Source organism: Camelus bactrianus, chromosome 14, assembly GCF_048773025.1.
Source record: "Camelus bactrianus isolate YW-2024 breed Bactrian camel chromosome 14, ASM4877302v1, whole genome shotgun sequence".
Lineage (NCBI taxonomy): Eukaryota > Metazoa > Chordata > Mammalia > Artiodactyla > Camelidae > Camelus > Camelus bactrianus.
In genome coordinates, this window is record NC_133552.1 from 56,779,373 (window position 1) to 56,851,461 (window position 72,089).

The following is a 72,089-nucleotide window of genomic DNA, read 5'->3' on the forward strand; positions in this document are numbered from 1 at the left end:
ACTCTAAAAAATAACACAAATGAATGTATAGCAAAACAGAAACAGACTCACAGATACAGAAAACAAACTTGTGGTTACCAGACGGGAGAGAGGAATGGGGGAGGAATAAGTTAGAGGTATGGGATTAACTAGATACAAACTACTATACATAAAATATATAAGCAACAGGGATACACTGTATACCACAGGGAATCATAGCCATGATCCTGTATAACCTATAATGGAGAATAATCTGCAAAAATACTGAAACACTGCGCTGTACCTAAAACTAACAATATTATAAATCAATTATACTTCAATAAAAAAGAATATATTAATGTATAAAAAGATTCTCAGTTGAATAACCGTTTTCACTGAAGTTATGTTATGTGCAACAAATGAACTACACAACCATTTCTTCCTGTTTGTCCATTTGTGGAAAGAATTAGGCTCAATAAAATATAAAATATACACTAGGAGGGGAGTCTTCATGGAAAAGAACCACTGCAGAAATGGATGCATGTTTTTTTATCAGTCACCTGTAATGACAACCATCAGAGAATCTTACGTAGAGATTTCTGAACTTCTTAATTTCAAAACTACAGCAATATCTGACTCAGATATGCAGTATCTGTTTCTAACCAGGTACATATGTTTGACATTGGGTTCCTATTGTTCATATTCTTTGCGGAAAAAGCCAATAGGATAACTTCTTTAGTCGTCATAGGCTCTACAAGGAAAGGCAAGAGTATATAACTTTTATAAAAAACAGTTCATCAACATACACTCTGTGTTCTGATTTTGGAAAGGCTTTCGCACTCCCTTGATATGAATTATGTGGCAGAAATAGCTAACTTAAATAGACATTACAGGTGCAAACACAAAAGCGTTCTCCATTCTATATCATGACCCTATGACCGGTGACAATGGCCTTGCCTTGATGAAGTCGCTGCATATACTTTGATCCTTACAATGCGTGAGAAGCACTTTATCATTAACACTGATTTGTTATGCATTTGACTTTTTGACAAAATAGAGGGATAAATCCCTCCTTGTTCTATTAGTTTGATGCCACAGCATTACAAATTATATGTTTGTTTTCCAGTAAAATATAAATGACACTAGAGAAAGCAATTTATTTCTAAAACCATAGTATAAACCCCTGTATTTTCAAATAACTGATGTAATCAAGTTGATAAACCATGAACCAGGCTTATTTATATGAGTTGTCTTTTGGCATATGGAGAGAATTATTTTCTGTTATGAAAATCAAACAAGCTGTTAGTGAATCACAGAAGACAAATACAGAAAATTGTCGTGTGAAGTCACATTTCAGGAGGATCCATTGCTCACAGCAATGATAAAAGAACAACTGGAATAATCAGAAAGAAATGTGTCTGTCTTAGTAATAGGTTCTAAATATTGTTCTAAACAAATTAAATATTAATCATGCCAATAACATAAGAGTTTGAATAACTGAAATATACATATAGTATTGCCTCAAATCCCACAAAATTAAAACTGTGTTTCCAAGAGTAATGGTGGATTAGATACTTTGACTGCTCCTGTCATGGAAAACAACTAAAAATGCTGAATAAAATATTTTTTGAATCTTTTAAAACACGTTAATGAACTGACGAAAGCACTGAGAAATACAAACAGGTTAAAAAGAAAGTGGAAGCTGTATCTCAGATAATTAAGCAGAGCACTAGCGCTTACTTACAAAAAGAGAGAAAGATTTTGCTGACCAAGAGAAATGTAGCTTTAGTTTTCATCGGCTTTATGGAAATGGATGCCTGAAGAAAAGCCCAAGAAACATCCCAGGCAGAGAGGCTACTAGAAAACTTCCAGATATTCCTGGGAACTCAAACACCTTTGATTTAAAGATGAATTAAGATGAATTAGAAACAATCCTGGACCCCAAATGTCTGCTATGGAAGATTTTCAGAAAACTGGCCAAGTGAAAACTTAATGCTGAGTTGGAGATGCTATTTGCTGGGAATTTGTAACCATAAATGTGCCTTCCCTCAGTTTACAACCAAGGTAGTTCAAAAAGCTGCAAGTTCGGAGTTTGGTTTAAAGTGGTCATGGACTGGACATGCCTCAGACCTCTGGAAGGAACAAAGATAAATCATTACTAGAGGAAAAACTTTCATATAAATTCTCAACACTGAACACAAAAACATGTCAATAAATTGGAGCTTTCAGTCAAAAAAACCAGCACACAAGGAAACAAGACACCATGAGGGACAACAATATCAGACCTTCAAAAGACTTGACATGTTGAAATTGTCAAGCGTAAAATACCATGTAATTGTGCTTTACACGATTTAAAGAAATAATATAATTAAAAAGTTTAAAGTAATAATTTGATAGGATGACAAAGAAACAAAAGGGAAAAATTAATTACAAATATATTTGAAATATAAACAAATAGAAGCTTTAGAAATAAAAAAATATTAAAATAGACATTAAAAGGTCAATGAATGAGATTAAAAGATTAGTAAAGTCCAATTTATAGCCAAAAACAGGCGACACAGAAATACAAAGACATAGATTAAAAAAATAGAGTTTGAAAGACATGGACCAAGTGACGAAGTCCAACTTGGATTCCATTGCAATCGCATAAGGAGAGAACAAAGAGAAAAAAGCAGAAACAGTTTGAGGAGTAATGACAGAAATTTTTGATAAAAGCTGAAAATCCCCAATATAGATTCAAGAAAGCTAATGTATTCCAAATAGGATAAATTTAAAAAATCTATATCCCACCACTCCATAATGACAGTGAAGAACACAGACTAAAAGAGAAAATCATAAAATAGTCAAACAGAAAAACACAGATTGCTTCAAGGGAGGGTATTTAGACTGACAGCTAATTTGTCAACAGCAACTACGGGAAGAATACAGTGAAATAATATCATCAATGTACTGAAAGAAAACATTCATCAACCTCAAGGTAGATACCCTGAAAAAAATTCTAAGAGCTGCACTTCAGGAAAAAAGGAAGTGACCCAACATGAAATATTTTGATTCACAAGAAGACATGAAAAAAACCAAATGGCAATAAACATGTAAGTAAGATTAAACAGAGATTAACTTTTTATAATGTTAGTAGCTACGTCTTGAGGATTTTGTAAATACAAAAGAGAGTATGAAACAAAAAAAGAGTATATAAATCCAGAAGGTTCATGGCAAGGAAAAAGATTTTTCAGTTCTTGTGTTCATTTACGAGGTTAATGATACTGATTAGCCTTAGATTTTGATGAATTAAAAAAATCAGTGACAGCAGCAGTAAAAGAATGTCAGTTTTCTTACAATTCCATAAAGGCTTAAATTAGCCACGGTCACAGCATATTAGAATAATTTGAAGGAAGTTACTAGAAGGCAATTAAAGTTATAAAAAAGAAAATATTCTTGAATAAAAACCTAAGTGAATTGCAAACAAATGTACAGTATAATTTCATTTATATAAGGTTCAACCACTTAGAAAACTAAGTCATATATCAATTAGGGAAATAAACATATAAAGCAAAACCATACAGAAAAACAAGGTATACGATAATGATTAAAGCACAATCCAGGTAGTGATTATCTCTGACGGAAACACTGGGGAATTGAAAGAAAATAGCTGTGTTCTTTTTCTTAAACTTAGTTCAATATGGCATTATTCTTGATATCTGACGTCTGTTTTTATAAATAAATCCTCCGTAACTATTCAAATAGTTAATAAGCACAATTTTCAAGAAGAGTTTAGCTATCCTCCTAGACTGACTCCAAGTAGCCATAATAGTTTGCCAATAATTTCCCAGAAATGGTACACTGGCTCCACAGCCTAGACAGAATATTTCATAATATTTGAAACTCAGCAATTTCTGGCAACCCCAGCCCTTTTATAAACTTACTTAGTGTATTGTTGGCAGAAGGCTATAACTGCTAATTAAGGGGAAGTCCTTCCCAGTGGATCTTGGACTATCCAATAGCTAGGCATGAGTTGTCATGGATTTTTAAAGACATGTATCCACAAAGAAGGACAACCCTCTCTGGGCGGAGTGAATTCTAAAGGGGCATCCTAGAACCCAAACCTATGGGATATTAGAGCATTGCCTTCTGGAGATAGATATACAAATTTAATTTTATGAACCAAAGGTGATGCCCTTTGGGCTGGCTTCTTAACAACTGATGTAACTTAATTTTTCAATATTAAAACTCAGAGAAGAAAGAGAAGCAATTTTTTCTGTATTAAAGTTTGTGCGCTAGAAGCTGGCGGAAGCCTTCCTGTGGAGGGCAGGGAGGAGTTCCTCACAAAGTGTTATAACTTCACACCTCTCTTCTCACCCCCAAATATATTCTTGCTAGGCTGCTGCGACCTGAAATTCTCATCTCATGTTTAATATCTCTAGGAAAGGTGACAATCATCCCTTAGGAAGAGTTTATAACATTCTTCCTTGAGAGAAACAAATCATAGTGTGAGTCAAATGAAGAAAAGAAAGAGGACGGACACATTAGGACAAAATTATCTGAATTCATGACTAAGGCAGGAAGGAAACGGGGCATTTTAAGTGGTGAAGGAGTTAGCACAGAGGAGGAGACACAGGCAAGGGAAAGTTTATTCCAACTTGCAAGGCAAATTTCACCTACCTCACTATTTTGTCACATTCCACCATTTCACAAAGATTCTTATCAATACTACCTTCACTGAGGGAAGCAGCTACGAAAGGGTGCAGTGGTGCCGAGGGAGAGGCAAACTACATTCACCTTCAACAAAAATTTATGAAGTGGCTGCCAAAAGCCAGGATTTTGATTGAGGGCTAAAGGGAATGAGTTGTATTTTCTTAAATATTGTTTGTTTAGTTGACCTAGAAAGGAATGCTTTTTTTTTTTCCCTTTTAGGTCAGAGTGTTTCTGTGAAAAGCTCAGTCTGTAAAAAGTTATCTGAAAAAGAAGAAAGAAGTTCAGTCTATCTGAACATGCAATTACCCACCTTTAACATGTTATCTCTTTCTTGATCACTGATGTACTTGAAAGATGAAATTAACAGTATGAATGTGACTATAAACTCAACTGCTAACTCGCAATCAGACACTCTAATGTCTCTGTCTTTATGGCAGTCACATGTGACTTCCGAGCACATCACACATGGCTAGTATGACTGCAGAACAAAGCCTTTAAATAAAATTTAAATTTGAAAACTAACACTAAATGCCATTGTTGGAAAACATTTAAGTATGCTCAGAAAAAAGTCAGGTATGTGAATCTGCTTTTCGACAGTAAATTTTACATGTTATATACAAGCTAAGCATTTCTCGCTAATATTTAGCATCCTAACTGAGATGCAATTTAAGTACAACCTGAGTTTCAAAGATATGGTACAACAACAAAAAAAAAGCATGCAACATTTCATTACCAATTTTTAAATTGATTACATATTGAAATGATGATATTTTTGATATTTGGGATCAAGTAAAATATATATATCATTAAATTAATTCCACTGAGTACTTTTCCCTTTTGTAATGTGGCTCCAGGAAAAATTTTAAATCTTGTTTGTGGCTCCAGTTCTGTTTCTGTCAGACAGTAATGCAGTGAAGGGGAAATTTAGTAATGGAGAATATGCAGAAAATTCGATGTTGAGTTATGTTAAAGCCTGGGATCCTTCAGTTTATACCTGCGTGAACAATTCACTTAACCTCTCTGAACATTAATTATTTTTATGTACATCGAGGTAATAATGTTGAAAGAACAAGACTGTTGTAAGGTTTAAATAAAATACCTTATGTAAAGGTCTTCAGAAGCCCCAAAGTCCTTTCAAAGTTCTTTCCAGATATATTATTTTCAATCAAGTGTACATTTGAATTGTAAGCTGAGTGAAGGTTTAGAGATAATCGTCCTTCTGCTGAATCACTATGAAAAGCAAGGTTGGCCCTAAGCTGTTGAACTGTGTGCCAGAAGTTTCCAGAATGCCAAAAGACTGTTTCATAGCAGAGGTCCAAAGTGCTGATTTTTAAGGTAGAAAAAGCCTGGTTCTTTCATATTTGGGCCACCTCAGTGGTTGCCTTTAACACTCTAAAGCTATTGCCTGCAGCCCACTTTAGTAAATTTGCTTTATTAGTGAGGTAAGCAGAGAAACAGCAGAGTAGAGAAAAAGGCAGCTGAGGACTTGGGTTCAGTGCCAAAGTGAATCAGGTCCTGCTTTCTTCTCAGAACAGTCACAGGAGAGGAACTATATGTGCAACAAACAAAATAAAATAGTGGTTTTATTCCTCTTGTTTAACAGATTACTCTCCACTGGATAAGTGAGCTGATAAAATGTTTGTATGGAATGGAAAAATTTGAGAAAAATTTACGAGGCTGCTCTAAATATTAAGACAGAAATGACTCTTAAAATAACTTCTGAGCATCCTGCATTTTACAAAACCTCACTTTAAAAGTAATGTGAAGATATGTTCGCTCTAAAACCCATTGCGGTAAGAGTTTTTATCATGAATGATTATTGAATTTTATCAAATGCTTTTTCTGCATCTATTGAGATGATCATGTGGTTTTTGTCCTTTCTTTTGTTGATGTGGTGTATCATATGGATTGATTTGCATATGGTAAACCATCCTCGTGTCCCTGGGATAGTGTATAACCTTTTTTATGCATTGTTGGATTTGGTTTGCGAATATTTTGTTGAGAATTTTTGCATCTATGTTTGTCAAAGAGTTTGGTCTATAACTCTCTTTTTTGATTGTGTCTTCGTCTTGTATAAGCAACCTAAATATCCAACAACAGATGATTGTATAAAGAAGAGGTTATATATATATATATATATATATATATATATATATAACTGGAATACTACTTAACCATAAAAAAGAATAAAATAATGCCATTGGCAGCAACATGGATGGACCTAGAGATTGTCATACTAAGTGAAGTAAGCCAGAAAGAGAAAGAAAAATACAATATTATATCATTTATATGCGGATTCTAAAAAACTGGGACAAATGAACTTATTTACAAAACAGAAACAGACTCACAGACATAGAAAACAAACTTGTACCAGAGGGGAAAGAGGGAGGGGGCAGTGAGAGGATAAACTGGGAATTTGGGATTTGGAGATACAAACTACTATGTTTAAAATAGATAAACAACAAGGTCCTACTGTATAGCACAGGGAACTATCTATATTTAATACCTTGTAATAGCCTATAATGAAAAAGAATATGAAAAGGAAAATATATGTGTATATATATATAAATGAATCACTATGCTGTACACCAGAAACTAACACAAACATTGTAAACCAACTATATTTCAATAATATTTTTAAATTTTTTAATTTTTAAAATAGCTTTATTATATATTGTCACCATTTAATTTATCTAAGTCATACTGTCCTCATTAATCAATGATATGCCAACAAATTGATTTAAGTGCCCCATTTTGCATTTCACTGCCTTAACAACAACAACAACAAAAGCCTGGATGAAAGACTTTATTTACAGCAACTTCCTTATGAAATGCATTCTCCAGCCAATCCTTGAGCCTCGTCCAAAGTCTACAGTGTAGACAAAAATGATTTACTGAAAAAAAAAAGGAACTTGCCCTTCTTGGCTTACATTGTGTCTTACTTTGTGTACTGCTTTCCAGGAATTGGTAACTCTTTTCTTATCAGTTGTAAAGTTCACAGCCAAAGCTCTTCTAGAGTGATGACCTTGTCTATTTTACCATATTTTTGAATGATTCTGAGGTACAAGTAGATTTGAATTTCAAGACCTCAGCAAATAACTCCCTTGCTCTTCTCGTAGTGCTGGAAACATAATTCTTGACCACTCACTTCTCACTTCCTAGAATACCATAAACCCCTTGGACAGCCAGAGGCTAACCCACTATAATTCTCTTCTTTGCCCTTTTTGCTAGTCACTCCTGGATGAATCGTACAAGCATGCACATTTGTGCCTTATACCTTGTTTCCTGTCTAGTGAGGTTATCTGTATGGTTTCTATGTTAAGCCTATGTTGGAAACTCTGTGACTTTTGAAAGCTAATATTTTTTGGAATCAAGCAACAATGTAAGAAAAAGGAAAAAAAGTCACAAAATGAATATGATAAATAAAATGCTTCACTTTTAAAAATTATCATTTAGGAAACAAAATGTAAAACTTCCAGAGAAAGCTTTAAACATTTTACATTTGTTTTCATTTTTAACAGTAATTCTAATAGTGAACACTTATTGGACATCATGGCAAGTGACAAAGGCGAGTTATCTTTGATTCTCACAACCACCCTACAATATAGGTACTATTGTTACATCAATTTCTCATTCTGTCTACAACCTAAAGAGATTGGAAACTTACATGATTGCTCTGTGGGAGAGTCCATTCTTCAGTGACTCATGTACCTAGGATGACAGGGGTTCCATCTTTACATGTCCTTCTAAAATGGCAGTGTTAGGGAAGGGAACATGGAGATCCTGCAGTTTTTTTAAGCTTCCATCTCAAAATGATATACAACACTCTCCCATTTCATTAGCTAACACAAGTCACATGACCATATCCAACTTCAAAAGGAGAGACAAAATGGAATTCTCCTTTATGCTCAGAATGGGAACCAGAGCCATTATTAACAGCCCTAATGACCACCACACATGAGAAATATATGCCACTTACGTGATTTTGTTCTGGTCTAGGAGTTATGTGAACACAATTTAATATCATATACTTTAACCTGTAACCACATCCTAATTCCTATCATTTACTTATTACCATATTCTGTACTTTTAATATAGAGATAAACTGTCCTAGGAAAATGTAATCTATAACTTGGAGTCCAGTAATAAACATTTATCTTGAAAATTCCTCTATTTTTCTCATTGGATAATTGAACCAAAGACTTGGAGATGCTTATAATAATCCAAATTACCTCACTTTTCTCCCTGAATATCCTTTCCAAATAGATTATCCTCCATCATCATTGGCGTTCAAGTTGGTGTTCTTATGCCTCACCTAAAGTGTAAATATAATTTTTAAACTGAAGAACTTCAGTTCCTTTTCTCAGTTTCTTTGCTCCCTGTTTCCATACATAAGTCGTAAATAAGTAACTAGCCTCTTTTCTTTTTTCCCTGCTTTTCTTTTCTTTGGAGTTATGTGCCGAATAAGGGGTGTGGAAATTTCTGTGAGGGAAATGTAGGGGTGGTCCTGACTTGACCTTGACATATTAATTCACATTAATAGCTTTAAACCTTTCTATTTTCTAGTAAACTTTATTCACTTATTTAATATTTTCCTGCTCTATAGCTTTAAAAATATTTCACATCCTGCAGTGTTTGGTTGGCATTGTGAAATCCTCTCCATATTCTTCCCATGATCAAACCATAAAATATTTTAAATGTCCTCTGTGATATTTTGTTTCATTTTATTGAAACCTGAGAGGATATGAACTTAACATTTGGGCAAAGACTAGAATCATTACAGATCATTATAGAATAAATAATTCAGAAAATAAATATTAAAATCCTTTAAGGTTAAACTTTGTTCCTTTGTATAGTGAAACACTGGAAACAGCTTGAGTTATTCTGTATGGTGTCTGGCTGCCATTAAAAAATGCTCAAAAGGAAAAAGGAAGAGAAATATGAAATGAAAACAATGAAAATAAACTTAATTCGTTTCTTCCAACCAGTTTTCTTAGCATTTATTCTGGTTTCATGATAGTTATCTTATTCTTTGGATAAAAAGTATGAGTTAGTCAGTCTACAATTTTTTTATTGTTTGCCTATTGTAGGCTATATACAGACTGCTTCTACTGGAAATAATTTAAAAGGTGATGTGGCCATCACCACATTTTAAGGATAAAGCTCTCGGTTTAATCAATTTTAAACGCAACACATGATTTCATCACTAGTCTAAAAACGTGATGGAAACTAGTTGTGAAAAAATTACACTGATGGCCTTTATCTTAACTGGGAAACTGTCCCAGAACCTAATAGTGATTTTCCTTTTATTACTCTTCTTTGCCATCGGAAGTGACGTCAATAGAAGCAGTATGATTTTATGTCAGTTCTTTATTAGGCCTTGCATCAGTATGACTAACTGCTCTTGATTAAAATTTACTCAGCCTTTAAAACACTGAATTTTAAGGAAAAATATAAGCATGTAAGTAGATATGTGAAGGCACTGAGTTTTTTAATATTTGTATCACTTAGATTATGTCCTAAAATGTGTCTTGGTGGGTATTAACATATTAATTTAAAATAATAAGATGATCTACATTAAACCAAAGCTATAATAATTTTTATATTTCTCTTCACATTTCTATGTTTTTCTTTTTCCCCCTCACCTGGAAAGTCTGGGAACAATAATGGGCCTCTGGAGATTTTTTTTTTTTTTGTGTGTGTGAAACCGAGAGCTTCCATGACATTTTATTAAGGCACATGAGTGAAAATGACTAAAGAGGCAAGTTCTAAGGTAACAAATCACTTGGGGGCTGAGACCTATGGCAGCATCTTAAAAAGTAAAAACTGAATATATCCAGCAAAACATTCCCATCAAAGCATTTCTTTTAATATGTTCCATTCTCTTCTGTTGGGTGAAATATCTTTCAAAAGAATAAGCACTGCTATCATATAACAGTATCCATTCATTACTAGGTGGTAGGCAGTGTACTGACAGCTAGACTTACATTTCTTGTTCAGACTTTATGTCAAGTAGGTATTTTCACCAAAATATAAAATATGACCTAACTAAATCAGACAAATAAAGAAATTGCCCAAACTTAAACCTACCAAGCCTTCAAATAATTATAATGTTCTATTTACTGGGAGTATATGAGCCAAGCAGAATCTTTTCTATATAGCTTTGCATAACCTTTGAAACCTAGTCAACTAAGTCTTTTCCCACTAAATTAACTAGGTTTTCCCATGATACAGCTGTCCCTATCTTTTTCCAATCTTGCATCATTTATCAGGCAGATAATAAGATCATAAGGGTTTGAGGAAGATTCTTAGCAACACTACAGATGGAGCCACACACTGCATTTTTCAGAACTGAATCAGATTCTACTTTTGTCATCCAGGGTTTCTAATGTTTACTAATAGTTCAAAGGCATTCTTCAAAGGCTCAGCAAATTTCCCAGAATTCACGTTTGCTTCCACATGAACTATCAGAGTCATGGATGCCTCAGGGTACACTGAGAGTGTTAGGAGTTACTGGCTTGAGAGCAAATTTGCAAAATGGTATCAGGAAAATAGTTAGTTCTATCCATGGCCTTGGATCACAATCCTAGAATGTTACCAAGTCCAAACTCATACTGCTCACTGTAGGAAGTTGAGGGATGAGTTGTTGGGGCAACTTTATTTGGAAAGCCAGCAGACAGAGAAGATGGTGGACTAGTGTCCCAAAGAACTATCTTGCCTGAGTTAGAATTCAGGCTTCTTTTATACTGAAGAGGGAGGGAGTAAAGTCAAACATTTCCTGATTCCAGTCAGCCTCTGAAGGGGATGTGTTAATTTCTTCCTTCCTGCAGTCATTCACAGGTGGGCCTGGGCAGAATATTTCCTGTGAGCTAAACAAAGGTATTTTAGCTTCACACTCCTTATCTGGGAGGCAAGGTTCCCAGAGATGGGCCAGTGTGTATAATTTAAGCTTATAGGCAACATCCCTTTTATGATTAACTTGTAGCAAAAGCAGTAGAATACAAAGGTTAAAGTAAAAGAAAGAGATCAAACACACAGAGGAATGAAGACCATGTGATGATGGAGTCGAAGAGACTGGCATGAAGTTACAAGCCAAGAAACCTCAAGGATTACTGAGGCCCCCAGACATTAGGCAGAGCCAAGGACAAATTCTTCCCAGGAGTCTTCAAAGGAAGCAGGGCCCTGTTGACACCTTGATTTCAGACTTCTAGCTTCCAGAACTATGAGAGGATAAATTTCTCTTGTTTTAAGCCAAAAAAAGAAAGGAAAAAAAAAAAAAAAAAAAAGAAAGAAAGAAACAGAGCTAATATGGAGTCAGATTTGTTCTTCCCTATTACAAGAACCCTTGGAAAACAATGCTAAATTCTGTCAATCGTACTTTAAAATGAAAAAGCAATACACATTTGGTACTTGAATAACTCTTTCTGACAGTTTGACTGGATAAATCATGAAGGGAAAGCTGTAATGTTTTTCACAAGCAAACTTCAGTATAATCAGGAGACTGGCTTTGTAGTTTTTCTTGAGTATACTTAAATCATTATAAAGGAAGTACAAAATTGTACTCAAAGGATTTAGATTTAAATAATTTCTAGGGAACAAGGGCAAGAAAAAGTCAAAACATTTTTTAAATAACAAATATATTATCATTATGTTATATTCTTTTTGTTCAGCATTCTTGCATATGCTAAAATAGATAAATGACAGATACAGAGATACTTAGATCCATAGCCACATACATGGACAAGTTTATTTGTTGGTTCTTGCCAAGTGAGATATATATACATAACTCTGAGAAATACAGGAACTGTTTTAAAGTTCTACTTTACATTTGAGAATTAAATTGATAAAAATCAACTGAGCCTCCTAGGGTACAGAAAATGTTTAGCTCATTCAATTCATCATGGTTAATAAAGTTACCTACATGAACAAAACCCATGTCTTATATTAAACCCCGTGTCTATAATTAGTGGACTTGAAATAAGAAACTCCTCAGGAAGCTTAACAAAAATAAAAACAAAACCTTGCTCTCTGCAAGAAAATAGGTGGAGGCCAGATCTTTTAGAGATTTCACAGAAATCCATAAATAACTGGAACATCTGCTGTAAATATCTGTTTGAATATAAAATAGTTTGGCAGGTAAGAATGTCACTCAAATCAGGATGTTAATCTTAGATAGCCCTGACAGGTGAAAAGATGACAGGTGGGCGGGGGGGAAGGGGGATTGATTCCTTTTACAAGTCCCAGAAGAACTCATTAAAAATAATTTTCAAGTTATAGGGATGATGAAAGTGTTTGCAAAATTTAATTTGTAGTGTTGACAGAGTAACATTAGTTTGATGCTAAAATTCCTAAAAGTAAAGAGAGGGCACCCCCACAAGCCTCCTCTGGAACTGCTCTCTACCTTACGCCATGGGAAGTCCTAGAAATCCAACTGAAACCAGCTTCACCAAAAAAATGAAACTGAAGCAGAGGCGGGAATAAGTCAATAAACGCAGAGAGTGATAGAACCACCATGAGGCTGGGGCTTTCTAAAGGACGTGTATATTGATTTACTTGTTGTGTTCTTGAATTGTCAAAATAAGATTTTGTAAAATAGGATGGTAAGAATAGGAAAATCTCAACTATAGTTTTCTATGGACTGTGGGCTCTCCTAGGTGTAATATCTAGTCACGTTTACCTCTTCCAATCCCCACTGTGACTCCATAAATTGGGCATTACTGTGTCCACTTGAGTGTTTAAAAAGAAATCTTCATATAATGAAAATAAATATGAAAAGTAATGTATATGTATAAATGAATCACTATGCTGTATACCAGAAATTAATACATTATAAATCCACTATATTTCAATTAAAAAAAGAAAATTTAAAAAAATTCCTCAGAGTTTTCCATATGCAAATGTACTTCAAATTTGTAGGCGTGTAAGAACCAACAATTACTTGATAGAAATTCAGATTCCAGGACCCTTTTCTTCCAAAGTCAATAATTCAGTAGGTCTGGGATGGTGATGGGCAATCTGTATTTTAAATAAGTATGTACAAAGATTTTTTTAGATGCAGCCAATTTGGGGAACACTGCTTTCTACTTAGCTTCTCTATGAAAAAGATGAGTATAGCTGGAGTTTAAGAAACAGTCAAGATAAACTGAGAGAAAAATATGCATATTTGTCTGTTTCAGAAGACAATTTTATCATCTTATAAGTGAAAGAACAAAAATGACACTTTTTGTTTAATTACATGAATATAGGACAAAGGCACTTTTAGACTTGTGTTAACATGGCAACTGTGGCAACGTAGAGATGATCAATGCAGTCATTAAAAATAACTCTTGACTAGTTAGCATACACACAGGGTATAGGAAGCCAACACAAGCATTCAACCTAGCAACAGGTTGAGTGAGGGGACAGAAATGTATACAAGAAATGGTTGCTCCCTTCCAGTGACTTGGATCAATTTAAAGGAAGAAAACGTGGGGGGACAATATAGCTCTAGTGGTAGGTGCATGCCTAGCATGCACGAGGTCCTGGGTTCAATCGCCAGTACCTCCATTAAAATAAATAAGTAAATAAATAAACCCAATCACCTCCCCAACCCCAAAAAAGAAAAAAAAAATGAAAAAATAAAGGAAAATGTAAACACATGAGAAGTATTAGGTAGAAGTCAAGTTCTTGCACAAAGAATTCTAGATTTGGGGACTAGATGATCTACTGAATGAATACATATCAAAAGCAATATGCATTCACCTCTAGTGTAGCCAGGACCTGTGGTGGAAGGGCCTCCTAGAAAAGTGGACTTGACCTAGAACCTTGAAACACGGGCAGGTATGCATGTTGGAGGGGAAGAGATGTACAGGTCTGCAAAGGGCACGGTGCCTAGACCTGGCAAGGAGACCAACATGGGTGGCACGGGGGTGTGCTTAAGTAGGGTAAGAATTCTTAACCAGAGAGCTCTCTGGAAGAACTGCACAGGGTTCCCTTGACATCGGGCATCATCTTAAACTGCATACTCATGCATTCATTTTAAAAAATCTGTTGAAAACTGAAAATATGAAGGTTACCAAAAAATAAATAAAATAAAATAAAATCTTAAATAGTGCCCAAAAAATTGTGGCTTGTCCTTGTACAGATAAAGGTTTAATATTATAATCCGTTCATGCCAGCTCTTATAAAGCATTATTATCTTCTTTAAATTATGTGTCTAGTCATATTTCCTTCTTCCCCCACAAATACAGTTGGGGAATAACTTTTTAAACAAAATTATTGTGAAAAGAAAAACATTTTTGTCTCACACTATAGCTTATCTAGTACAGTATGATTTCAAAGTCTTAACGGAAGTTCAGTCAACTGCAAGACAATAGCCCTTAAAATCCAGAAGTACAGAAAAAAGTGATTTTTCCTTACGCTGCTCCTTTTATTTTAAGAACAAGGTACTTTTTAATTGCTAATGAGCCTTATGTAGCAGATAAACGCTTTCAGTAATCTGACTCAGACTTACGGCTTCATGTTGCCTCCTTCACTGAGATTGTACGATGGCGAAAGAAAAGTACTTCGTCTCCTCCCATGAACTATGAATGAGCTCTTCAGTTGGGTTTTCCTTTATTCATAACACTCATCCCCAGTTTGATTTCCAATGGTTTTACTTCTTATTTTAAACTCATGTACTTGAAAATTACTAGTTTCGGTTGCAATACAAATTTAGGCAAGAGCTGATGGTATCTGCTCTGTAATGGATACCCTCTCGGATTTCAGCAGCATACACCCCCAACAGAGATAAACAGGAAATGTTTTATCAGTCGCATTGCTATCAGACCGAAGAGGATCAGAGTGTATAATAGTTATTATCTGATAGGCACTACCTTATTCTTTACAGAAAAAAAAAGCCACTAGAAATGGTAAATGACCTTTTTCATCGCTTACCACCTTCTGAGCACTTGTTTTTATTACCCTCTTAGACAAAGATTGTAGGCATCAGTGCAATGCTGGTGATGAAATTATCTTTTCTCATAGCTCCTCTGCACACTACTCCTTACTTTGCACATTATAACTACGGTCAACAGAATTTACTCAAGAGCCAAATGAGAACTGAGAGAAGAGGGACTTCTTTATGGTACCAGATGATGCAAGAGAGCCCTCTGGCTCCCTGCCAATGTCCCCCAGTTCCAACTCTGATTTCAGCCTCAGCTGATGGACAGCACCACACAAGTTCCCACCAGTGGCCACTCATCTCAAGCAAGCTCCATGTGTCTTCTGCTTTCTGCCCAGAACATTCCCCAACACCATGGGGTCCACTGATCCCACAGGCAAACACCCCGAAGTACTTGTTAATACACCCAGTGGCAACCCCTAACTGTTGAGGGACAGGAGCCAGTGGGTGAATGCTTCTACCCTTCAGGTTGGCAATTTGGGAAATTCAGGTAGACATTCTGTCTACTTCTAAGGACAACCTGGTGGAACCAAGGAAATACTGCATGAGAAAAAGCAGCTACCTGGGTTACCCACCCTCAGGCTAACTTCATCCCTGGGCCGTCTCCCCTGCTCCTTTTCCTCCCCGGCTTCCTGGATCACCTTCTATATAAACCACTTACATCCGGGTCTTTGTCTCAGGCTCCACCTTCAAGGAAACACACAACTGAGACAGGTAACTTGTTTACTGCTTGCTATTGCCTTAGGACAAGGAGCTATAAAATTTTTCTCTGACGGGAAGATGTACAAACTGTAAATGTTTGTAGTTCATGTGGTCTTTGTTGCTGCAAATCAGTGCTGCCATTTTAGAGTGAAGATAGCCATTGACAGTACACAATGAATGGGCCTGACTGTAATTCAATAAAACTTTATTTACAAAAACTACCAGTGGGCCAAACTTGGCCTATGAGCCATGGATTACAGACCCCTGAGTCTCCTGGATTCTTTTTGTAATGCATTAGAATATACCTAGATCTCCCTGAGCTTAAGTATCCTAATGATAATAATTGATGAAATTAATAACTGCCTTTTATTAAAGGTATTATGTACAAGGCACAGGTATTTTATACACATGATCTCATTTTATTCCCAACATTTTTACTTCCTTTGTGAAGAAACTGAATCTCAGAAAAGTTGTGTTAGTCATTCATGCTGTTCACAGTTGCAATTCTCTGCCTTCTAAATACATGATTGGGTTGTAGTTCCGGGTCCTCTTTCTAGCAAAGTAAGGCCATCTAATTATTTCTAGGCAATGCCTTACAAGATTTAATTGATGCCAAATGATCCTCCAGAGCTCTTCCTCCCTCTGTGATAATTATTGACACGTTACAGATAGTGAGTCTCGGCTTGAGGGTGACATGATGCAACTGACACCCAGTGAACATGTAAGGAGGGAGAAGGACAGTTGAAATTTGCCAAGTTATTTGTCACTATTTCCCATCGGAGCCATCTGGACCAATACAGAAACTAAGTAACTTGGTAATGGCCACAGCTAGTAAGTGGCATAAACAAAACTGAATATAGGTCTTCAGACTCCAAGGCTTGACTTCCTTCTGCTAATCCTCCCTCACTATGTGTAAGTCTGTTCCTGCTTATTAAAAAAAAAAAAAATTGGGGCAACTCCTCCCTGTAATGGATGCCACTGTAATAAGAGTCAAAGACCTTCTCCCTTAGCTGAGTTCAAAATACAAGAAATGAGAGAAATCTGGGAAAAGATGAGCAAAAACAAACACTGATTCCAGAAAAAAAAAATGTCAAGTATATAAAATTTATATTCAGTGCCCCACCAATTTTTTCCTACTCTGACCCACAGTTCTTATAGGAGAAACGCCCTGGGGCATCTGTCCAATCAGGGAGAGGTACTTATTTCTGGTAACCACACCCCATCTCTCTCCAGTGAGAGTGGGTACTCCCTACTCTGGGACCAGGCTTTTTCTAATTAACCAGGGATGGACCCCGGATCCCAGATGGGACAATCAGCTGGTCTTCCCAGAGAAACTGGAATTGGGGATGATCTTTTGAAGCCAATCTTTCTGTTACATTGAGCCCATGATCTTAAAATTCTAAGACTGTGAGTAACAGCCTTCATCCTACCATCAGAACTAAGGTCTTCAGGGAGAGAAACAGAAGCCGAAATACAGAGAGATGCTGAGAGAAAGGAGGCAGAGAAAACCTTCACAGCATCTGAGGTCTTGCTTCCCGGTCTAGCTGCACTCTTGACACGGAGATTAATGAGCTATGCCTCAAGCCTAGCGACAGATTCTTTCAGTTTTTTTTTTTAATTACATCATTTTTTTCTATTATTTGCACCCAGAGTCCTAAAATATACAACCCTCAATCTATGAGTACCTTTTCACAACGGCTCAGAGATTGAATCTTAATGAATGACTTACATCTTCTAGTAAAAATAATCAGTCTCAATGGCTTCCTCTAAAAGACTGATAAAAAAATTCAGTCTTAAGTATTTTATAGGGGAACCATTAAAAATAAGTAAATATCTGACTGCAGAATCTGAGTGTAAGTTGAGATATCTTAACCAATAACCTCTCCAATTCTCTTCAAATTATCCTCACTCCCTTTCTCCCATCAGACTAACCCTAACACAGGATATGTTTCCCAACTCCGGGATCAGAAAATACATATTTCTCAATGCAAACAGAAAAACTGAGTGAAAAGTTTACATTTTACTCTTGTAATTTATCTCCTATCAATTAGAAAAACAGGAAAAGAACTCATTTTGTGTTTTGGTTTTCAAAATATGATTGGTCCTCTTGGATTAATTTTTCCAATAATATGTTTGAAATCGCAAAGTATGCTTGATAAAATAAAGATAAACTATTCAAATTAAATAAATACCTCATTTTTTTTCTCATAGAAGAAAGTATGTTATACTCTACGGTAACATCAATAGCAAGTAATATGATTCTACAAATGTACAGGCCAGCTCACTTTGCATTTGCCATGTAAGTAGAAAAAAAGATGTTCAGTTTTGAAAAGGTTAGAGATAAACAGCTATTTCAGAAATAAATCATTTAATCCTTTGACTAAAACTGTAAACATAAAATAATATAATATGTGGTCTGCATCAAAATTACCTGAAATTCAGGAGGCTAAACTGAATTAATATTATATGTGGCCTCAGGAGTTGCAGCTGGCTGCCTTGGGAAATATATAGGCATATAACTGTATATCTTCTGGACTGTGGTATAAAATAAAATTCGAGACAAAACAGACATTGTTTATTGCCTAAATATTTATAGTGTCGGAGATTTTAGCATCAATAAGCTCTGCAGAAGTGTTGATGTTCATTTGGGTTCTGTTTATTCTAATATAGTTGAAATTAGAGGCTAATTATAATTATACGTAATCTAGTCCAATATTGACTTGAGTGATATTGTTTTTATTCTTCTTATTCTTTTATGCCTTTTTATCTTATTTTTAAATGTAGTGCATGTAACATTCAGAAAAGTATTTTTGAATAGAGATTTTTCTACAGAAATTTTACTCAAATAGTAAAAGTTTTCATTACAAGAACATTTTTTCAGATTCTAAAAACTTGTGAGTGATCTAAATTTTCATTCAAATATTGGACTATTTACAAAAAGGCAGATCTTAATTGTTTAATGTTTAATTTTCAGGAGAAATTAATTTCTTACTTTTATAGAGTTTTTTGTTTGTTTGTTTTAATGAAATTACACTATAGAACTAGAATTTCTAATTTAAAAACTCATTTTTATATTCACACTTTGGAGAAAATTGTGGACCCATTAAACTGCTTACATAAGCTTTTTAAAGAAGTAACTACAAAATGAAAAGTAAAATTTGCAGTGCCATTTGGCTGGCTAATTTATTTAAAATATGATAACTGTAAAACCAGGTAGAAGGTCATAATTATAATTTTTCTCAGTGAAATCTGCAATAGATCTCTCTGCATTTAGAGAATTCAGCATTTTTGCCCATCCTTATAAGGTTTAAAAAAAAAAAGTATCCAAACAAGACAAACTACAATTGCTATTCCTTAATAAGACTGTGTGTAAGACAGAAGGATGGTGAAAAGTCTTCCCATTTCAAGGAAGAGAGGGAATAATTCCTTTTTTACCCTAAACATCCAGGAGAGTGGTCCTATTAATTCAAGGTCTCTTACCCTTCCAAAGGAAATCATCTAAAATTTTATGCGGCCGTTTAAATGATTGCTGGGAAATTTATATGGTAGTCATGGGAACAAGTAAAGAAGTCAAGGCAACATTGATCATTTTAATAGTGTGCAAGTCATCTATCCAATTTGTAAATACCTTGGACCACTTTTCTAGGTCATGAGTGATCCAAAAAGGCATTTATGTAAAATTAATGAAATAAAATACAAGCTCATTAATGGCTAGAATCCCCTAAAGTTTTGTAATTAGTTGGGTTTATTGTAAATACTCGATCTGAGCTATTAAAAGAGCAAAGAAACACCTTCTTTACAGGGTTAGTGCATACCTTTTCAAAAAGACATGTTTTCTCTTTCATGATTCAGAACAAATTCCTTTGTTCTTTCAACATTCTGAATGTTTTCCACGAATAGCACCTCCCTGTAAAATACACTTCTCTGGTTTCATCAACATTTCTCTGCATCTAAATGGTGAAGACACAAATGCAGTGCTTGTACATACCTTGACAGCACCCATCTTAGAGGTTAAGTGCAGTAATACAGACAGACGGGGCAAACCTCACACCTGGAACCAGCCAGACCCACTCCTCCGAACCTCCAACCCAGGCCCGAGAATGAGGGAGGTGATAGGAGAATTGATCAAATTTTGAACTTGAAATTGATGCGGAAAGAGACCCATCCTATAGACAAAACACACTGATGATATCTGGCAATAAATATGATGAACAGTGATAGTCCAGGACAACAGTTTGAGTAAAGGGCGATCCTACACGCAGGATGTCCTGGAATTCCTGAAGAGAGTACCGGAGAAAAGGAGCTGGGTATCTTCAGAATCCAGGACAAGCAAGCAGAAGGAATCAAGTCTGACAGCAAGTAACTGGACCTCAGCTTCAATGCTGGGGCTCAGGGAGGTGAGGAGGACTCCAGTCATGGAGGGATCAGAGGACCAGACAGATTATACAAAAGCATTAAAACAGGTTCAAGGGAGCAAAGTAGAACCCGGGGTACTAGAATGAGAAACTTGGTCATTGTACCAAAGAACTGGTTGTTTATTTATGATCAATTTATGATAACCACAGTGAAAAGTCTAGGAAGAGCATTACACCCAGTAATTTGTCCTTTGGAACTGAGGCACTTCTGAGTCTGGGGCTGCAGGGTCTAACAGCCACACCCCAGGAAAGAAAACCACAGATGGATGAACAGGCAGAGCTGGACGCTCATGTGCAAAAGTCTCCTTGTGGCTGCTTTTTGCCCCATCAAAACCCAAGCCTACTGCCTCACGAGTACCATTAAGGTCACACCTACCACTCTGGTTTATCGGGAGGAATAAATGGGTGTGTGTAACTAAAGCCTCTCACCCAAAGTAAAGCCACAATAAAACTGATACCGCTCCTTTTTAATGGCTGTAATCCAGGTTTTCTAGACCTCTCACACACCTGCAGCCCTAAAACCTGATTTCTATTTATATCTTGTTCTAACCAGTTTGTACCCGACCAACCCAGTGTCACTTTCCAGTAGAAACAAGAGTAACTGTATCTACCTCTATAAATTATATATGTATGTATAAATTATATATATATGCTTACATATATATATGTAAGCATGTGGATAGAACAAGCATTTGTATAGCTTTTGGAGACGTATCAAGGCACAGAAGACCTAGAACCCAGGACACTTTCCTTCTCTACTACTCCCATCACTGTCTGGCCAAGGGAAGGCTGAGTAGTGGAGAGGCTTAAGGATGCAGAGCGCTCCCTGGCCACGTTGCTGCTCTTTCTTGTCACCTTCCTAGAAAGAGCGGACCACTGTGGAAGCATTCCCAACAACCTCCCGATCTGCGTGGCCAGCTCAGGTAGGAGTTACGGATTTAGCAGCACTGAGTTATTTGGATGGAACAGTCGGCAGTTAGGTAAAGACCAGAAGATGCAGCTCCTGGGGTTTGCAGCAAGGGCCTCTGGGAATCCACTGGAAGCCCAGCTCGATGCTGGATGCCAAGGGCAACTCCATGTCTTGAAGACATCGTTTCTACAGGGTGGGACTGAGTGGGGAAGAGGTCTCTCTTCTTAACTGCAGCAATTTAAAGTTCTAATTCAGGAGCCAACTCCCTGATCTTCACTAGATTTCAGATTCCCAGGAATCTCTGTGTACAGCTGCAGCTCAGAGAACTCCCCCATCCTTCCACCCAACCCAAAGCGATGTCAGTTCCATTTACAAAAACTCCTATGTGTTTACAGAAAAGAAAAATTGAAGTGTAACTTCTCATCTCTTTGTCTCTTACGCAAGGTTTCTCTGTGATAGATTCTTTAAAAACAACAATAATAAAAACCTAGCCACTGTATTTTTCACTCATTCCAGTCAAGAGCTGGAGTCTATTTCCCTGCCGTTTGAATGTAGGCTCAGTCATGTGACTTGTGATGGTTGGTGAGGACTTAACAGATGTGGCTCAAGCAGAGGGATGAAGACGGCTTGCATTTTGGGGCTGGCTCTTTCTCTGCTGCTGGGAACGCCTTTGTCACCATGTCAGCTGGCCCAGACTGCGTTCCTCAAGAATGATAAACATGTGAGGAAAGGCCCCGCTGTATCAGCTAAGGTACAGACTTACGAGGGAGGCCTCCTGTGTGATCCAGCCCCAAACAGGCTGGCCCAGATCAAAACTTCCCAGCTGACCCACAGAACTGAGGGCAAAAAATGCTGCTGTTTTAAGCCACTAATGTTTGAGGTGGTTTGCTATGCAACAAAAGCGAGCTAAAATATCCTCTTCCTTAGCTCCCAAAATACAGAGCTGCAAAATAAAATAGTGGTTAATGAGCTAATTAAATGAATAAGATCTTTAAAAGCAGCACAGCTTAATATTTTGTCATTTTCTCAGGAAAAAAATATATTGGATAAATTAATTTTGTCCTGATGAGCAAGTGAAGCAGGTCAAGTATCGATTGTGTAGCACACATCCACCTGCGAACATTGTACTTGCATATGTTGTATATTAACAATAGATATTTCTTATATTTATCAGTATCATTAGCTACAGGGTGAAGAATTTGGGTTTGCGGCAGGAGGGTTACTTGTCTGTTTTTGGTTTTCAAATTACTTCTCTTGGGAAATATTACCTAAGAAAAAACACTTTCCTTGAAATCAGAAAAAGCATTTGCTTAACTGGATTTGGCTATTTTCACAGACGTGATCACATGGGTTGTGTTGTGACCAACTGTGAATCCGTGCTGGAACAGCTTTAATTGTGTTTTTCTTCAGTAACAGGGGCCAGTGGCTCAGAGAAGAATCGGAGAAGGCTGGACAGCGTGTCTGGTAGTTAGTTATGCCATTGGATCTGGTTGTTCAAAATGAGAACATAGGCTCAGTGTTCAGGGGATGGGAGCTGTCTTATTTTGGGCTCTTTTCACTCCTACCAGGCTTTCTGACCACACCCACTGACTTACTGCCATGAAACTGGATGAGCTTGGCACAGCACACTGCTTGATTCTCTAAGATGCTATAAAAACTTCCCAGCCACATGGCAGTAGGCTCACTTTCCTTTATATTATTCAAGAGATATGGACCAAAATTAGAAAATTGAGACATTTGGGTTTTAGTTTTTTCTAGAACGGTGATTTATTTAGCAACTCTCATTTGAAGACATTCAGTTTCAAAATGGTGAAGAAATTACAAAAAAAAAAAATTATCACAAGGAAATTTTTGGAAGTATCCACATCAATAAAGCTGTCCCTTCCTAGTTTATGACTGAAAATCAAGTAATGATCAACAGTGGTACTGATTTCCTCTTGCACAATCTGCTGTTGAATTACTAATTCAATTAAATAACCATTTAAACTGATAAGGTCCACACATTTCATGATCTTGAATCTTCAAGGAGAAAGTATGAATGATAGTTCAAAAAAATGTTCTAATATGGTGATGAACTGATGTCACTTCAAGCAAAAATATTTATTACTTAAAAGCAAGTCAATATGGATCAACTGATATAAAGGACTGGGAAACTTTTTAAACTTCAACATATTAATAAATATACATATATATGCAATATGCATATATACAATATATATTTCTAATATTTTTGCAATCACTTCTCATTTCCAAGTGAGGAATTTCTTTTGGGGGAAAGAAAGCAGTCATTTTAATTTGTTTGTTTATTACGTTATTTCTCTTGTGAAACACTACCCAAGATGAGCCCCTTTTCCTAGAAATAGTAAAGAATACCTAACAGGATGTTGCTTCTATGCCCACAGTCCCAAGCCAAATGACATTTGAGGTAAAGATAAAGACTTATGTTCAAAAGTCCACACAAATCTTCACTATAAACTGCAAACGTTCTCCCCCACCATTTAGAGAAATAAATTAGTACTTTTAAATTCATTTTCTTTTCAATCTTCCTTAATCTTTTCCCTTATCTTTTTAATTGAAATATATTTGATATGCAATATTATGTTAAAATCAGTTGTACAGCATAAGCCAACAATCAAATACATTATGAAATGATCACCCCAAGTCCAGTAACCATTTGTCACCAAACAAAATTATTACAGTATTATTGACTACACTCCTTATGCTGTATATTATATTCCCATGACTTATTTTGTAGCTGGAAGCTTGTATCTATCTCTTCATCCTTTTCATCTATTCACCCAGCATCCCACCCTCTTCCCCCCTGGCAATTGCCATTTTGTTCCTGTATCTGTAAGTCTACTTCTGATTTGTTTTGTTTGTACATTTGTTTTATTGTTTAGATTGCACATATAACTAAAATCATATGGTATTTGTCTTTCTCTGGGGGACTTATTTCACTCAACACAACATCCTCCTGGTTCATCCATGTTGTCACAAATGGCAAGATTTCATTCTTTTTATGGCTGAGTAATATTCCATTGTGTATATATACCACTTCTTCTTTATTCATTCATTATCAGTGAACACTTAGGTTGCTTCTATCTCTTGGCTATTGTAAATGATGCTGCAGTGAACACAGAGTGCATTTATCTTTCAAAGTAGTGTTTGTATTTTCCTTGGGAAAACACCCAGAAAAGGAATTGCTGGATCATACAGTAGTTCTATTTTTTTAAATTTTGAGGAACCTCTATACTGTTTTCCGTAGTGTCTGCACAAACTGACATTCCCACCAACAGTCAACCAGGGTTCCACAACCTCACCAATATTTATTACTTATCTTTTTTTCATAACAGCCATTCTGGCAGGATTGAGATGACATCTCATTGTGGTTTTGATTTACATTTCCCTAATGATTAGTAATGTTGACCACTTTTTCATGTACCTGTTGGCCAGCTGTGTCTTCTTTGGAGAAATGTCTGTTCAGGCCCTTTACCTATTTTTAGTTAGATTTTTAGTTGTTTGATATTGAGTTGTGTGATTTCTTTATATAATTTAGACATTAACCTTTTATCAGATATAATGATGTGTCAATGTGTCAAATGCAATAAATGTAGCACTCTGGCACTGGACACTCCTGGTGGGAGAGGGTGTGAGTGTGTAGAGAGTGGGAATTCACCAAACCATGTATTATTTTAATAAAACATTTAATACATTTTCATGAAAGAGTCTATGTATCTTTTAACCCTCTTTATCAAGAAATCTTAACTTTGACAAAAATATGACTTTATTTTTGTTTGCTTATAAGTATCTTCAGTTTAAGAATTGGGATACTGTTAAAAACTATACTGAAAATATTTTTGATATCTTTGTATTTGTCTAAATTTCTATCACTAGGATCTTTGTCATAGTTATCTTATTGAACCTCTTCATTCATGGCTAAAAGAAAGAATAAACACTTTCAATATTTGCCAAAACAATAAGCATATGAATGTTTTTTTAATGAGCCAAATATTTAATATATAACCTTGTGGTTGTAGGAACCATAAATAATTTTGAGGAAAAAAATGCATGAAACCAAAGAACATGAATTTGTGTGCAAAACTTTGAGCACACAGAAATTTACTGTGCACAGAATTTATGAATAAGAAACCTGATTCATAGACTCATGAATGATGCAATCATGACAAGTAATGAAACCTCTCAAGGTCACAATCATGATAAAGGCAGCCTCCTGGTAACCTCTGGTACCTCCATCTCCTTAACTAAATTCATCTTGTCTGTTCTTAATATGGGAAACACTTTTGCATTGTTTTAGAGCATTTGTGCTTCTCTGAAAAGGCTTTCTGAGAAAAGTCTTAGCCTTGCCTGAAGGTATTCCTACAGCAGACCTCCAAGGATAAGAAACTCTAGTTCGGCTCTTTAATTATTTTATCAAATGTCAGCCTTGCCTAAATTCTAAAGCGTGTGGGTTGCCTTGCAATCAGTAAGACAGAACATCTACACTTGACCAATTCCCATCAGAAAACTCACGGAGACAATCGCTGCTCCAGATAAAGATAGACTAGCCATTTATTTCCTGAGATGCTCTAATTTTCACCTTTTTATCAGCTCAGATCATGAGAAAGAGATATGCGCTTAATATATTACATTAACTCTTCCCACACAAAAATGTCTTCTCAGAACTACAATGAAAAACTGTACCTTGCCTTTTCCCTGGAGAAGTACGTGAAATAGTGATGCTATCCTGCCCATGATTTCATTTATGGTTGTTTATACATGATGAGGGTTTACTATGAACATCCATCGCACTTATAATGCACATAATACATTTTTCTGAGTTCAGGAATAAGACATATTGGCTACTTCTAGTGATTTGGCATCATTTATCAAATGAGAATTTTTCAGTTCAATACTTCTGTCTGTTCACTCTGGCTGCTTAGAAGCTAAGTAATGTTTTCCCATCTTTTCTTCATTAGTTTCCTCCACATCCCAACTTGTCTCATTCTTCCCTTGTTTTCATTTTATAAAAGATTCACTTCCTCTCTCCAGTAGCACAAAACACCTTGTACAGTCTATGGGAATACACCCCAGGCATGTCTGCTGAGCAGTTTAACTCCGTGGTAATCCACGGTATTAGTGAGAACACACAGCAAAAAGCTAGACTGCAGATCCTGAAAGAGGATCTCGGAGACTCACAGCAACTCAGACACCTGGGCAACAGTGGTCATAAAATGAAACACAAATTATAATAGAAACAGGTACAAGGTGCAGTGGGAATATAGGAGGAAAATGTGGATTGACAGAAGCGAATGAGAAGATCTCACCAAAATGTGAACTCTTCACCTGGGTCTAGAAGGAGGAGGAGGAGTTTGCAAGCAAACACATTTATAATGTACACTGAGACATGAATCCCAGGGCACAGAAGCAAGACATATGAAATAACATCATTTTTCTATAACCAAATGTTATCCCATGAGACCCTAGTACTGTGATTTAATCTGAGTAATCTGGTCTCTCTCCTATGAGCACATAAAATCTTCATCCGATCTAGGAAGTTCAAGGGAAAAATGGCTCTGATTCATTCATTTTACAGTCTTCTAAATCTATGTCTTTTGCCTGCACGTAGCCTTTTGAAACTCACAAGTCAGTGAGTCTTATATGATTCTTTTCATTCTCTTTGTAATTTTTGCTGTCTCTTTTCAGAGGTCATAACAGCAAGCTATAACGCTGCAAGGAAGAGGGGAGCCAGGTACTGGAGTACCCAGGATGGGGTACCATCCACAGTATCATCCTTTCCCTGAGAGGGAACATTGATGGTGAAAGGAATCTTAGATACTCTCTAAGTCAGCTCTTTCACACTCATTTTAGGGAATACAAATTTGATGTGAAGAAAGGCAGAGCGGTGGTCCCAACATCACCTGTCAGTTGGAGTTGTGGGCTGTACTTCTGACTGCTACCTCAGCAGTATTCGTGGTCTTTTCAGTGCTTTCCTTCAAACTGGGGCACAAATGAATTGTCAAGGGAGTTTGTTTAAATGTATTGACTCTACTGTTTGAAGTGTAGAGAGGAAAGCCAAAAACCCACATTTTAAACAAGCGTCCCTGGTGATACTAATGCAAAGGACTCGCCTTCTGAGACACTGCCTTAGAAGCTGAACTCCATCCGGGCAGAGGCCCATTTTTCTTAATCTTTTTTATCCCCCAAGCCTACAGAGCACAGTAGGGGGATAGTGTTTAAGAAATGTCTAACGTTGAGTGGATGACTGAAACATATTTCTAAAAATGCACACCACCTTTCAACCTTGCTGTTTGTTTGTATCAAATCTGTTCTTTACTAGGATATTTTGAATTATCTTTGAATTGTAATGTTTCTGCATTTCATTATAGACTGAGCTCTTCAATACAAAGTCCAGATCAAGCTTTTTCAACACAAAAAGCCAGCAACCTCAACAAAATCCCAGGAAGCAAGAATTCAAGCAGTGAAAGAGAATGTTTTAAGTTGTCATTATTCACCCTTTGAACATTTAAGAAGACAGAATTCCAAATCAAAACCCAATTTGCTTCTTTTAGTATTATGTGATTTATTGTAGCATCACATTCATTTACGAGAAAATACAAGAGGGTTTTCCCCTCATCAAATATGGTGACTATGAAATATTTAGTTTAGAGAGTGGATTTCTCTATATTTTATAAACAAAATATTCTAGAATTCAGCAACTCTTTAAATAAATGGCAATAAGCACAGATAATGATATGACAAGAAGTACATTCATTGGCTTCTTCTAAGAACTATTCTGTTCTATGAAATGTTATGATTTTTAAAATAACATCTGGGAGAAATTGCCATACACAAATAGCTCGTTAGGAAAGAAGTCTACATGCAAATATCCTGAGATCAGAATTTTTTCAACATTGTCATATAATCCACAGAATAAGTAATTCATGTATCTTCGTTTTCTAAAGGTTTAGAGAGAGCTTCAGAAAACTCGGCGTCTAAGATGTTATCTCTTAAATAGCTATGTCCTGTATCTCACACCACATGGCCTCTGCCTTCCAACTTTAATTCACATAATCTGGTTATCTGGTTCTGTAAGAATTACCAAAGTCCATTTCAGTGGGGTAATTGCAGGTGAGTGATATCCAAGACTGAGAAAATGTAGATTATTAGATTTAGCAAAATGTTATAGCATGATTCATATTTGTTGATTGTGAAAATGCTTTGGGGAGATTGAATTAGCAGAAAGGAGACCTTTTAGGAGGCTCAGAGAAAAGAATCTCAAGAGTATAATTTTGGAATGAATTAAGCTATTTGTGGATCTAAATGAGCATGTCTGAAAATTAATATAACGAAAGAAAAGTTGCACATGAGAGCAGAAAGTCCCCGTATAAGCCAGATTGGTTTTGACATTTGACAAGCAATTACTATAGTGAAAGTAATCATGAAAACTCAGGATGACTATGTTGCTAGTGATTAACTTTGGCTGGAGTTTGACACAATTATCCAGATAGTCACACAAAGGCAAAGATGCTAATTTGCTTGAAACATAGCCTTTTCTGTGTTGTTTGTAATTTTCCTATTACTAACTTTCTCCAGATGGTTCATAATTTTAGTTTAGGAGTAATTTTTTTTTAAACTTCCACCTTTTCTTTTGTCATAAAGCATCCTTCATGGCCAGAGCCCAGAACATGATACTAAAATCATAATTCTTAAAAGTGTTCGGCTCCAAGGGTACATCTTCATTTCAATTGGCAATAAGTCTTACACAATGGAATGGTTCCTGAATTATTTAAAGTGAATGACACAGAGGCAGGATCCATGCAGAGGGAGAGGCCTCCGGAACAGGCATGCGTTACAACAGGGAGCTCCATTGCTTCGGCCATAACTGGTCCTAGCGTTCGGGACAATGTAGCTTAGATACAAGACGCCTGACCGCAGACTTTGGCAGAGACTGCATTTGCACCAGGAGGTGCCTGTGAGTGGTTAGGCGTAACCATCCAGCTGCTTGGTTACCCCCTGCAGGGCTCCCCTGCACCCTGCACGACAGACCTCGAGCCCAGTCCGTTTCACAGACAGAGGCAGAAACGCCAGCCTGGGCAGTGAACAGACGCAGGGCAGGAGACTGCTCTGTCCCTCCCTCCCCTGTACACTGCAGCACGCTTCGTGCTAAAACGATACAGGAAGGAAACACAACCGAAGGGAAAACATCCATAGTGAGTTACTATGACACAAGTGAAAAGTATTGTATCCTTTACAGAAAGGGCATAATACAATATGTCATTCCATAAGAATCACTATATCATAAACAAAACTGACCTTAGAAAACCAACTATGGCTACCAAAGGGGAAAGGGCAAGGGAGGGATAGATTAGGAGTTTGGGATTAACAGATACACATCACTATAAACAAAATAGATAAACAAGGACCTACTGTACAGCACAGGGAACTACATTCAATACCTTATAATAACATGTGATGGGAAAGAATTTGGAAAAAATATATATATATATGTACATATATGTATAACTGAATCGCTTTGCTGTACACCTGAAACTAACATTGCAAATCAACTACACTTCAATTAAAAAAAAATTTTTTTAAACTAATCTTAGATTTTTCTCAAAAGTGTATTCGTTCACTTCCTAAATTAAATGATAGGCATTTAAAGGTAAGGAATGGGAGGAGGGGAAATCCCTTAATCTCAGGAGACAATATTGGGGGAGGGGTCTTTTTCATTCATAGAACTACAAAAAGGTGATTTGTGGTGTGTTTTCACTCACCTCCTTCCCCATGAATATTATCTCTGTAAGATGAATCTTCTCTAAGACATGTTTGTTCTTTTATGCTGACTGCACGCGTGCGTGTGCATAAAATGCCACATTCCCAGTGAGGATGTGTGTATTCGGGAAGGACGTAGCAGGGCTGTCAGGCTAAATGCCCTACAGCTCAGGAGAATTTTCCATATCATTCTGCGGCTCTCATCTACTAGTTTTCTTTCACCTATCTTTTCTTATCTTTGATTCCAAGTCATCCTTTCTCAAGCTAGATATTGTATGTCTCAGATGACTCTGGAAATAAGGTGAATTGGTGATCTCTCTTACTAAAATTTAAGTAATGCTTTGTTTTATCCCAGTAATATACATTCCCTATTGTTTCCAATACAGATTAGTTTCCAACAGTTGGCTTTACCTCTTCATGTAAAAAAAAAAAAAAGTGTGCTGTTAACAGGCTCCTGAACAAGATTGCTTTCTGTGGAAGGAACTACAGGGGGAAATTTGTATCGAAGGTTAGTGCTTTGTGATATCTTCTTTGAACATCTTAAAACATTTTGCAAGTGAAAAATGTCACAGTATCGCTGTTACCTATTAGTGGTACACCGTTTTAGCAGAATGACACCGAATCAGATAATAACGTGAGAGTTTCAGAAAGACACTGCAAAATTTTGAAATGTAAGTATGGTGTTTGGGAATACATAGTCTTTTTTTCTGAGAATTTCAAATCCTTATATGGGTGACAATCAGGGAGAAGGTAACAGTATAGATGGGGAGATGCTGCTATTAAATTTGAATGTCAGGTAAAATATAACTTATGTGAGTAGACTGCTTTCAAAAAGTTATAAAGATATTCAAAAACATGACTAGGTTGCACTTCCTGTACTCCATTAAATTATGAGGCATAAGGAAAGAGGCCAGGTGTGTTGGTTTTGGAAGCTCTGTGGCTGAGACAGAATTTGCGTGCTGATTTTTGAAAGCCTTAATGAGTCAAGCATCGTAGATACAGACCTCTCCAAATCCATCTGAAAGTACCACTCACATCTTTATTACCCTGAGACAGTTAGATAAGATCGCAGCACTCGAAGAGACACAGTAGACGATCCGGTTCATTTCTCCTGCTATTTGCAGGATAATTACCATATTTTTTTCAGGCTGAACAATCAATAACGCCAGTCTAATGCTTTCCGCTTGCTTCTCTACAATATTGGTTTTAATGTCCTCATCTTGCTTTTAAAAGTTCCCTTTCTCCAGTTTTCTAATCGGCCCAAGTTGATCTTTATAAAAGGAAAGAGGCGACCACTGGCTATTTGACAAAGCACATTTGCTCTCCTTTAAAGCACGTTACAGAGCAGCTCAGCCCCGCGCGCTCAGTGCTTCGATGATTTCAGAGGAGGAGGGGTTTTATTGTTTACAGGGGAAAAGAGCTAGGCACACGAACAAGAAGGGCGTTTCCTCTGGGCATATTTACTCACTGTAAACATGGGCTTACAGTTAAGACTGCCTATTTTGTTTATCTGGTAAGTTTCGACACTACCATCTTAATGACATAACTGTTAGCTCTTAAAGGCTTTAGTTTTATTAGAAGTTTAATGAAGCAAGATTTGTTAACTGAGCCAGAGTATGCTTAGTTTTGTCTTGTTTTGTTTGTAGAGGAGAGTCTTGCTTTGTAAGGTACTCAGGCTTTCTTACTTAATGGACAGGCGTACAGAAAAGATTAAATGACTTCTCTGGGATCCCATCAAAATGCAGGGGCTCAGTTCAAGTCAGAAATCCAGATCACAACCCTTTGCTCTAAGCGCCAAGCCATGTAGCCTCCAAAATTCTTATAAAGAAATATTCCATGAGTTAAATGAGAGATAATGCAATGAATCCTTGCTGTTAATGTCATTGTTTTGTTTCTTACAGAACCATGTGCAGCCACAGGTGAGACTGAAGTTGGCCTTAGAAAGTTTTCTTATGCAGCACTAATCCTAAAATAAAATTCAGTGTTTATACCCAAGATGTATATAGATTTTAAAATTCTCACCACACTATGAGGAAGGAACTAGTTCCACAAAATCAACAGGGAAAATTCCAGTGATTCCATGTCCCTAGAAATCAAATCCGAGGATGTTATTCTGAGCTTTAATTAAAGGAACAGTCAGCATTACTCAGGTTGTGGGAAAAAATGGATGAAAACTGATCATTGTCCTCAAGAAACTTAAGTCACCTTGGGAGGCGGGAACAAGACAGAGAAAATAAAAACCAGCAGTGTAAGACCAGGTATGAGTAGCACGTGGTTCTTTTTTATAGACTGACTCCACATTGAGTGAGAAATCAGAAGAGATGAAAGGTCAGTCCTGGCTATTGGAATAATTGGGAGTGTTTTCCTGAAGAAGTTCAAATTTAAACTAGATCTTCGTAGTTGGATACACAGGTGGAGAGAGAGAGGACTGATGTTCTAGGTGGGGTAAGAGGAAGCAAACACGGGTGCTTCTGAGATAGTAAAATATACTTACGAGACAGTGACTAAAAAGAAGCCTATGTGCTCATTCAGTCATCAATCCAGCAAATATTGATGGAGATCCTACTAGTCGAGATACTGGGGATAATGTTGCAAGAAAGAAAAAAAGAAGATAAAGCTTCTATCTCATGTACAGTCCCAGCAGGGAACACATGGCTTATCTAAGCAGGGTGAGAGGGGAGAGTATAATGAAAAGACTGCAAAGACGTGAGCAGGTTTTAAGGAAGTCAGCAAAGGATAACGCAATACCCGGAAGCTAGCAATAATGGGGAAGCAGTAAGTATCTCTAGGCTGGAAGGGACAGTGGGAGGGAGCAGTTATCAGCACCCAGGAGAAGACACAGGAAAAGGGCTGTCTGACAAGAAACATGGCCTTTAGGAAAGGGTCACTGTCAGTTTGCAGTGACCAGCTGGGAGTGAATCTGGTGAATATATAGCCTGTCAGCTTCCTCTCAATTTCTCCTGCTGGTTCCCATCAGCCAACTCCAACCAGGTGAGGGAGCCACTCAGGGCAGCAGTCAGTACAGGTCCACGCAGGGCCACAGTACAGCAAGGAGGAGCAGAGACAGATCTGAAGAGGCAAAAACATTCAGCAGTCTCTGCATTAGTCAGGAAGCTACAGGGAAACAGAACCAGAACCAGTAGGATACACACAACACAGATTTGCATAAATATGTGTTCATTTGTATTTTACATATAATGAATATTTATGTTTAATTTAAATACATGCATCTCTATAAATACAAAACATATTAAGTATGACTATACATATCATGTACATACAGATGTATGTATTATTTAGATAGATAGATACATAGATAGACACACAGACGGTGAGATTTATTTCAAGAAATTGGTTTTACACAATCGAGGGGGCTGACAAGTCCTAAATCTACAGAGAAGGCTGGAAACTCTTGAGGAGAAGCTGAAACTCAGGTCCACAGGTTGAATTTCATCTTCCTAGGGAAGCCTCAGTTTTGCTTAAGGACCATCAACTGATTGGATGAGGCCCACCCTGTTCTTGGAGGTTAGTCTCCTTTCAAGTCAACTGATTATAAATGTAAACCATACCCACAAAATACCTTCAAAGCCACACCTAGATTCATGTTTAATTGAATTGCTGGGTACTATAACCTTTCCAAGTTGACACACAAAACTAATCATCACAGCCTCTTTTCTTAAGAAACACATTTTAGTAGAGGGAGACAGAAAAATTTTTTTTAATTTTTCAAATATACCTTCTAGGTGGTGATAACTACTCAGAAGAATAAAGCAGAATATACAGATAAGGTGTAAGGTGAGGTATTATGTTGTCAATAGGGTGTTCATGGAAATATTTAAGCAGCTGATCTTTGCACTGAGGTCTAAATGAAGTCAGGAAGTGATGGCTATCAGGGGATATCACTCCAGGCAGAGGTCCAGATAAAGGTTCAAGCTTGACCTGTTCAAGGGTTAGCAAGAAAGCCCATTTTGGAGCTGAGGAAGCAAGAAAAAGAGTGAGAGGAGAGGAGATTAGATGGTAGCCTGGGGTCAGATTAGGAAGGACCTTTCAAACAAGGTAAGGGTTTTGGATTATATTTGAAGTAAAATAAAGTACAGTTACATCATTTGGAGCTAAAATAATATACCCTGACTCTGACTCTTTCTGGTTGTTTCTGTTGTTGTTGTTTTCCTGTTGTTTTTCAAGAACTGCTTTAGTCTTTAGGAGGAGAAGACCTCAGGCACCAGGAGCTGAAGGGGAAGGGGACAGGATGCTGATGCTGTGGCCTCGGTCCAGTCAGGATTAGATTTGTGGTGGTGAAGATGGTAATATAATCTGAAGGTCACGTCCACACGATTTGCTGTGTAGATGTGGCTCAGATGAGAAAGAGAGATATCCGGAAGGGCAGAGTTTCGCCTAAGCCACTGAATAAGTAGGCTGACTTATTCTGAGATGCAAAAAAGAAATGAGTTATTCATAGCAGATGTAAAAGACCAGGAAGGGACAGGTTTGGGTTTGGGGGGGATGAGGGCTGGGCTCAGGTGTTGCTTTTTGACGTTTTGGAAATGTCAAAGTGTTGGTGGGTCATCCAGTTGGAAATGGTGCATAGGATGCAGGAGAGAGATAGGACTGTCGAAGTCAGTTTAGTACTTAACCACCTGAAGATTTTGGGATGAACAGGAAAGACAGGAATAATGGGGTAGCTTACGATAAAAGATTATAGGGCCTTAACAGAGAGAGAGAGAGAAGAATGGACTTCGGGATTCCTACATTAGCAGCTTACAGCCACATCTGCCTCCTTATTCTCTGTGAGCATCTTCAGAGAAGACAGCCTGCTTTCATCATTTTGGATGCATAACACACAGACCAGCCCTTAGCACACGAAGGCCTCTTGGCAACTACAGACTGAATGAATGAAGAATGAGTTAAGGGGCTGAAGATCACCGAGTGTTAGGAGGAGAGGCCTGACATGACCGACGCCCCTTCCCTCTGCCCTCAGGAAACTACACAAAACACCAGACATCACCACAGATTGCTTGGCAGTTGCTCAGTTGATATAAGCACGCAGTGGAAGAGGCAGGGTTCTTAAAGGTTGACAGATTGAATTGCGGCCCCGGCTCTGTTACTTCCTGGCCATGTAACCCTGTCACACGATTAAGCTCTCAGACATTCAGTTGTCTCCATAAAATGTATGAGCATCGGAGCACAGTGCTTGGCACCTAAAAAGCGTTCATTAAAAATCAGTCTTGCGTAATTCTTCAGGAGTTCACTCAAAAGACCTGGAACGCCACCACTTGTGAATTTTTAAATAAGATGTATTTCCTGGGCTACAGACCCCATGAAATTACTTACAGCTCTAAATCATGCAGGTTTTGCTTTGTTATTTAAGCAAGTCAGAACTCATTTAAATCTGCTCATCTAATTAATATCGTTTCATTGATTCTCAAAGTTCTTGCTACTTTTTCCTCCTTGGAGGCCTCATACATATATCCACGTAACATTTATTGACAGCTGACTACATGGTAAGTAGTGCTCAAGGTATTATGGATACAGTGGGACTCGCTCAGATTCAAGCTTGTCCTTCTAGTCGTTAAGCCTCCAGTTTATAAACTATATTTACAAGAGAACCGCGGATTTGCTGGTTAGTTTCAGGAGATGACTCTACTTCCTTCACCTTTACAAATGAAAGAGAACAACTATACTCAGATCACAGAAGGTTTTGAAAATATTATGGCAACCCCTGACCAATAAGGAATAAAATACATTTGTGCGTTGCTATGCTCTATATGAGACGTTAAAATAGAAAAATACAACAGCTGTCCTCAAGGAGCCAACAGTCTTGTAGAAAAGACAGGAGGGAAATCAACTGCATGAGAAAGCATGTGATAAATGTGAGAATTAGAGCGTATAGAATAAACATCAGGTAAACAAATGAGAAAGCAACATGATGAATGGTGTAATAATTTACCGGTGCATGTGATTCATTTCAGCTGAAGTTACCATGGAGTGCCCTATAGAGGAGGTAAGAGTATAGCTGGAACTTCAAGAAAAATTAAGCTTTTATAAGTTCATGTTTGAGAAACAACATTTTAAACAATAAAACTGGAAGTAAGTACTCTCATGTGGCTAGTGTACAGGGAGTAAATCAGGAAAGAGCAGGAGATAGGACAGGCGAGGTAAAAATCTGGATTGCATTTAATAGGTAATAGGAATAGGTATTGCTTGGGATACTTTCTTTGTAATTAACAGAAAATTCAACTCAAGCTTAAACACCGAGGAAAATAGCTCTGGTACCTGGGAGTCCGGCTGTAGCGCAGACTCTGGTGATGACCTCCGTGACTCCGTCTTGGGTCCCTGCTATCGTCCCGGCTCCGCTCTCCTCTCTGCACGGGCGTTATCCTCAGGCTCCGCGTTAGATCACTAACCCTGTGCAGACTTTACATCCATGGACGCAGCGTCCAGGGGAAAGGGAATGATCTCTCAGTATGCCACTCCCTTACGAGTCGGGAAGCAGTGCCCACTGCCTCCAGAGAACTTCCTCTCACATCTCAATTGCCAAATGGATTCACCTGCTTCCTCCAAAATTGGTTTCTGCCATCAGCGCAATGCCCTGATTGGCTCAGACCTGGAACGCTGACCAATCACCAGCAAGAAGAATGAGATCAGTGTGAGTGAGACACCTGGGGCTGCCCGTGCAGTGGAAGCCCGACACCCAAGCACTTAGCAGCCGGGGGAGGGGGTGGGGGTGGGGGTGACACAGACATTGAAGAGGCGGCTCCAATATTCATCCGCCTCAGAGAATTAATGAGATGATTCATACAAGGGAGTCACAGGGACAGTTAATTCTACTGAATATTAATTTGATGATGATACTCTCTACTCATAATTAATATCTCCAGAATAACCCGTTAGGCGACCCTTTATTATCTAAATATTGCTTATAAATAATTTTTTTTAAAAAACCTTCGAAGAAAAACAGGCAAAGAAACTAAAAAGTGAATACATAGTATAAAATACAAATGCTCTGTTTACATGAAAAAAGTATACTCTACCTTACTAGTGTTCTAAAACTGTAAGCGAAAGCATACAGAAGTACAAGTTTTTCCCTTTAAATTAGATTTTTTAAAAATAACACCTGTTGCTGTTGAGGATTTGTGGCGGTTGAAGGTTAAAGTAGTGTAATCTTTCTAGAAAGAAATTTAGCATTATGTTTTAGGATCCTTATCAATATAATTACACCTGCAGGTATGTGTCTTAAGGAAATAATTAGGAATGCAATTAAAGATCATATACAGGGACTCTCAGAGCAGTATTCTGTATGACAGCTCAGACCAGAAATGACCATGAACGGCCAACAGCAGGGAAAAGGCTGAACAAGGAATAGTTCACACAATGGAAAACCATGCAGCATGAAAAACAATTTTATGGTAGAGGAAAATGGTGAATATAATTATTTTTTAAACCATTACAATCCCAAATATATACTTTTTTCAGATTTTTTTTTTTCAGTTTGAAGGGGCAAAAGACTTTTAAAAGAATGACCCTTTAAAAAGTCCCCCTGCATTTTAACCACTTGATTAAGTGCCTGCCTAAAGAAGACAACACACCTTTCACCTTGCTGAGTAATCTTTGAAGATAATCACAACAGTAGCTTCTCTACAGTCTTTCCCCTAACTTTCTAAAATGAATTCTTAAAATGCAAAACATGATAAAAAAAATAAACTAAAATGCAAGCAAACCTGACCTGGATTATAAAACAGCAATATCATTAATGCAAAAATATTGACTCAGCCATGAGCCTGTCGCTGTTCTCGGTGTGAGACTATCCCAAGTATTAACAAATCTATTGAAATGAGTTTGATCGTTTTGATTCTGGGCTCATGGTCCTTGAATCATGAAAGTGGCTATTTAAAATACTTCACAGTGCTGAGCGTTGAAGCGGAGTGATGGTTACATGGGGATAGATTACATTATTCTAATCTTGTGTATATTTTGAAATTTTCATGATAAAAATTGAAAAATAAAACAATTTACATGGAACCAGTGAAAGCATGGGTTGTCCACAATGGTTAGTTTTCTAAAACTCAAATTCTAAACCTTTCCCAATTATTACAGGTATACTTCCTAGCTAATAGAGTTTGAAAATATTAATCTTTTATTTAAATAAAGTTAAATAATATGTTTGTATAAGCATAAACTGTGTGCATACCTTAAGCATTACTTAATATATTACAGATGTTATCTCATAGTCACATGCATGTATCAAACTTTGTATTAGAAGGGACTCCCTTTTGGTACTGGAAAAAAAATACAGAAGTTATATATCACACAGTCATCTTCAATAACCTGACATTTCATTTTAGGATCAAAATTCTATCTTGATAAGCAAACTCATTCTGTTAGGCATTCCTTATACATTTTTATTATTAAATTTATCTGCAATTTGAAAAGTTGCTTGATTTTCCATATTTAAAACACTTTAATTATTATAAAATAGGGCTCACTTCAACAGCACATACATTAAAATTACCATAAAATAATACAAATGTTTTAGAGTTATACAAATCTTACACGTGATCTAAACTACGAAATAATTAAGGACAAGGCCAGTGATTTCTTATTATTCTATCCCTAATTATGGGTATTCAATAAAAATATGTTGCATTGACTAGATTTAGTCTATTTTCCACATAGGGCAGGACTCTTCCCCATAACATTCTTCACTAATGGTTCTATTAGTCTTGATACAAATCCTTCCAGTGACATGGAATTTATTAAATACCCCTCGATTAGTTTTCTAGGGTTTCCACAGCAAAATACCTCAAGCTGGGTAGCTTAAAAGTACAGAAATGTGTTGTCTTAGAGATCTGGAGACCAGAAGTGCAAAAGTAAAGTGTCAGCGGGGCCAGGCTCCCTCTGAACCTTGCCCAGGAGAGATCCTCCTGGCCTCTTCTAGCTCCTGGCCGTCGTCAGCAATCCTTGGTCTGCCTTGGCTTACCACTGCAGCACTTTAATCCCCGCCTCCATCATCACATGGTCCTCTCCTTTCCTGTCTCTGTCTTCATATGACATTCCTCTCCTGATGTCTCTGTGTCTCTACATGGTGTTCTCCTGAGCCTCCACCCAAATTTCCTTCTTAAAAAGACACCAGTCATATTGGATTAGGGTCCACCCTAATGCCTTCATCTGAACTTCATGACATCTTCAAAGATTGCATTTCCCACTAAGTTACACTCACATTTCCTGTGGTTTAGGACTCCACATATCTTTGGGGAAATACTTCAAGTCCAAGCACCAACCACCATAGGACACTCAGACAAGAAGAATGACAGGACATGGAGAGCAATCTTTGGTCAATCCCTTTAATTCTCTGGGATGAGATTTGTCTCATTTTATAAGTGATTAAGTTAAAATACACAATGGGAAAATAGAGTAACACTTACCCAAAGGCTGATCAAGAGCTGGGTACACTTGAGTGTTCCCAAAGACCCTACTCCTGGTCATTTCAGCCCCATTTTATGGTTTGGACATGTCAGATATAGAGAAATAAAGTAGTTTTTCCAAGGTTGTGCAGCTAATAAATGGAAAAATGAAGAACAAACTCAAGCAGCCTAGATCTTGAGCCCACATTGATTAGAATGGGTTGTTCATTCTGAGTCTGCTTTAACCTATCACCAAGCTTAGTTCTGCCTGAGAACTCTTTCCATATGAAAGGCCTTCAAATATTTGAAGATATCTATTATATTCATACTGAGTCCTTTCTTCTTCAAGATAAACATGGTCAGTTCTTTCAAACATTTTTACATTGAGTCAGTTCTGAATCTATCAGTCTGAATAACCCCGAATTGACTGTGCAGAAAATTAGAATTATGATTCTCTGCCTTACCTGTCTTCTAATTAAAACTAAATATACATATACATATATGGGTGTATATATATTTGGAATATGTATTTAGGAATATATATATATTTAAAAATTTATATATATGCATATATATACATCTGGACAATGCCTCTTGCTTATCCTTAATTCACAAATTTTGTAGTAAGAATTGAATAAATGTATTTTCATAAATTCCACACTAGTAGAACTGGAGTTAATAAAGCTTTGTAACATATATTGATAAAACTATTATACTTTGAACGCTAGGCGATTCTGAATATTTTTAAAGCATTTATAATAACTGTTACTTTCTCATTTGTGAACTGGTAGAAAGGTCAAGTAGAATGGGCTCCAAGGGCCTTGGGGATTACTTTCATACAGCACCACAGTGCCCCCTTTTTAGATTCCCATCTCTGTTCATGAGAGATTTCTCAGAGGATTTACTCAAAAATGACACTTTTTGCTCTATTTGTAGGTAATGTATTTTTATTTCAAAATCAAATCTAATACGCTGCTTTCTATTTCGGATCTTAAAAATAGCTCAAAAGGCTCTTAGATCTTCATTTTGATCCGCATATATGTGTCTGCAATCAGATTAGATAAATTGGAACTTCATGAAAATGAGGTAGAGTTAAACTATTTCATGGTCTAGTTTCTTATTAAGAAGTAATATCATTTTATCACGGGTCCACGGTGTCCTGGTGCTAGACCAACGCTGAAGCCAACTGCAGGCTTTTATCAAAAATTAAACCTTGACTTGGAGCCAAGATTCTGGTTTTCAGCTAAGATGCTTTGCATCTATGGCAGCTCTGTACATCATGGACTAATTGCCATAATACATGATTACTGATGCAGAATCCTGCGTGGTTCTTTTTGGTCTGGTAGACTTGCAAACTGAAAATTGAACCTTTAACATATCTAATAGGACAAGTGACTAACTTGTCAGAAATTTCCTCACTTAGATCCTGACAATCTTGTCCCCTTGACGCAAGGATACCCTTCCTTTACCCCATTCCTCCACCCACACTTCTGCCTACCACTAATATTGCACACATTATCCGTTGCTGACCTCTCTAAATCCAGTTCTTACTGGCCCGGAGAACGTGCTAATTATATTCTACAGCTAATTAGAAAGCAGCCTCTTTGCTAGAGAACAGTTTATTTAGTTCATCAATGAATAAGACTTGGTTTGAATCTTGATTTAGAAATCAAAGAGAGATGGAGAAAGGGGTGAGGAGGAAGAAAACATACTCTTCATAAAGCAGGAAGCCATGTTAATTAAATGGAAAAAAATAAATACAGATTTTTGTATAAGCCTGGATGGAGGGGCTTTAGGCTACAACACTAAAACTGGAGGAATTTATACATGTACCTGCATTTTGAGAAACTTACTTACAAAATCTAGAAATATGTTATTTTAAAATCTCAGCATAGTTGGAAAAGATTTGTCAATGACCTAATTTGCAAGCTAGCCAGACTCTTTAGGAAGAAATGGGGAGGGCTATGTTTTATTGATGACTGTTTCATGAATAACATGCATGATTCAATATTTACACTTTGGTTAAATGCTTTCAAACAGTCAAATTTCTGTAATCTGTATTTATGTTAATTGTTTGCCCAGGATTTATTAAGGAAAAGATACAGTTCCTCGTATTAACAGGACTTTACCATGAATTTGGAGGTGACATAACATTAGGCAGATGTTAACCACTGGAATATGTAAATAACAGCCTGATCTACTCATTTTTCCCCCTTTATCTTCATAATCAAATCTGATCACCACCAGCAACAAAGAAAGACATTTTCATGCTAATTTTCAAAATTGTTCCCAGTTTACCATGATTAATTAAAATGTAAAGCTCCATAACATTTTAGGTCAGTGGCTCTCCAGCCTGGTTACACTTTAGAATTATCTAAGGAAGCTTTTTAAAAATATACAATATTGTCCCCACCCCCTTGCCACTCCCCACACACTAATTTATTCAGAATCTCTGGGCAGGGGACCCAGGAACCATACTTCTTTTTCTAAGTCTCCCAGGTGATTCAAATATATATGTAGAATTGAGAATAATCATTCTTTGAAGAAGTAAGTCCCGAAAGATTGGGAAGCCATTAAGAAAGTTGGCTGAATTTCTTAAGAGCCAGATAAAAACAGAAAATCAGTTAATAAAAAGGATTGGTTTTAGAGGCATGGACAAACTTGGACATTCTATCTCTATCCTATCCTGCAGAGTTTTTTGGGGGATGGGGCAGTTGTTTGTTGTTTGTTTGTTTTTTTGTATTAAAGTGTGGTTGATTCACAATGTTAGTTTCAGGTGTATAGCAAAGTGATTCAGTTATACAAATACATACATATATATTTTTTCTTTTCAGATTCTTTTCCATTATAAATGACTACAAGAAATTGAATATAGTTCCCTGTGCTATACAGTAGGTCCTTGTTGTTTATCTGTTTTATCCTTCAGAGTTTTATAAAGGGACACCTGGATCCCTCTGAGAAGCTGACGAAAAGCTAAGGACCTTTCCTCAGAAAAGCAAACATATCTAGACCATATGAAATTGCCATGGAATGTAATATGTCTGAAAGAGAAGCAGAATCTCAAGAGAAAAATCCCTGAACCAGAGCGAAGAAAGAAATGTTCTCAGAGATGGAAGAGCTAAAATCAAGAAATGAAGCCCAATTATTACATGCACTGGGCCATGCAGGCAGAGCTTATAGTCACATATAAAGGCCTGTGAGATGGAAAAACTCCAAAATAACATTTACTTGTCTCATTTTAAGAGAATATATATTTGAGCTTCAATCTTTACTGAATCAAACATGTGTTCCTCCTGATTGCCTGATCCTACACCCAAAGTGAAGATTCATGCATCCCTTATTCTAGTCTAGCTGCCTGCACCATTTTCCAAAAAGTTTTATAAATTTCCTCTATTCCCTTTCTTTTGAATAATATTAGACTGATGTTGCTAATTTTAAAGTACTTTAGATTTCAACCTTGGAATACTAAAGGATATACCAGCTGTCTACTTCAAGGTCTTTTTTTTATCATTTGAATTTTATTTCATTCTTTCTCGCTAGAATTTCCACTTAATGCACCCTGATTTTCTTTGAGCCAATCTTAGACAATCTCATTGAAATCAAGTTCTTTAAATTTTCTCAGTCCACCTTTTTATATCACAACCTTAGAAGTGTAACTTAGGTGTTAAAATCAGCTCCAAAGCTGTTCTAACTAAATTCACTCAGCCTAATAAATCCTAGATTTTTCTGTGCTTTCTCTAACATAAAACTATTAAGCCATTGGATAGCCTGCATCACAGGATTCCTTAGAAGTTATAACATTTTGAATCCACTGGTTTGTATCAGTAGACCACACTGTACCAAGACTTTTAAAAAGTAAAGAATATTTGGAGTGTGAAAAGCATAAAAACAGTAAATAGAACAAACTAAAATTTTAGTTAGATATAACTTTAAATATACCATCAATCATAATGAATAAACTAAATCTCCAGTTAAAAAGAAAAAAAAAATATTTCAAGATACCGATTCAAGCTGGTTTTAGTATCTTTCCATTCAATCCATTACCCTCGATACTGTTATTAGAAGACAAGGAGCAGACCAGACCCACATCGGGAGCACACTAAACAGCAGTGGCATGTGAATCCAACAGAGGCGGGGATGAAGGATGGATTAAAAGACCTGAAAAGTAGAATCCGCAAGATAAAAGTACATGTCTATATAACAATATATCTACACAGAAATACGTCACAGGGGGTCAATGAAAAAAAGTTCTCCATCAAAAAATAGAACATCTAAAGAATACTGAAGGTCTGGCACACAGAGCATGATGTTTCTATTTCTGTTGTTACCTGCAGGTGGCAAGTTGGATTGGATATTAAAATATCTGTATCACTCTACATCATGAAAAACTTCATTTAAATAACAAGTAAAATCTTAGTCCTCTTATAACTAGATTGCATCTTATTGTCACTATTAATACTGACTAGACCCCTTGGCTGATTCCTCCTTAGGGATAATTTACATACATTTCTATCAGTCTTAAAATTAGGCCATCTAATCTGTAACTTATATATTTAAATATTTACAATATAAATATTATAATTTACTCTACTCTCCTTAAAGGCTACCCACTTCAACGTCTTAAATGGATATATTTCTTGTTTCAATATAGCTTATAGTTTATTCTACACAGTTTCAGGTTAGATAATGAGTGGAAATCCATTGGAAAAAAAGTATAAACCTTGTATCATCCCAAAGTTATCCGTAAGGAGCAGAGAAATAATTATATGTCTAAAATTTTGCAAGCAGTGAATGTTCATGAAATATGTAAAGAAAAGCAGTAGAATTCAGAATCCTTCTTGCCAATCTATCCAGAGTAGCCCAAAAGACTTCCATAAAACTTACCAAGAATTTCTAGGGTACAACTTTGTCCCAAACACCCATATACCTTTTATTATCAAAATTTTCCTTGCTCTTTATAATCATCTAAACAATTATATAATACCAAAGTGTGAAGACATCATACAGTTCTATAATTTGTCACTTCTTATATGATTATACAGACTTAACAGAACTTAACAAATTTGAATTTTACCAGAAACCTAAGCTCCAGTTTTAAGCATCTTTACTTTTAACAGATCAGATGTTGATCTTTCTGTAGCCAACTGTGCTACACCGTACACATGAGTCACCACTTTTGCAAGATACAGCCTGCAGTAGGAGTTGAGAGCCCAGCCAACAGACTCTAATTACATTATTCAATGATCTGCAGCTCATGCCTCCAGCAACAGCTCAACACACCGTGAGTGGCAATGAAGGCAGCAAAACAATGAGCACAGATTAAAAGAGAGAAAAAGAAAATCAGAATTAAAAACTAGTGTTTGTAAATGGGGGGTTCCAGTTAGAATTAAAGTCGCCACATCCGAGATCACACTCAACTTCAAAGTTTGGTAATATCAAGAATCTAACAACAAATTACATGCTGAAACCATTTGAGGTTGCATATATTTGCAGGAACTTGCAACTACTGTAACCTAAGCCAAGAGCAGAGCCATTTTAAGTAATGACAGCGAGTCTGCCAATTTCAAGCTTAAAACAGCAAAACATAAATAATGTTAAAAGGGGAGAATTTAACAGAAGTAATCAATATTTGATTCATACAAGGAGAACCAGCCCCACCACCCAACAACTAGATTTCTGAATACAGCCAGGTAAGTACTGTTACCTGCAAGTTATTCACTGATTTTTAAAAATTATATACATATGTATACACACACATATGTACATATATACACGTGTGTGTATTCACAATATTAATCCAAATACTCATCTACTTAAAATCAGCCAGCAGCCTAGTAGAACTAATCATGTCTATCAGTGTGGATTTCAAACATGGGCAAAAGAACAACCTTTGTTTGCAGCATAAAAGGAAACTGCCTGGTTGGAACACTGCCAGGCCACTAAGTGATCTATTACATGATAACTTGTGGCTCAAAATACCGCCATCATCAGATTCCTTCCTTTGGTAGCTCTATACACACTTTGATGTTGAGATAACATGCACACTTCACATGCAAGATATAATGAAAGCAGAAATTGCTCCCTTGATTTAACCAGTAGCTATTTATGAATGTTGAGCAGTGCAGAATTGTGGTTATTTGCAGATCCTCATTAATAACACCACAATTTCTGCAAAGGCAAATGCACTTTGACGTTCAATATTTTTCTTCACAATTATTTGAATTCCCTCTGAATAGAAGTAGAAAATAGGTAATTGTACCCATGGTTCAAATAGCAGTACAGTTTATTTTAGGATTGGAGTAAGAGCCAATGGGTTCTTTGTCTGCTTCAGTGTTCGAACAAATAAAATTTCTCCTCTTCCCACAATATAAAATGCCAAGATGGTGTTACTTTTCTCAGGGAGACTGTGCAAAAGATACTTCCATGGTTTAAAAATCCCTTAAGTGTTTCAGACCCTATCAGTGAAATTTAGTTGCTTTAACAGAAAAATAAAATCTATAAAACATAAGAAGCAGGGAGAGCGAACACTGGGAAAGTATACCCTCGGTAACAGTTTAGAATGAAAGAAATAGCACAAAACTGAAGCCTTCACTTTCGTAATATTAGTTTTAATTTAGGTACTTATGAAGCATCAAATAACGGCTTAGTCAAACTACTCGAAGGAGTGCAGAGAAGACTACAAATAAGGCAAGCATCTTGGCAGCACCTCAGACCTCATACTTCTGCTCCTTCATTGCGTCGCAATTTCTGGGACCCAGTTTCATCCTCATCTGTCTAATGTCTCACAGTGGATCCCGTCACATGTCTTCCTCTCCAAACACGCCATTCCTCCAAGTCTTTGCTCGTCTGCCTTCTTCATGAAAACATACGAGTCCTGAACTCTTCCCCCAGAACATGCCAGTGATGTTCAACCTCCAGCGTCTTTCTTTTATAAACTCTGTTAAAGAGTCTATGAAAACAAATATATGTATGTAAATGTGTGACTGAAACATTATGCTGTACACCAGAAATTGACACAACATTGTAAACTGACTACACTTCAGTTTCTTAAAAATGGGAAAAGAAAAAGAATCTGAGATTAAGATGAAATGTCCCTTATTCTGAGAAAGGTACTTATGAATTTAGGCTGTTTATACTACACATTTACTCTAATGTAGACATTTCTTAAGGGCTTAACAGCCATCATGAAACTATAGTCTTGAAAGGACTGTCCCTTATTCACCTGTGCACAGTGCCAAGTAGCAGCACATGGTAGTCACTCAGTAAGTGTTGGTTGAACTTAACTGAATGCCCTCCAATCTAGTCCAAAATTTTGTATCATGGATAAAGAACCCTTGCCCTTGGTAATGGCTAATGTGTCCCAAAGACTAAAAATTTTCAGGTGTAGTTAATGGCTTGGAAGAGTCACTAACCATCAGTCTACCAGTGAATAACCCCCTGCACTGCCCCTCAGAGAGCACACTGCTCAGTTACCCTCCATGAGGGACACCTGACATCATATCCATCACAGCCCGTCATACTCCAGCATCTGTTCAGATGACTTTAATTTTCAGGGCTCATATTTGAAACCAATATTTGTTTTCTTTGACCAGTTGCTTAATACATACCGCATTCGAGAGCATGCAAGTAGCAGACTTTGATTCCAGTCACTCTGAGAAATACCTGCTTACCTGTCAGCTCGCCCCTCCATTGCCAAAAGTTAATTATGTTTATGTCAATATACGATAGAACTTACCCCCTAAGTCAGATACCACACACACACACACACACACACACACACACACACACAAATGCACTCTGTATTAGGGTTCTCCAGAGAAACAGAACCAACTATATGTAATATATAATTGACATAATCTCGTCTAAAAATACCATCACAGAAACAACTAGAATAATATTTAACTATTAGGTACTATAGCCTAGCCAATTTGATGGATAAAATTAATTATCTCAAACTCAAAGCACTTGGGTTTTCCTATACTACATTAAAAGATGAGATTTGCAAACATTAACCATTATATACAAAATAGATTTTAAAAAAATGTCTTCTGTATAGCACAGGGAATTATATTCACTATCTTGTAATAACTTTTAATGAAAAAGAATATGAAAACAAATTTATGTATGTATATGCATGACTGAGACATTATGCTGTACACCAGAAATTGACACATTGTAGCTGACTATACTTCAATAAAAAATAATAAAATAAAAATAAAGGTGAAGAAACTTAATCTTGTTCATATAACAAAACATGTAATCAGTCTTCCTGTAAAAGCTGACCCAGATCTCCCTGGTAATCATTGATTGATAAAGAGCTCTGTAAAGGGACAATATACGCCTCTGGTTCCATATCATCATTTTGATGGAAATACCTTTAAACGCAAACACATGAAGCTTGTGGGATTAAGTTGCTAGCATAAAGGCTGTCATACTTTATGATACATACTAGAAGAATCTGCTCTTCTCATAACATTTGTTTCTTAACTAGCTGCAATAAAACTTCTTTATTATAGAGTCCATAAAGCATTTTCACCTCCTAAATTCACTTCTTAAAGTAGCCATTAAGTGCCTACAATGTACCCATTTGTAATGCTATTAATAGCAATTATGATGCCAACTGTAGCTAGCAAGAAGGGAGATGCAATGAAAATGTTATCCTACAGAACTTACATCCTGTAATCTTCTTGGTGATAGAATTCTCTGCTCTGTATACACAGCCAGAAAATATAAAGCTTTGTCCTTCAAGTTTAATTTGTAAAACATGTTTTCTCTGAAGATACAAAATCCAGGTAGAAAAGATGTGTAAGGTAATGCACAGTGCCCCCAGCCATTTTCCTAGAATATATCTCTGATTGTGTCAAGTAACTGTTCAAAAAATCTCTGATAGAGACTTGCGGTCAGCAAACTATACCCAATCCGCCTGTGGCCTGATTTTGCACAGCTTGAGATCTAAAAATGGGCTTCACATTTTTAAAGTGTTGTTGAAAAAAAAAAAAAGCAAAGAAGATCTGTGACAGAGAACGTTTGTGGCCGCAGAGCCCAAAATATTTCCTGTCTAGCCTCTTACAGAACAAGTTAACGAGTTTGCCAACCCTGGTTTATAAGAGAAAGTAGAAGACCCACAGCGTGATGTTAAAGGACTTCCACACTCTGAAGGCAAATTGATAGACTAGCCATCCTTCTAGTGTTCCCTGTCTTGGCATGTCCTTTTCTTCTTCTGTCAGCTAAATTCAACTGTCCATCACAACGATGCTCGAGCTCATCTTCCCCATGAAGCCTCATCTTCCTGTTCAATTCCATGGTAACCTCTCTCTCCTCGGAACTCTGGCCGACATCAGCATTTGCTTTACACACTGATGATCATGCTTCTCTTTAAGCACACATTTGAATCTAAAGTTATCTTCCCAAAAAGAGTGTAAGATCCTTACAGGGTTCCATTCCAACAGTGTCACCCAAATGTTTAGTATCAGCATTGCAAGTTTTAAGGACATTCTAGGTCCCGCAAGCCTGATTTCTTTTTAGTCAATAGTTAATCACCACCATTCATGAGCAATTACTATTGCCAAGTGTTGCCAAAGTTACTCATACAGTTCTTCTTCATTTAGTCCTCAGAAAATGTTAGGAAATTAGTACAATTATCTTATTTTTACTCACAGGCTGATATTAAAGGAATAAAAGAGTATGTAGCACACAAGTGAGCACAAAAGCCAGAGTGGAGCATGAAAGACTGAGAGAAAAAGAGAGCGCACCCTCCCCCAGCTCATACAACGTGAGTGTCTATAGAGTTGGTGCAATTGATGTGAAGAGACTTTATGAAGATTTGGTTGGTAGTTAACATTTAAATCATTTGGTCAAACAAAATGGAAGTAATTCATGAGTTCTAGGTTCTGTGAGGAAGATAAACTTAAGTAGAAGTTCTTCATGACATCGGATTTAAATGATTTATTGGATCTGACACCAAAAATATAGGCAACAAATGTATAGAGATAAATCGGACTCCATCAAAATTAAAGTTATATGCATCAAAGGATACAATCAATAGAGAAAAAAGGCAACCTAAAGAATGGGAGAAAATATTTGCAAATTATATATCTGCTAAGAGGGTACTATGCAGAATATGTAAAGAGTTCCTACAACTAAACAACAGAATACAAACAACTCAATTGAAAAACGGGCAAGATTTGAAGAGACATTTCTCCAAAAAGATCTACAAATGCCCAAAAAGCACAAGAAAGCTTAATCAAATCAGCAGATGTTCAAGTCATCACTCATCATCAAGGATACCACTCATTGATGGCTACTAACAAAAGCCAGAAAATAGCTGGTTTGTGGGTGAGGATGTGGGGAACCACAACCCTTGTGCATTGCTGGTAGCAATGTAAATTGGCGCAGTTTCTACGGAAAACAGTATGATGGTTCCTTAACAAATTCAAAATAGAACTACCGTACAACACAGCAATTCCACTTCAAGATAGATGCCCAAAGCAAATGAAAGCAGAGTCTCATAGATATGTAGGCACCAATGTTTACATCAGCATCATTCACAGTAGCCAAAAGGTGGAAGTAACCCAAGTGTCCATCAACAGATGAATGGAAAAACAAAATGTGATATATACATATAACGGAATATAACTTAGCTTTAAAGCAGAGGGAGATTCTGACATATTCTACAACATGGATGAACCTTGAGGATATAATGCTAAATAAAATAATCTAGTCACAATAGGACAAATCTTGTATGGTCCCTCTTATACGAGGTGTCTAGAGTAGTCAGATTCATAGAGACAGGAAGTAGGATGGTGGTTGTCATGGGCTGGGCAGAAGGGGGAGGGGTAAGTTGTTTACTGGGGACAGAATTTCAGTTCCACCAGGTGAAAAGCATTCTGGAGATTGACTGCACAAGAACGTGAATGTACTTAGCAGCATAGAACTGTACACTTAAAATGCCTAAGATGACAAATCTTACGTTCTATATATTTTTATCACAGTTTAAGAATTTTTTAATAAGATAAACTTGATAGAGATCTTCTATTCCTGACCTGAAGGAATATTTACCATCTTAACAAAACTTAAAGTGACTGTATATGACTACAAAATCACAATCACAACCTAAACCCAAGATTCCTAAAATGGGCCATGGGCCCAGGCTCCTGAGAGATGTAGAATCTGCCTGTTTTTCACATCTGTGGAAACGTGGAAAAGGTTAATGTGTTCTCCAGTCAGGTAAAAACATTGCAGTTTGACGAAAAGTCTTCCACACCTCCTCTGGCAAGCAGTGACTTTGCTCTTGAACGAGAGTATATATACTATCTCATGATTTAATTAATTCGCCTCATTGTTTAAAATCTCCTGCCTTTTCCAATATAATAGAGAAACTATGTAGAAATCCAATTTTGGTGGTATTGTGCAAGAAATCAACTTGGTGCATGAAACTCAACAGTCGATGGCATTTGTCATTTTCCTCCCAGGTGACTTGACAACTGGGACTTGCGCTGCTGCTGGGCATCATTAGTCATTAGGTGTTTCAAATACTTTCACATCATTAGTTAATTCAAATTTCCATGCCACAAAATACTCCGATTAGCCGATCTGTGTTCTGTGCAAAACATAGAGACTTATTAAGATTCAGCGAGGGTTTCATTTCTACTTTAAAGAAACTTGTAGAGAAGTGGAAGAGAGAGTTCTGCACAGGAAAAGTTAAATAGCAACGTAGGACTGATAATATAAAGAAAATCAGGAAAGAGAGGTCTGTCTGCAGGAAGTATGTGTTTAATTGCAAATATAGAGATTACCTATAAAAGGCTGAGGCCTCAGAGAGATTTGCAAACTTGTAGGAAAGACTATATTAGCGCCCCAGTTCTCAGCTTAGGGCAGGTGGCCGCCCTGGAGAGGCTGAGCGAGGCAAGATTAGCAATATTTTTGGCTGTCACAACTGGTGTCCCGTTCATAGATGCAGGGATGCTGCTAAACATCCTATAATGCACAGGACCCTTCCCCACGAAAAAAGAATTATCTGGCCCCAAATGTCAGTAGTGCTAAGCTTGAGAAAACCTGGACTAAAGCTAAGCCGTTTCATAAAAAGGATTTTACTGAAGTGCTGGAGGATGGAGGAGAAAAGATATGGCAGAGGAAAGTAGGGAATCACAAACACAGAAGGCTGAAGGCCTGGAGCATTAAGAGGCAGTAAGTGGATCGATTAAACTTGAGCGAAGGGCTTTATTCAGAAGCAGCCAGTCTTTAAATACAGGCCGGAAAGAGCATGTGATTTGGAGCTGGGCTATTACTAGGTGTGAGACTTTGAACAATCACCTGTCTCCTCTGAGCCTGATTTCTCTTATCCATAAAAGGAAGATAATATTTACCTCTTATACTGGTTGGCAAGGTCAAGCCAGATAACTTACAGTGCCTCCCAGGCTGGCGGGACAATAGGGGACAATCAATAGGAGACAGGAAAGTCCATTCCTTCAATTATCGACACCTTGGGGGTCACTGAGGTTCAATTTTCAATTACTGATTGAAATGACTGATTTTCGATTCCTACTGCAATCAACTGAAAGCTGGTTAGTTAAGCTTTTATTATCTGCTTCCATCCTTTCCTTCATTTAGTCAACAAACATTTCTCCCATTATCCTTCTTTTCAGACAATGTTCCCTTCCCTTAAGAGAGCTTTCATTTTCTTAGTGAAAAGTATTTATTAACACAAAAATGAAAGGGAGCCTTACAAAGCCTCCAAATGAATAATGTACAGATGACTCCAAACTTCTAATTAAATTGTTTCCTCTACAAGAAAGATAAGGAACACTAAGTCTAGAGTCTCCCATGATGCTGGCAACTCACCCTGAACTCCGATGTTACATCAAACAGCCCTCTCTCAACATGACCAAATTCTCCTTTTTTCCAGTTGAAACGTGGTCTCTTGCTATTTCATCTGTATTGTTAAATACATACAGACTTACCCATCTGCCTTTGTTAAAATCATTGCCTGATTTAAAAAAAACCATTGCCCGATTCAGTGGTGTATGGTCTGTTTCCCACTGATTAGGGAAGCGTACCATTTTTCATAAATAGCCTTGGCTCAGACTGGTGTGCATGTTGTGTCCTGAGGCTGTGGGAAACAAGCACTGGTCCTCACTTCTAGTACAGGGTGTAGCCTTGAATATGGAGAGACAGGGCAGCAGAGATATCAAGATATCATGAAGCCTGGCCGCCTGAAACTTCTCTGTGAGGGCACAGAATAGGAAATACTCAATGCTAGCCAAAACAAGTAGGAAATGAGGTCATCTGGAGTATTTGAGATGTGACTTCAAAGATAGGTAGGTGCTCGCCAGAAAAATTAGGGGTGAGTATTCCAAGCAGAAGCAACAGCTTAGAGATTAAAGATTTACAGGAGGAAGACAGGCTCGGAGGAGGTGGAACACCACAAGTGGTTCCCCACTGCTGGACCACGGGCTGGGGGGGGGAAGCAGAGAGGCACAAAGCAGTCCAACTACAAAAGGCCAGATAAGCCATACAGATGAGTTTGGCTTTTTGGTAAGGTTATGTGGCGTTATTAAAAAATTTCACAAGAGAAGGTAATGCCATCATATTTGTGCTTTTAGAAAGACCCTCTGGCTGCAATGTGCAAGACGGATGAGAAAAGGCCAGGCCAAAGAATAAAATACTGCAAATGTCAATACCAAAGGTTCTTGACTCCCATGCTTTATCTTGTGACCATTGTTTTGGAACAAATTAGATTAGAAAAATGGGACACCCCTCCCCCGCACACAATGGGTGGGAGGCAACATTTCTTGCTTAGTGTATTTTTCAGGGTTCGCCAGAGAAAAGGAACCAATAGAATAGATACATGATAGAAAGATAGATGATAGATAAATAATAGATAGACAGATGGATGACAGATACATACACACACACACATACATACATACATACATACATACATACATAGATTGTATTTTAAGAAAACTTTTTAAATAAATTATTCTAAGAAATCAGCTCATATGATTAAGGTAGGCCAGCAGGCTGGAGACCCAGGCAGGGGCAATCCTACAGTTCAAGTCAAAGGCTTTCAAGCTAAAGGTCCAAGAAAGAAAAACATCGCAGTTCAAGTCTAAAGGACATCAGGATGGAGACACAGGTCAAGGTCAAAGGCAGTAGTAGGAATGGGGAAGCGGCTGGAACTAGACAGCGGCTTGTTTGGCCAGCTATTTCTGAAAGCTGAATTCAGAGCATGGGGACCGTGACGAGGAATTTAAAAGGACTGAAGAGCCAGATACTCACAGTCACAAACCTTAGCACCCTGTCCCCACCCTTTTTTTGACAGTGAGGATAGTCTAGCGGCTTCGGATGACCTAACCGAACGGGATACGTCTGGTTCCCAGTGAAAGGGAAATTTTCATGTTTCTTTGTCCCTTGTAACGTGACCACAGGTAAGTGACCCTGTGAACTAAGTCAACTGATTTTCTTTTAAATAGATGCTTATTTAAAGCCTGAATTATTGTTGCTCTCCCAGGGCCTAATTCTCTGCCTACAAGTCATGAGTCTTTCTTAAGTTACTTATGAAATCCCCTTCCATCACTGGATTTAATTAACGTTTTGAAAGGCCAATCTTAACATACATAGGACTGTGGATAGTCTACATTCAGGGTTATTCATTAAGGAACAGGTATAACCAAAATAACGCATCAGAGACCAGCAAATCTTTCAGATTATTTTTTTGCGATTGCTGTCAGTATCCCAGCAAAAATGATAAGAAGCTAAGGAAGACAGTGACAATAGAAAAAGAAAAAAGTGGGACAGATGGAACAGAGTGCAAAGCACAGATAGAACCTGGTGACCTGACACAAAATGGGTGGCCGATTCCCGTTCCAATACCAGAAAAGTGACGCAGGCAGTGGGTCAAGTATCCTGGGGAGAAATGGTGAGTTCTGTTTTACAAATGCTAAATTGGTACTACCAAAAGTTTATCTGAGAGGAAATGTTCATACTATGAAACAGAAGCAGCCTAAGGTTAAGATTTAGAATTTGAAATAAAAGATTTTATAAAAATTGAAGTTAATATTAAAGTAAGCCATAGGTTTGGAAAGTCTCTGGAAGATGAGCTAGTAGAGAAAGAAAGAAGACCGAACATGAAAATAATCTGTCCTACCTTTAGGAATAGAGAGCCACAAATTAGACAGAAAACAGGCAGTTAAGAAACAAGGCAAGGGACCCAACAATGTGGTCAAGAGAAGAAGCTCTCACTTGATCTTACATATGCCTCCTTCAACACACCTCAAGTCCCTCACCATCACCCCCATTTCTCCTTTAATTTGCAGCAGCATTTTTAGAAAGTGAACATTTGCCATATGTCCTGGTACCTGACATCCACTTGAACATCTACCTGTTACATAGGAACCGAAGCCCAACTGCTCCCCTGAAACTGCCCTAAAATCACAGGAAGTCTGATGGTCAAACTTTAATATTTTTTCTTTCCTTATTTTCTCTGCATTCTTTGGCAGTACAGACCACATCTTTATTTTAAAATATTTATTTTCTTGGTTTATTAAAATCAATAATTTCTGGAGTTCTCAGCTTTGCAGGGAGAGGGACTTCCCAGTCCCCATCTTGGTCTCTCTTCTCTTTGCCTCTCAATATATTCTACAAGTCTCTTTCAACTCGCTTCCCTTCTCACATTTCAAGTGATCCTTAGGCAACTTTTCCCATGTACATCGATTCAGTCTATAGACTGCTAAGTCTCTCTTCTCTTTAAACTCCAGATCATTCTTAGGATTGCAGAACAAAACTTGACTGCCCACTAGATATGCCCGGTTGGTGGGCCCATAAGTCAACATTCTTCAAACCCAATCTACATACTTACCCAAACCTGCCATTCCTCCATTACTTTCAAGCTTATAGAAAATTCTTCCTTCTGTCCAGTGGTCTAAGGTTTCTCTCCTCCCATTACCATAACAAAGCATACACCTGGACATGAATTTGTGCCTGTCTTTTAAATACCCCACTTTTTTCCCCATTTCCATTGCCATTACCCACTTCCAGCATAATCTCTTATGCAATCCTGCAGTGGGGTCCTCTCTGATCAGGCTGCCTCTTACCTTCTGTCTCTGCATCACTCTGCTTCTCCACATTCTCTCTCCAACATGCCCACTTGAAATATATCCACCACACTGATATCTCAAAAAGGTTTCAGGTCGTAGCACTCACATACTCGGAAAATCCTCTGCCTAACCTACAGAAACAAATCTGTACAATTTCCAACATAAACAAAGTGTTCCATGACCTGGCTTCTGCCTAACATTCCAACAGTAATCTTACTTTTCAACCTCAGGATCCCCATATCCAGAAAGAATTTCCCTACTCTGAACTTCCCAGCCAAGCTCACTTCCATTATAAAGCCCTCATTTGCGTAGAACGTCTTCTCATGTCACAACTTCTTTTGTGACTAGAGAACAGTTGTCACCATTCCCTACTCAGTTCAAGTGTCACTTTCCTCTTACCTACTGTATGCCAGGGGCTGTGCTCAATGGCCAGGAATACAAAGATGTATGAGATAGTCCACTGCATATGGCGAACATCCAATAAATATGTACTTACTGAAAGTACAGGACAGAAACTAAAACAAACATGTACAGAAAATACAATAGCGCACACGGCAGAGGAATACGGGCTGCTTCTTCCTATGAGGAAGTAGGGGATCAGGAAAGGCTGTTTTACAGAGATGACCTTAGAGTTTGTGTTCACCAGGTGAATGGGACTGAAAGAACAGCTCCACCTCAGAGGAGCAAGCTAAACACAGACCACAAAAGGGCCCGGCAGGCAAGAGGAAATGCAAGTGTTTCCACTTGATTGGTGCACAGAAGGTCACAGGGAGAGGTGACAGATGACAAGGTTGCATAGAAAAGGGGGGGGGGCAGCAAATAATATTACTGAAAAAGACGTCTGGGCAAAATCATGGAAGGATTAGTCTGCCAGCTCCCCAGTGCTGAGACAATGGGAAAATTGAAAGCAAATGATTTGTGAGGAAAGATTGGATATAATGGACAATCCAGGAGATCAAGGATGGCACTCAGATTATTGATGAGCCCTGAAGATAGAAGATGAGCATGTGAATTCGTCAATAGAGATACGGTGAAGAGGAAAACAAAGGATGTGAGCTCTTAAAGAGGCAAACACGAATAAACCCAGAGTAGATTGTATGTGGTTTGGGGTGCGGAAGAGAGAAAGGGTCCATATTGATTCCCACTTTTCCAATTAAGTTAATTTCGTGGATGTTACTAGGACAATTCAACCGTTTCTTCAGAAATGAAAAATTTTATAGTTTACCAGTGTCATTGTTTTCTCTTTTTTTTAATTAACCACTATTAATAAAGATGAGCTCATTTAAAAATGTCATTTTCTTGACTACCAAACCTAGTCATTTTAAAACAAAATCATCTTGGTTAATATTTATCAGTTGCATTATTTCACAAATTTTTCTCCTTGCTGCTAGCAAGTACCAGAGGCAGATTATTTTTTGCATTCATTCTTCAGTCTCCAAGGATTGGATTATTGTGTTCTACTATTTTTTGTTTCCAGAAACAAAAGGTAAAATCCACTGTCACTTCTAAAAAATTGTGAATTTTTCGAATGTATGTGGATTAAATGTCCTTAAATAGCAACTTGCGTTTGCTGCACATCCCACCGACAAGAAAATCAGTGATTTTGATGATCACAATTATAAATTTATAAATTGTGTAAATTCAAATAAAAAGCCATCCACTGCTCCTCTCTGCAGTGTTGGTTTCATCACAGCCCAACTTGTACTTTTTCCTTGCCTCAGTTCGCAATGCCAAAAACATATGTGGTGCATTAACAGCCAAAGTAATTGAAATGTGGGATTTCTTGGCTGCCGATAGGCAACACCAAACCTTGGGAGCTAACAAGAGGTGTTGATGATTCACTAACAAAACAGAAAATTGTGAGATGAGTGGCTAAGCATCCAGTAAGAGCCAATTACTGTGACTCGTCCCACGAGTTTGCCTTTGGCTGGAAAGATCTGCCAGTCAGCAGCCTCACCGTTGGCTGCCATTCCCGGGAAGTTGACGCTTGCCTATCAGCATGTCTGGGCTATTGACACGGAGGTGGAAGAGACCAATGGATTATTAAGTTCCTCTACGTGTCATCACAGTCTTAGTCTGAAGGGAAATTAGGTGGAATCTCTAGTGCAGAAAGTTCTACGATCTTCCATATTAATGACTGACATCTTATGCTTGAAAGGTGGGTTTGTTTAAAGAACTTTCACACACATTTGACCAGCTTAAGTTGTATATTCCTTAGCACATGTACTTCCAAGTACGTGTTAGAGATGACAAGGAAACTGATGCTTGGAAATACTGAATGGCTTGCCCAGAACCTGGCTTCCCAATGCCAGCATACATTCAGTAACCTCCCTGAGCACGTCTACACAAGCATTCTAAATTTTGTTAGAATTGGAGCTTGTTTATTAACACATCCCCAGTTTAATAGCTTTTGACATAAAAGAGAGCTGCCTTTCAATCACTCCTATTCCCATGAAAAACAATATTTATAAACTGTTAACATTTCATGTCATGTTTTAAAAAAATAAAGATCCCCATCCAGTTGCTGTCAGCCAGCACTCCAGAAGGTAAAACGGAAAACCCCCAGATTGTTGTATTTTATGCCATGTCTGCTGCTTCACAGCACAAAGCCAACAGAGATAGCTGATGTTTATTTAGCATGGCCAGACAGACAAATCACACAAATCAGACTAAAAAGCATCTCTGCATATTACTGAGTGGTTCAAATATTAAACTTCCTTCATACATCTTTTTAATTTTCTTTTTTTTTAAGTTTCCTCTCTTTAATCTCTCATCTGTGGACTTTATCTATGATAGATGTTTTCCATGGAAACTATCTTCAATTATTTATCTGTATACAATTATTAAACATTCACTGAGTGCCCACGATCTTTCAGACTCTGAATATTACTTGAAATGGAGTTAACTGGTATTTTGAGCTCCTGGTAAGGCACAGTTAAGTTTAATAGTGGTTACCAAGGAACTCAAATAGCCAAGTAATTTAATTCCTACTAATGTTGTTTTAATCTTCTGAACGACGGCATGCCCAAATATGACTCACGTCCTGTTAATAGAAAAAAAGAATATCCCTGAAAGTTATGTGTCTGCCACAAATTGTCTCCATGAATGAACATTAGAACTGAATGAAACCCTTGGGATAAAACATCCAAATGAAAAATGAGAAGTCTTGTCAACCATCTGGAACTTTCATACATGACACCAAACATCCAGATACTTGTTAAAATCTGGATGAACATTAGCTGTCATTTAGTTATAGCTTGAGTTATTTTTTTTTCTCAACATTCAGATGGTTCTAGTAAATATTGATTTCCAGACTATTATATATCCTTAAGTTGGCATCTCACCAATAGTATTAGGCTGTTAATTTTACTATTGGTATTTTGAAGAAAAACCTATGATTAGGAAGTTTCGTAGTAACACGATAGACAAGTGCCAATCCGTCTGTAAGAAAATCACTTCAGCTGAAATTGTCACATCTGATCTGAAGACTGAGTTTAACTTTTGTGAAAACATAAATACAAAAGTTTAGACTGTCCTTTTTATCTTGTTTCTAAAACAGGAAAAAAAAAAGAGTTTAACATGTCATGTTTACCACTAACCCTTTATCATCTCCCCCCACAAAATATAATTAGAATGAATTGTTCAAAAATGTAGACACAAGGCTGAGTTTATAAAGTTCTTTAAAAATCACAAATTGCCCTTAGTTCCACCCATAAAGTTTATGACAGATAATCTAATCAACATTTGCTATTTATTGTCATTTTTTACCCCTAGTGCCAGATATGTTTAAGACTTGTTAGTAAAATAGATTAGAAGTAAAATTCTTTCTCAAATAGAATATATTCTATGCTTTCAATGTGTTTCTTGGATTACTTAAGCAAGCTATTGTTTCTAATTAAATACATATTTTATGTTTCTAATATGTATAGTATAGTTTTAAAAATTATTTAATAAAATAGAAATATTATCATATACTTTCAAAGTTAGTGTTACCTGCTGCCTTAAAACAATGTATGACTCTAAGCAGAACTGAGTTTTAATAGTTTTATTCATGAAATGTTATGTGTACAGAAAATATATATACCAGAAAAATCTTAAGAATGTTTTGTTGATGTTGATATTGATAAATCTAGAGTTGCCTTTTAATGTATGCAATCTCTCTTTGATGTTGATGTAATTATACCAACATTAATTAAGTAGCATAAGAGTTAATAAATTTAACCAACTTGGGTATAGTTTTAAAACAGATAAGCTTTTGCTTCAAAGTTTCAAAGTCAAATCATTTCTTTTAAAAGAGATAAACCAATTTGGTCAACATAGATGCAAAATTTAAAAGAAAATGTTTTCTTGATACTCAATTCATTTAGAAAACTTTTAAGTAGGTTTGGAACAAGTTAGATGTATGAATCTACTTTTCAACTGCAAAGTTTTGAAATCTAACCACAGACCAAGTATCATTAATGAAAATTTAGGGGCCAAATGAAGATGAACAAAATTGTCCATGTTCCGTTTAGGATTTTTAAGTGTTACTGGAAAAACTTTGTAGAAATGCAAAAACATATACCTATACGAGTCCATTGACCTAGGTGCTCAAGTCCATTGCTAATGCAACTTTTTAGCCCAAACGTTAAAAGAAAGAGCTCACAGATGCTTTCAAATTTGCAATGATTGCAAGAACAGTCTCGGAGGTGGATTGGGCATTGGCATAAACTTCGCTAGTTGGCATCAGCATTAGTAACAGGTGGCATAGTAGGCAGCGAGATTGCAAAGGCACAACAGTTTGCGTTTCCTGTGTTATCTCAATCTTTTTTTAGTAAGTATAATACGGGAAATTAGGAGCACGTTTGTTTTTGTAATGGAATCCCCAAAGCACACGAGAATATTTATTTGTTGTTGTTAATATTCAATTTTGTATAGAGGTTTTTAGTCTATCACATGAGGAATAATAATGGTGTATTTACATATCCTATGACAGTACACAATTTTTTTCCCATGCATCATTGTATCTTTCCCCACCATCAGGCATGAATCTGGCAAGCTCAAAGAATAAAGCCCAATTATACTAACAACTTCTACCAACTAACTTTCTCGTTACTGTGTATCTGATTTTAAAAAGTGTTCTACCATTTTCACGGCCGATCTATTGAAATTTTATGAATCCAAATAATTACTGTTGCCAAAATTTAGAAAATATCTTCTATATGGTGTAAATGTTTGCAATTTTCTTTGGGCAATAATATCTCTATTTGATTATGGCTTAGATTTATTGTTTTAGATCTATTGTTTCTTTTTTCTATTCGTATTAAAATTAGAAACACAAGGGAAAAAGTCCTTTAGTATTGTCAGTATGATTAGAAATAATGTTATTCATAAAATATAAATCCTTTTAATTTTAAGCCTAATAGTAAAGAAAAATAGTTAAGCATTGTGGTCATGAAAAAAGTATGGGTTTTGGATTGGGGTATAGTTTCCCTTTTATAGTTCACTTATCTCTAAGTTTACCTAAATGAAGAACAGAATAGCTTTTACTTATAAAGTTGTGATGAAAATGAAATGGTTCCTTCTGAGGGCTGAGAGGCAAGGATCTGTTCCAGGACTCTCTCCTTGGCTCGTAGGTGACCATTTCCCTCCTGTGTCTCTTCAAATGGTCTTCCCTCGGTGCACGGCTCTGTATCCATATTTCCCATTTATAATGACACTAGTTATATTGGACTAAGTCCCCCCTACTGACTTCATTTTAACTTCATCACATCTATAAAGACCCTATCACCAAATAAGATCACATTCTGAGGTATCAGGGGTTAAGACTTCAACATCTATGAGTTTTAGGGGTGGACACAATTCAACCCATAACAGACACCAACTGAAAACGACTTAACCCTGTTCAAGAGATCAAGAATCCAGATAACTGACACTGTTACTGAACCAAACTTGAGTCCCCTCACCTACCACGCAGCAAAGCCAATTTACTGACACCTGGTTGTGGGGGAGGAAAGTACAGTGTTTATCTGCACAGCGCCAAGCAAGACATACAGGCAGCCCACGCTCAAAAGACCACAAGTCCCCGTGGCTCTCAGGGGGAGGGTTTTAAAGGCAACATGTGGGGTGAGGACTGTAGGGTGCATGGCTTTCTTCTGATTGGTTGCTGGTGGAAATCGGGATGGTGTTTCAGGAATCTCAATCATCGACCTTCTAGTTTCAACCAGTCTGGAGTCTAGGTGCTTGTGGTCAGCATGTAGTCCCCATGCGGTCCCCATCCTCCATCTGGGGAGGGTAACAACTCAAAGATATCCATCAGACTGTGAGGTATATCCCTTGAGGGGGAACCAGCACTCTTCATCAGGGAACTATTGTTCAAGCTCTCTGGCTTAACTGCTTTCCCTTTGTTTTGCATTCCCTCACTTCCCTAATTAGTAACTCCTTGAGCCTGCTCTTTGGAACTCAGGAACGGCCTAGGGGACTAAAGCTTTTTTAAAGAAAGCAAAAACAAACAAGCAAAAAAACCCAAGAAACCAGGGACACAGAGGGATTTTTGTCCCCAGGAGGACCCTGCACGGCCCTGCTTGGTTTCAGTACAAGGTGCAATTTATATCTGGCTTCTTCCTTCAGCAGGGTGACTTGGATGCTCAGTTCAAGTCATATCTGCATCAACTAAGACAAATGGTTGCACCACTAGAGTGAAACCTGTTCATTCACGTCACACTGAGATTTGTCATAACTCACATCTCCCTTTTCCCTTCAGCATTTTAGTTTTGTACTTCCACTAGTAATCTAGAGTACACTTGCTGTCTCTCTCTCTTCATAAATCAACTGTATCTTATACGATTTCAAATTTTCCCATCTTGGAGAATAAAATACATTTAAAATAAAATGAAATACTGGTATTTAAGTCTCTCATGAACATTTTGGCTCACATCCATGTTATTGGTCTTAGTGACATCCAGTGGCCATGACAAGTCAGTGGCAGGATTTCAGGTCTTTCCAGAAGTATCTTTATGTACTTCTTATTTAGAACATGGGGAAGAGAACAATATATCCTTAGACCTCTGATCATTTTAACAAAAGTGTAATAAAATACTCCCTGGTCATTAGTCATTCATAAACTTAACTACCTTATGTATCAGAAAAATAAAGATTATGACATTTAGTTTTATTTCACTCCATCTTCATTAATAAGTTAGTGTCTCTTACCACTTAAAAGTTTAATCTATAAAAGTTATTTTTTAAAAAGTTCTAAACAGACATGGCTTGTACTATTGAGTAATATTCTGTTTTCAGACATCTCTAGGTTAGATTATTTTTATTTCAATAAAATTATCAAATATACTATTAATGGTATGTGCTATTCTAAGCAATCAAAATTTTTCTTTCTTTGTTCTTTTGAGCTAGTGGTTTAAAATATTACATATTTTATTCGAATGTAATGAAGAAAGTTTGTGCTGAGACATGATTATTAAGGTCTGCTTAGGCCCCAGGTGCTGAAGTCAGAGACTGAAGAATCAGACTGCAGCTCTAGTTTAAAAAAAAAAAAAAAGTCCACAAAATCTATGACATGGATTTTTGTGCCTTGAGGCAACTTATTTAATTCTTTAGGCTGAGTTTCTGATAATAAGGATGTTGATCTATATTATAGTGTTAAGCTAAGAACCAACTACAAATAATGATTACCTAGTACTTTGTAGTTTAAAAAGTCAATCATGCAAATTTGCACATGCATGAAGCCTATGGGGAGTCAGGAAGTAAACCCTTCTATCTTTCTAAATAATAGCAAAGTAATCGATTATAGGCCCCTTTTGTTATGCAGCACAAAGCTAGGGGAACAAGCCAAGCCATAGAGTACTCCCTCAATGCATACTCGCTGTGGATAGAGCTCAAGAATATGGTACTTACATTTCACTGGGAAATTGATATACATATATGAAATCTTTAAAAGGGGTTCAATTGAGTACATAATTAAATGCTAGCCTCTAAGAGGGTTATGGAAATTGAGTAGCAGAACAATGGCTGTGGGCTGCAGTTATAAGTAAAGGCTTCAGGAGAAAGGAGCATTCTTCTTAACAGAAGCACAGGCATTTGGATGATTAAAGAAAAGCATGAAAAAACGGAGAAAAGAGGCAGATTAATTTAAGGCAGGTGGCGTAAGCAAAACCTGGAAGTCAGATACAAGTACATGGGACCTGTGAGGCAATAATCCTGACCACAGGTATAGTTTTTGGGCGGACTGGGGACACTCAGCAAGCAAGGGTGGCCCATTGATTTGTGCTTTGACCAAAGACTGATGGACTTGATCACCAGGAGGGACAAGGAGTCATTATAGATTTTTAGAATTTAATGTCATGATATAAGCAGGGTGACAAGAAATTTAAACAGATTGGAAAGAAAAATGTATTGTGTTTCTTGTTAGGTAATCAAGAGAGAAAACCAAACACAAGTTCATGAAAGCTTAGGTAGTAAATGTTGGAAAGAAAGGTTTAGAGATTCCAAAGTGCTAAATGAGCCTGGTTATCAGCAGCCTGTGGCAGGTACAGGTCAGCAAGGAGTCAAAAAAAAAAAAAAAAAAAGTGCAAGATATTGACACTGTGAATGGTGCTGCTCTTAACAATAAAAAAAAAGGAGAGAAGATAAGAAGGGGAATTTATTTGATAGGAAAAAACAAAGCTTTTAACATTTTCAAAGGAAAAGTTCAATAAGTAATTAGAGGTGCCAGGGTTTGGGACCAAAGGTGAGAATTTGGGTCGAAAGTCTAGCCAAGGTGGTTATAACCTCCAAAGAGTAATGGACACTTGGGAGGCAAAGATTAAGCTTGTGCTGGGAGGTGACGGAAAGAAGAACAGTTTAGGTCAGAGGAAGAAAAGTGAACCAGCGAGAAATACACAGAACTAGAAAGCAGACTATGGTATCTCAGGCGTCAGGAAAATAATATCTTTTTTTTAAAGAATGAAAAAGTAAATAGATATGATTGCAGCCAAGAAATCCAGGAGAATCAGTGCTGAGAACAGGCATTCAGGGCAGGAGGGACAGGAAGAGAGGAGAGATGGAGTCTGTTTTGACTAAGTGAAAACATGGTTTTGTGGAGTGACTGGATCCCCATTCCAATTACCAAAAAGATTAACTGACCAAAAGTTTGTGGGTTCATTTCTGGGCTCTCTGTCTTGTTCCATTGATCCATATGTCTGTTTTTGTACCAGTACTATGCTGTTTTGATTACTGTAGCTCTGTAATATTGTCTGAAGTCCAGGAGGTTTATTCCTCCAGCTTCATTCTTTCTCTTCAGTAATGCTTTGGCAATTCTGGGTCTTTTGTGATTCTATATAAATTTTAGAATTATTTGTTTGAATTCTGTGAAAAATGTCCTAGGTAATTTGATAGGGATTGTATTAAATAATGCCATTTGCAGCAGCATGGATGGACCTGGAGATTGTCATTCTAAGTGAAGTAAGCCAGAAAGAGAAAGAAAAATACCATATGATATCACTTATATGTGGAATCTAAAAAAAAAAAAAAAAAAAAAAAAAGACAAACTTATTTACAAAACAGAAACAGACTCACAGACATAGAAAACAAACTTATGGTCACCAGGAGGGGAAGGGGATGGAAAGGGATAAATTGAGAGTTTGAGATTTGCAGATACTAAGTAATAAACATAAACTAGATAAACAACAAGTTTATACTGTATATCACAGGGAAGTATAGTCAATATCTTGTAGTAACTTATGGTTAAAAAGAAGATGAAAATGAATATATGTATGTTCCTATATGACTGAAGTATTGTGCTGTACACCAGAAATTAACACAACATTGTAAACTGACTATGTTTCAATAAAAATATATTTTAAAAAATTATCAAAAATTTAGGAGGAAAGATGTGAGGAAATTCATGAGCTGAACTGAATAAGACCCTGATTGGTAGCAAACATAAATGGTATTCTATTAGGGACGGGTAATAGGATGCAGTAAAGAATTTCACTTTTATAGAGGAGATTGAGACACCTTTCAAAGCAGAAGGAAAGAAGTCCAAGTTTGGGAACAGGGAAGATTAGGAGAGGGCAGGAAAAATTAAAGGGAAAGGCAGTTAAGAGACAAGTCAAACAAGTTCATTTATAAGTATGAAGACATAAGAGCCAAAGAACATGACATCTGTTTGAAACATCAGAAAACTTTGGAGAGTGGGGTATATCTTCCTCTGAAAATTGAGGGAAGAATAAATATATAGAGATACAGCTAAATTAAATTAAAGATGAGAGATCAATGGGAGTGAGGTCTTAAAGAAAGGAAACACGTTCTGCAAAGCTACAGAAAATAATCCAGGGAACCAATGAGGGATAAATGGAACGAGTGCTGAGAGGGAGGACCTGGCCATTGGATTTGTACACACTCTACCAGGGAGCCAGCTGCACAAAGCCACAGAACTTTCTGTAGGAGCCCTGCAAGCAGAAGGCTCACCTTGGAGCCTTCCAAGGCTGGAGATGGGGCAGGCCCACCAGGAAGTCGAAAATGCTGGCAGGAGCCCTGATTAGCACGTGGTGGAAAGGAGTCACCTTTGGTCTGCTGAGAGGAGCTTGACCTTAGCCAAAAAAGGCTGGGATGCACAGTGTCGTCATTCCCAAAGCAGAAAGCGTTTCAACAGCTGTGGAGAAAGGAGACACAAGAAAATGTGCAGAAGAGCTGGATCTGACACTTCGGAGTGTCCAGGAGTTGTGCCCTGGAACAGGGACTTTCACTCATGGTAGATGTGCCTGGAGAGGGGGTCACCCCTACTGAGTCCAAGAGTTCTGATAGATCAGAACTTGGATGTTGAAAAATGTCATTTGGGATTAGAGAATGAAACAGCGAAGAGATAGGCCATGAGCTGGAGTCTAGTGGTTGGGGTAAATGGCTTTTGATTTTTTTCCCCTCCAAAAGCAGTGGTTCTCGCAGCCTGAGCATCAGATTGGCACCTGATAGCATTACCTGGAAAACTGAAAAAAAAAAATTATTGGGCCCCACCTATCTATTGAATCTGGGGATGAGACTCAGCAATCTGGGTTTTAACAAGTCTTCCAGGTGATGATGCACATTCAAGTCTGAGAACAACTGTCTTAGGAAACAGAGCAAGGAAGATGAAAAGGGTGGATGACAAGGGCTTATCTGTTAAAAAATGGAGCGAGGGAGGCTTGATCAATATTCTGAAACAGTCATGTAAAACACAAATAATAATAATAACCAAGCAATAAACACTCCTTTAAACCTTTTGCATTTTACCAGTTTCTTTCAAATAGCTCTACAATTTCTACATAGCAAAGGAAAGACCTCTGGAAGGGTGAAAATATTAGCAAACTGTATTTCTGATAAGAGGTTAATATCTAAAGTAAATAAGAAACTCCTAGAATGTAACAGTAAAAAACACAAATAACCTGATATAAAAATGGGCAAAGGAATTGAATAAACGTTTCTCCAAAGAAGACATAAAAGTGGCCAACAGGTATATGAAAAGACGCTTAAATTCAGGGAAATGCAAATCAAAACCACATCAGGACCCCATCCTGGAATTCTGTACCTGCTCTTCAACGGTAATTTTAGGGGAAAAAAATTGGAATGTTTACCAGCTGTTCATAGAAAGCAATTCAAAATGGCCAGAATGCACACAAAGGTCAGGGATGCTGCACTTCAACAAATCAGTAAATAAACAGTCAGAAGAAAAAGAACAAACTGTAGGAAAGTGTAATTCACAACATTACAAATATGAGGTTGCTTTGTGATCCTCTAAGAGCAGCATTTTAGCAAATACATTCTGAAGAATCATGACAAGTTAGACCATTTACCATTTCCTGGTAATGACTTTATGAAAAAATACCATTCATTGTTAGCTGATTCAAATAAAAACAATTTACAGTGCAGTTCGACTTTATTTAATTATTTAATGTCAGACTAAATATGTTCTCTAGAGAAATCTTGGTAAAATTGTAATTTCATTAGTAATTGGAAACAATGGTGCTTATTACTCTCTCTACTGTACCCTTACCTGTATTCTCAGGATGGCCCAAATGGGACTCAAGTAACCAACAACAGCAGAAGCTTAAGGGCCAGCAGGTACCCAATTAGGAAAAAGGAGATTTTCCCATTCACCCAAGCCTAGGAATTCAATTTAAATGATTCTTAACTTATGCAGTGTCAACACACTGCCAAAGAAGTGCCTTAATACATTGTTTAAAATGATATTTCTCTCAAAAAAAATCTCAAAATTTGCTTAATTACAAAGGCCACATCTTTTTACTATCTAAATGCAGTCTGTGTGCAATGTACAAAGTAAGAAAATTCAGATAAACAATATTAAGAAAACGAAAATGCCAAGTTTCTACCATCCATAGATCATCACACACATACTTTAGACTAGCGTAAAACTTTCCAAATATTTTGTATCACACACACACCCCCCCTACATATAGATTTTTTCCATTATTTGATCTCTACGTTTCCTTATCAATAACTTTTCATCTTACCTTACATACAATCCATATTCGAATGCCCCCAGCTGACCCAGAAACACTCATTACAGTTGGTTTATCTGACCCAGGACCCACATTGGCATCTTTTTTTTTTTTCACAGACTTTGTATCTCTTCTTTCTAAATCTAACATACTTTCCATTTCTGTTGTTATTTTTCTTTACAGCACTGATTTGTTGAGGAGATCTTGCCAGTTATACTGAAGAGTTTTTCACCTCCTAGAGGTGCCACAGAGGAATTTAGCTTATTCTTTTTTCTTGAATTTTGTTCTAATTGGTTGGTGGGTTCAGAATGCCTCACAGATGACGCAGTACACAGCATCACATCAGGAGACATCTGGATGACCCGCCATTGGTGACACAAAGATTAACCACAGCATTTAGGGCATGATAGTCTGATTCCTTCAATTACTTCTCCCCTTTGGAACTAGAACATTGTCTCTGCGGTTTTTCTTTGGCATCTTTGAAATATCCAGTCTCCTACCAAAGCTAATAGTCTTTACACAAATTGATAATCCTTGCCAGAACTGGTGTTTAATTAGGAGTTGCCAATTGCTGCTTTTTTAATCCTTTAAATTCAGAATGTGAAAGCACATAGAATTATTATGGTTTCACTTACTGAGTGCTTACAAAGTGTCAGCTTCTGTGCAACATTCTTCATAAGTACTGTCATTGTAAACTCATTCCAGTCCTCGGATGTAGGTAATATTTAGCCCATGTAGCCAATGAGGAAACTGAGACTATTAAAATAAGATTCTTAAAGATGTTAAATACTTTGTTCTTGCTAGCAGCTCATTAATGCTCAAGGTAGAATCTAAGTCTAATATCTGTCTGACTCCCAACAATACGATATTTACCATTAAGTAATATTGCCTCCCTCAATCGCAAATGTGTTTTGTTTTTGTTAAAAATTAATTAATAATAACGTTCAAAATGACGTCATGAAATATAACCTTGCATTGCTAGGAAACAGTCTTACTCTATCAAGTGGAGGTGTTTTATACTATCGCACCTGAGTTTCTCTGCCCTTCATTCTCCTTCTTCAGCACTCAGTTTCTAAAATCTCTTTCGTTAAATTTAAAATAGTATTGGAATTTTCTGAACATTTAAAATTAGGGGGTGGGGAGAGAGAGGACAGAGAAAATGTTAGAGAACTCATGAGAAAACCTGTTTGTTTCCCCCATGGTAATCAATGTGCACCTACAGTAGTGCCGAAATCAAATCATTGCCTGGGGAACATAAGGGGATTCCCTCTGATTTCCTGGGAAATTTTACCATTTATCTCATTGATTTGACGTATTTGAATCTAGAGTGTTAAGGATTTCAATATTTCTACAAATCCTCTTCAGCTTTGGTGATAATTTTTCTTTTCAGTATTTTTATTAAGTACTGAATACATACAAAGTGATATTTATAATATATGTGCAAAGAATAGTGAATCATTTTTAAAAACACCTGCTTTCCTCTCTTTCAGCTTAGGAGACATAACAGGTGTGTTTGAAACCGCCTGTGTGAGCCTCCCCGATAGCATCATCCACGTCCCCCTGTACCAGATGCCAACTTCTACATGGTCAGACATTCTTTTCTTCAGTCTGGTGAGTATCAGATATTATTATATTGTGATATTGTCAGGGAGGGTACCCACGATGTGGTATATTTATTAGCCTTTTCTATCTTCTCTTTTGTGAAATCCCCTGTTCAAATCTTTGCTCCCTTTAGTGACTTAGAAAGTAGGGGAGGTTTTTTTTCTTATTGACCCTTAGGGTTGTTTGTGCCTTAGATACTGAGTCTTTTTTGAATATTTGTCACAAATACTCTCTGCCCTTCCATGACTTATTATTTTACTGCCGTTATGTTATCTCCTGAAGACCAGAAGTTCTTCGTTTTAATAGTGTCAAAGTTATCAATCTTTTTCTTTGTGTTTTCTACTTCTGTCTGTAATAAACCCATCCCTACCCAAAAGGCAATAAAATATTGTCTTTTGCTATCTTTTAAAATATTATATTTCTGTTTTTCATGTTGAACCTAACTGGAATTATTTCTTTTCTTTTATGGTCATGGCATGAGTTAGTGATTCATTTTCTTTTATTATGTATTTATTCCATTTTGATTATTGAAAACTCAGTCTTTTTCTCATTGAATTTCCAATAGACCTTCTGATAGAGTTCAAGTTTCTTTATTGACTTGGTCTTCCTTTAAGATCACTAATATCTTGCATTAATTAATGTGTCTACTAAATATTAAAACATTTTTATAAATCTTTCTTTTTTAGTTTGTTATTATGTGAAAGAAATTTGGGGTCGATGTGTTCATTTCCACAAACACAGATATTCACATAACAACTAAAATTTTGTATGAAATTTTTGAAATTTTATATGAAATTACATTGAATCAGTAGATCAATTTGGGGATCAGTTAATATGTTTACACTACCTAGTCTTTGAATCCATGTACTTGGAAAGTATTCATATTTATTTTTTCTTAAATATTCTTAAAAGTTTATTGTTTTATGCATGAAATCCCTGTATATATTTGGCTATGTTTATTCTTAAATACTGCACATTATTTTAGCTATTGTAAATTATTTCCCTTTTCAAATTATGTTTTCTAATTGTATTTTACAAATGTGTAGAAATAAAAATGCTTTTTTATTTATTGTTTTATTTATTGTTTATTTTTTTTATTTATTTTTTTTTATTCAAACAACATTGCTAAAAATCTCTTCTAAAATTCTGATAGCTTTACTTAAGAGTCCTCTGTTTTCTATAAGCACAATCATATCATTGGTTAATGAATACTTTGGCTTACTTTTTTCCATTCTTATTCCCTTGCATTATCTTCTTTTAATATTGTCCTGTTTTGAAACTCAAGGTAAAAATAGAAGAGAAAGTATAGTGGCCATCTTAGACCATGTTCTTATTTTTTGGGAAAATGCTTTCAATGTTTCATCATAAAATATAATATTTATTGTAGTTTTTGTATATATTTTATCATTTTCTATGAATTCTTCTCATGAATGGATATTGAGTTTTACTGAATGTTTTCTTCACATCTAACGATATTTATTCTATGGATTTCATTTTAATGTGAATTACATGAATAAGTTGTGTTATGGACAACCATCTTTGCATTAAAAAATAAACACAACTTGATAAAATGTATCATATTTTTATACTTTGCTGGATTTGATTTGTTTGTATTTTGTTTGGGGTTTTTATACCTGTATTATTAAGTGAGATCAGCCTGTAGATGTCATTTTTCTCACTTTATGTGCTTAGTTTTGTGATAAAGTACATACATTAGCCAATAAATTTTTCTGGAATATTATGTACAAAATCAAACATATTTGCTTTAAAGAAGTGTTACCCACACAAAACCTGGGTCTAATGTTTTTTTGAGAAGCGTTGCATCTTAACTACTAGTTAGATTTTATTCATTTTTATATGATTTATATAGTTCATATTTCCTCTTAATTCCATTTTGCTTCCATTTTTCGTAGAAGTTGTTCACTTCATTTGAGTTTTCCAATGTTTGGCAAAATTTCATTGTAATAATATCTTTCAAAATCTACAACATCTGCAGTTGTACCCTTGCTGCTAACATTGTTTATTTGCACTTTCAATTTTCTTAATTAATCTTTTCTGAAGTTTGTAGATTTTGCTAATTTGCTCAATGAACCAGATTGGCTTGCTGATTTTTCTGTATCATTTGTCTGTTTCCTTTTTCATTATTTCT